This window comes from Diceros bicornis, chromosome 4 (genome assembly GCF_020826845.1).
Source record: "Diceros bicornis minor isolate mBicDic1 chromosome 4, mDicBic1.mat.cur, whole genome shotgun sequence".
Lineage (NCBI taxonomy): Eukaryota > Metazoa > Chordata > Mammalia > Perissodactyla > Rhinocerotidae > Diceros > Diceros bicornis.
The window spans coordinates 139,790-211,878 of record NC_080743.1 but is presented as its reverse complement, the minus strand read 5'-3'; the positions used below and the strand labels follow the sequence as shown (position 1 = coordinate 211,878).

The 72,089-nt window shown below is 41.7% G+C and overlaps 1 pseudogene; it reads right to left on the bottom strand.

Annotated features, from left to right (window-relative positions):
- Positions 1-54,590: 54,590 nt before the first annotated feature.
- On the bottom strand, positions 54,591-55,328 carry LOC131405027 (bridging integrator 3-like; annotated as a pseudogene).
- Positions 55,329-72,089: the final 16,761 nt, after the last annotated feature.

Below are 72,089 nucleotides of genomic sequence, written 5' to 3'. Positions count from 1 at the left end.
GATGAGATAAAGCTATACCCAGGAAGATAACAGCCTGGAACTGGTCTATAGAGTGAAGTAAGTATGGAAATGAGAAAACAAGGGACAAAATTGGTAGCTGGGATAGCCAAGTCCCAAATGAGGTGAAGGATGAGGAATGAATTAAGGCAATTGCTTAGAAATGTCAAAAAATGTTTGTTGAGCACTTACTGAGTGATGTGCCACGTGCTGAAGATAAAGCGGTGAAATGCACACTCAGTCCTCGTTCTGGTGGATCAACCGTCCAGCAATACGCATCCCATTCACAATGGCTCGTCAGTCACTAAGCCCTCAGGGTCTTTTCTGTCACATGTGTGTCACCCACTCCACTATTTCCGTGTCCTGAATTTGCTGTCTTGAACCACAGTTCATTGTCTTCATTTATATCTTCAATACATTGAGATCAAGGTGAACTCTGGTTTTCTCTCCCATCATGTTGTCCAAGTTACACTCCTGCATAGATGAGAAAGTTCTCTCTAAAGTAATGAGCAGATTCAAAATCCAGTTAATGTGATGAATTAAGCAGACAGAGGTGGGCTAATCATCTTCAACTACCTTCCAACTCCCCAACATGAAAAATGGAAAAGATGAATAAACTATAAATAACAAGTTTAAAATATGTGGATCAGCTGGGGGTGTCAAAGTGAGAGCTGGGATTTTAATTTCTTTATGGGGTTGGGGACCTTGTGCACAGCACACAGTTGGAACCAGGCTCCCTACTACAGGTAAGGAATGGACTATCTCATTTGAATGCTTATATCTAGAAAATTTCCACCTACCTGTCCAGGTGTCCTGGAAATGTATCATTTGCTCTGAGCTGTGAGTGAAAAAGAATCACCTATTAAATTTCAGAGCCTTAAGCTTATGTAGTATGTGGGTGAATTTGCACAGTTCTAGTAGGCAAAATCCCATCTGAGAAATAATGGGGGAAAGTGTAAAGACTGGAAAACCTTCAAGACCAGGTAGAAACAAGTGGAAATTCTGCCCCAGAAGTTATATTTCCACAACCCAGAGCATAATTTCAAAAACCAAGCAAGACAATTCTCACTGAAAAACAGTTTATGGTTTATGAAAACGTTAAAGAATAGGAGGAAATATACCACCACAGGAGAGGATCAGCAGATCCAATAAGTGGGAAGAATTCTAAACCAAGCACCCGGAAATAATAAAATAAGTGGAAAGGAACCTTGAAGTAAATATTTCAGTTATCTTCAAATAATATTAAGACAGAATGATGTTAACAATAGGGGAAACTGGCTGAGGGGTATAGAGGGGCTCTTTGTGCTATCTTTGCAACTTTTCTGTAAATCTAAAACTATTCTACAACTAAAAATGTTATTTTAAAGAAGAATGGACAGAGTCCCTAAGACAAGAATAAAACAATGAAACAAAAGCACAAATACCTTAATAAAACAAAATTAAAATTCTGTAAATAGAAAGTAAAGTAATTGAAATAAAAAATTCAAAATTTGTTAAGCTATAGATTAGACAGTTGAGAGAATTAGTCAACCTGAAGATAGATCTCAGAAAATTATCCAGAAGGCATCAAAAATAAATGAAAATATAGATAATATGAAGGAGATATTAAGAAATATGGAAGGAAGAAAGAGAAGCTGCAACATACACTAATTAATTAGAAATTCCAAAAAAATAGAGTAAAGAGATGGGGAAAAGACATAGATGAACAGTTAATGAATGAAAGTTTTTAATAATTTAAGAAACATAAGAATCTTCATTTAGATACTGCATAGGAGTAAGACTACACAATATCAAAAAAAGAGGAAATAAAATCAACCAAAGAGAAAATGCAAGTCATCTCTAAAAGCACAACAAGATTTTCAATTAGCAATAATAGATGCTAGAAGATAACACGTTTAGTGTTGAGGAGAAACAACACAAACCTAGAATTCTATACCCAACTGTATTAATCTGCTGGCTGCCATGAGAAAATACCACAGAAGGAGTGGGTTTATTTTCTCACAGTTCTGGAGGTTAGGCGTCCAAGATCCAGGTGTCATCAGGGTTGGTTTCTCCTGAGGCCTCTCTCCTTGCCTTACAGATGGCCACCTTCTTGCTGTGTCTTCACACAGCCTTGCTTCTGTGTGTGTGCATTCTCGTTGTCTCTTCCTCTTCTTATAAGGACAGCGGTCGTACTGGATTGGGTCCCACACTTAAGATCTTGTTTAACATTGATTACCTCTTTGAAGGCCCTATCTCCAAGCAGTAACATTAGAGGTTAGGGCTTCAACATATGAATTTTGATAACACCAGCTAAACAACTATTCAAGAATGGGAGTGAAGTGAAGATTTTCAGAAATATAAAGTCTAAAAATGTTTTCCATCTACATATCCTCATTTAAAGAACTACTGAAAAAGACACTTTAGCAAGAAGGAATTTTAGTTAGAAGGCAAAAGAGAGATGCAAGAAACAAAGGTGAGTAAAAGAAATCCCTCAAACATGTCGGTAAATCTAAATAAGAATGGACTCTAGGAAAGAAAAAAAGACTAATAAACAACAAAGCAAAAATAAAATGCTAGTGACAACATGTAGAAAGGGAGAGGAAAATTCAAATAGAAGATGGTATTGAGTTTCGTATTTGGGGATGTGGCTGTAGAGACTACCGGTTGCCTATATCATATCCATTTTTCGTTTTTTACTAGTTAAAAAATATATATTGAGTTTGGCAATTTGACTCTCTACAGTTTCATGTTTCCCAGGTGCCTCTTGAGGCTAGGTATGCTTATGAGTTAATATCTGGTCAATGAAGAGTAGATATTGTGTGTGAGATCTTCAGGAAGATGGAAATCATGCCTTAGGAACATAGAGCAGAAAAATAGAAATGTTCTGGGTACCCAGTGACCACGAATCTGCCATATCAGCCCTACAGTGCCCATTTCTGAAATTGTTTTATGTGATAGATAACTAAACTCATGTTGTTTAAGCTGCTGCTATTTTGGATTTTCTAATATATGCACTCAAACAAACTTAACTGATAAACAGAGGGAAATACATAGATTAACTTTAGAATTTGAAATATACTTGTTTATAGGGAACCATTAAAACAGTAGAAATAATATGCAAAACTTCTAAACAGTAGAATTAATATAAAAATGTTGGGGGGAGGTACTTGCAGTATTAAAAATGTGTTTAAAGAAAAATTAGGAAAAGAGAAAAAATGACTCTAGTAATTATAAAGACATTGAGGTCAAATATGCATGTAAAGAGTTCTAATAAAATTGTTTTATGAAATATAAGCATGGAATAAGCAATATATTTAAATTATTCTATTAGTGTATACAATATATAGTGTAAAAATATGTGTGTAATTAAATTCATAAATTAAATACATTATTCTGCCAATAAAAACACACCAAAGCCAAGTCAGCACCATTTGTTATTATAGTCCAGTAACCCGCTTATTTCTCTTCTGAACACAGTCCTTTTCCATTACCATCCTTAGCCTTGACCTCCTCAGGTGTTTCCATTCCTGATTCTGACTCACCTGAGTCCTTTTGGATGGACTCTTGGCACTCTGAAGATGCAGGTTTGGGGGCCGGCACCATGGATTAGCGGTTAAGTGCGCGCGCTCCGCTGCTGGCAGCCCGGGGTCGGATCTGGGCGCGCACCAATGCACCTCTTCTCTGGCCATGCTGAGGCCGTGTCCCACATACAGCAACTAGAAGGATGTGCAGCTATGACATACAACTATCTACTGGGGCTTTGGGGAAATAAATAAATAAATAAATAAATAAATAAATAAATAAATAAATAAAATTATGAAGATGCAGGTTTGCAGGCAGGTCTACGGATCACTCACTGTGGGTCCAGATCTACTATTTTATATTTGTTTCTAGAATTCAAGCTCTCAGCCAACAACACTCAAGGTTATAAGACCTGGAAATGAGTGTTGCCTTTCAAGTGGGTCATGATGGTGCTAAAAGGAATAGGCTTTAGAATCAGACTAATTTAAGTTTGGATCTAAAGAGACATGAGGCATATGTTAAGAGGTTAGGAATAAAGGGTGTCCAATAGAAATATGGATAGAAAAGACATTAATGCATAATTACAAAAGGAGACATACAAAGGACTAAAGTATCTATAAAAATTTGTTCAACCTCTTTAGAGATTTTTAAAACCACAAATTAAAATAAGACAGTTTATCTTCTACTCTCTCAGATTGGCAAATTTTAAGAAGATTGCTTCAATTTGATTTTTTTGTGAGGAAGATTGGCCCTGAGCTAACATCTGTTGCCAATCTTCCTTTATTTTGTATGCAGGATGCTACCACAGCATGGCTTGATGAGTGCCACGTAGGTCCACGCCCGGGATCCAGGCCCGGGAACCCCAGGCTGAGGAAGTGGAGTGCATGAACTGAACCACTATGCCACCAGGCCGGCCCTGCTTCAAGGCATAGAATGGGCACTCTCAGACCCTGCAATAGCAGCTAGCTCTTCCCTGCAGGTGACTCTTCCCTTCCGATGTAAACAGCTGGGTTATGTTTCTCCTTTTGCATATAGGTGTTGACATTTGACTACATTCTGGATGATGACACATGGCAGAAGTGATAGGTGCCACTTCTAGGCCAGGCCCATAAATCCCCGTCCTCCTCACTGCACTCCCAACACACAGGCGTACACACAGACTCTCGTCCTCCTGCAACAGCTGGCTGGATTTAGACGTTCAGAGAAGCCTTGGTAGCCATATACGGAAGTCAGCAGACTCCATCAACCTGGGTCTCGATGACTGCATGGACTCCCAACTATGAAATCCACCACTAAATGAATTTCATATGAGTAAGAAATAAATTTCCAGGGCTGGCCCCATGGTGCAGTGGTTGGGTTCAGTGTGCTCCGCTTGGGCAGCCTGAGTTCATGGGTTCGGATCCCAGGCGCACACCTACACCACTCATCAGCCATGCTGTTGTGATGACACATATGCAGAGTAGGGGAAGATTGGCACAGGTGTTAGCTCAGGGCAAATCTTACTCAGCAAAAAAATAAATAAATAAAGTAGGAACCAACTCTGACTACACCTTGATCTTGGACTTCCAGCCTCCAAAACTGTGAGAAAATAAATTTATAAAAAAAGAAAGAAAGAAAGAAAGAAAGAAAGAAAGAAAGAAAGAAAGAGAGAAAGAGAGAAAGAGAGAAAGAGAAAAAAATTTCCCTTTTGTTAAGCCACTGAGATTTGGGTTTATCAGTTTAAACAGCTAACGCTGTCTTAACAAATGCATACACTCTAGAAAGGAGTATATATTCATAATGAATATAAAGGGCAGTCTGGCAATGTGCACACCATTTGACCCAGGAATTTCACATAGAGGTATTGATCAGAAGGAAATAATCAGATAAATGTAAAAGATACATGAATAAGAACATTCACTTAGGCATTGTTTATAATAGCAAAAAGTAAAAAGAGAAATTAATTAAACTCCATAAAGAATGGCTAAAACTTCACTGCATTCACATAATGGATATTTCTTCATTCATTTACTTAGCAAATATTCAGTATATGCCATGTGACACCTATTATCATGGATACAAGGCAACATAGTAAAAAAAGATAAGTTACCTGCCATTGTGAAACTTACAGTTTAAAAAATTAGATGGATATTTACAACATAATTTTAAAATTTGGGTTATAGTAAGTTATCATAAAGGAAAAGTATGGGATGCTATGAAAGCATAAGATAGGAAATATATAACCTGTGTTGCTGTTCAGGGAGAGCTCCCTGTATTAACAAATGTGCCATAAAATACAACAATGATGAATAAAAATGATCTGATTTTCTCAATAATCATAACTCCTACCCTCCACCATCCAAAATGCTTTTAACTTACTTGAATAAATAAAACTCTAAAGCTAGAGATGAAATAATCAAATGTTTACTTTTAATATTTCATGTATTAATTTACTTAATCATATGTATCATAATGTATTATGCTAAATAATAAATTACATTAGAAATATTGCTTTGCTCCACTTGATATTCATGGATGCCAAGTCAGACCGCCTGGGACCGAATCTTGGCCCTATCGCTTAGTAGCTGCGACCTTGGACAAGCTTCATCACCTGCAAAATGGTGATAATAATCGTTACTACCTCTGGGTTGGGTGGGGATTTAACGTTAAAAAAAGGAAGGATTTAGGACCATTACCTGGCATGTTGTAAGTGCCACGTCAGTGTTAGCTATTACTATTCCTGTATGTGCTTCTCACCCTCAATGTCTTGGTTCTCAATAGTGACCACATGAAATCGTCTAACAAGCATCTTCATTTTTGCCCAAGTTATGTGAGCTTCTTTTACAACTACAAGATGCTGTCACTGCAATTTTTAGTCTAAGCAGTAAATATCCATTTACATAACATTCAGCCAGTTTTAGTTCATTTATCTTGCAAGGTTACTTTCTCATCTGCACAAGGAAGCGTCGACTCCAGTGCTTTCTCTTCTCTCCCCTTGTCCCTCCCACTTCCTTTTCATGTTTTTAAGGTAATGTCTGTTTCTATCAAAGTAAGAACTCTTCATCGTCTCTAAGGGTAAGTATGACTAACAGATTATTTTTCATGTAGACGTCCCGGGCTTCACTCCTCTCTGCTCCTCCACGAGGCTCCCGTGCCCCATACACCCTCAGTCGACTCCCTAGACTTGTAATTCACTTAGCAGTTTCATTCCCCACTCTGGTACCTGGCTGCTTACTTCTAATAACATGATTATATTGTTTTTTCCTCATTTTATCAACTTTAGACATTATTGCTGACTTCCTACTACTGAAGATGGCATTCTAACTCTTTACAACCCACCCCACCTATCCATTCTTCCTCTGTCTGCACTATCCTAAGATGCACAGCTGTCAGCAGTTTTGTTCAAGTGAAGACTCAATGTTTACATGACCACACAATCATTGTTCATATCTGAGCCACTTAGAATATTAAAATTACATTTCCTATACTGTACAAATGAAAATTTTTCTAAGAGTTAATAGTTGACTTAGATTTTTACTTCCTTCGTTTTTCTGATGATCAGTCCTTAAATCAGACTTAAACCTCCATCAAAAGTATATTTATTCTGATATGAGTACAATAGGTAATTAATCTGTCAGTTTATCAATCAAATATTCCAATATGAATTGGTTCATATTGGAACTAATTCAATCTACCACTGAACTGGTTCAATCTACCATTAGTGACCGACGTCAGACACATACCAGGGAGTATAAGCTGTACTTTTTGTGTCCTACCTAAGGAATTTTCTGCCTGCCCCAAAGTCACAAAGATTTTCTCCTATGTCTTCTTTTAGAAGGTTTGTAGTTTTAACTTTCATATTTAGGTCTATGACTCATTTTGAGTTAGTTTATGAATGTAGTGTGAGGTCAGGGTCAGGCAGTTTCACTAGAGAATTCTATCAAAACTTTAAAGAAGAATCAACTCCAATTCTACACAATACCTTCCATAAAATACAAGAGGAGAGGACACTCCCCATTTCGTTTTATAAAGCTCATATTTCCCTGATATCAAAAACAGGCAAAGACAGTACAAAAGAGAAAACTACAAAACAATATCCCACATGAATATAGACACACAAATCCTTACTAAAACGCCAGCAAATAGAAATCAGCAACCTGTAAAAAAATCATACACCGTGACCAAGTGGAGTTTATTCCAAGGATGCAAAGCTGGTTCAATATTCAAAAATCAGTCATACTAAACTATCCTAATTTCTTCTAATATTTATTTGTTTGTCTTCTAGTAACTAGGTTGTTAACTCAGAAAATTTCTATATTGGTTTTAAAAGGGCATTTATTTAGGATTTGCAACATAATTGCTCACTTACCCAAGAGCTGATTTTTATTTGTCTGGAAATTTGGACAATCTAACAGGTCAATATAAGAACCAAAGACCCAAAATAAATAAATAAATAAAACAAAACAAATGTGTATAGATGAGGTCATATGTCAAAAAGATGTGTTCCATTATGCAAGGTCATTTTTAAGAAAAAACACTGAAAATCTGAATTACAGTGAGCGGAGGACGACCAGGAGGATGGCATGCCAACTGCATCTCATGAAGTTCATCAGAGGAAACTGGGACTCCGAGCTGGGGAGAGAAGATCCAGGGAAGGCACGGGGGTGTCTTCAGACAGCTGAAAGAGGCTCGCGTAGAAGTGGGGGTGTTTTGTGGTCCAGAGCTAAAACTAAAACAAATGAACGGAGGTGAAGAAGAGAAAGAAAGAGATTTCATATAAAATACGAAAAATCTTTCTAACAATTAGAACTGACAAAAATTTCTTATGAATTAGTGAGTTTTGTGTCTGCAAAAGTACTTAAGAAAATTCTGGCAAAGCACAGAGATGAATTTTATAGTGGCGTTTCCTGTATGGGTGGAGATTGGGTGGACACCCTAACATTCCCTCCAACACAAAGACTCTATGATCTTATGGCAGCAAGGAGTTAGATGAGTTATTCTGAACTTCACTGACGAGTCTTAAGCCCTATGTCTAGCCTACATCGTTCTGTTGTTTAATTTAAACGGCTTCAATTAGCTAATGTAGAGAGAGACCTGAGTGATAAATGTTCACATCAACATGATTCAAGATACGATCTTGACAGTCCTGCTGGCCTGGTCTGCTGAAAGCACTTCAGGAGCCTTACAAATAGCTCTCATTACTTTTCCCCATTTTTTAATGATGTTTATTTTAATTTTTCAGAATTCTGAGATCTGTAATTGCCTAAGGTTTATATGGCAGAGAACAGCTAATTACTCCATTTTTTTTTTAGGCAAAGGATTCAGATTCTGTAATATATCCATCCCTCGCCTCTGGTGTGAGGCCAGTCATGGGGTTCTCACCTAAGTTACAGCTTCACTTTTAATGGGACTGAGGGTTGTAGGATTCCTTCAGCTGCCTCGTCCCACCTGCCAGGTTTAATGTGTCAGTTAAATCAGTGTCACAACCCCCAGAGAGGGGGGTTGGGTACTGGCTCGAGTCAACCTTGTAGAAAGATTAGTTTTGACCAGTTCTCAGCTACAAGGCCTAGAACATCGTCAAATCTTAACCCCATTCCTTTGAATGTGTAGCCTAGATGCAAACAAAACTCAAATAAAATAGGTATATAGTCTAAATGAAATGAAGGGGATTTAATTTACTTCTCAGGAGAAAAAAAAAGGTCAACTATTTCCATTTTATACATGTGAACACTGAAGTTCAAAGAGTTACATGACCCGTCTCTGAACACGTCGTTAGCAAGAAGCAAAGCTGAAATCTGAACTCAGGCGTGTCTGACCTGGAGCATACGTGGCCCTGGAGACCACGGAGTTCCAGAATTACAGCAAGGCAGGAGCAAAGGAGAAACAAGACTTTCAACTCATGATGATTTGCCTTTGGAATGACAGGCGTGCGATCTGTGTGTGCAGACATGCGTGTGCACGCTTTTCCACTGGGAACAGTGACACGGCTGCTGTGACGTAGGTCTTACTATTAGAGGATTCCAGTTCTCAGTATGTTAATACCTTCACCCTCAGCACCTGTGTTTCTGTGCTGTTGGTGTTTGCAAGCCAGAGCAGGGTAAGATCAGAGCTCTGGTTCAGAAACCTCCTTCATGGCTGGGGTACCAAAGACCTGAACGCACACTCTGCTGGTATAAACCATCTCCAAGTACAAATGCTTTCACTGGTTTTCTCTTCATGGAAATATTTTTACAGATTGGGCAGAGAAGAAGTTAATGGCAACCACTATCTGAGCTACACGTTTCTTAAACCCCCTTCCCTGGTTCACTAGTCAGTTGTTAAGACGGCAGCTGGGGAAATGTCCCTTAAGAACAGCAGGGCAGAGGCAGTGTGGCTGGTAATTAGACAGTGACGTGGAAATAAGGTGTGTTCCTTACGAGGCATGTGGTCAGACCATGTGGAGTCCAGAGGGACTGAGCGGTTCATTGGTGGTCACTGTGGTTCATTCTTCAGCTTCTTTGGGTTGAGAGACACAAGGTCTGAGTGACCTGGCCTCTGTTTACCTCTCATCTTTCATGCAACACTTCTCCTTGTAGCCTATTCTCCTGCTATGCTAATCCCCTTACCATTCCTGGAACACAATTGTGTGCGTGCGTGTGTGTGGTAAGGACACTTAACATGAGATCTACCCTTTTAACGAGTTTTTTAAGTGTTCAGTACAGTATTTTAACTATAGACACAATGTTGTACAGCCGATCTCTAGGATTTATGCACCCTGCATAACTGAAATTACACCCCTTGAGCAGCAACTCCCCATTTCCCGTTCCCCCAGTCCCTGAAATAACCATCATTCTAATCTTGGATTCTTTGAGTTTGACTATTTTACATACCTCATATAAATGGCATCGTGCACTATTTGTCCTTCTGTCACTGGCTTATTGCACTTAGTGTAATGTCCTCAAGGTTCATCCATGTTATTGCATAAGACAGGATTTCCTTTTTTTTTTAGGCTGAATAATATTCCATTGCATGTGCATACCACCTTTTCTTTATCTGTTCATCCATCCCTCAATGGACATTTAGGTTGTTTCCACATCTAGGCTGGTGTGAATAGTGCTGCAATGAAGATAGGGGTGCACATATCTTTTCAAATCCTGATTTCAATTATTTCAGATAAATATTCAGAAGTGGAATTGCTAGGTAATATGGTAGTTCTACTTTAATTACGTGGAAACCTTCAAACTGTTTTCTACAGTGGCTGCAGCATTTTTCATTCCCATCAATGGTGCACAAAGGTTCCAATTTCTCCACATCCTTGCCAAAAGTTATCTTTTTTGTTTTTTTTTGATATTAGCTATCCTAACAGATGTGAGGTAGTGTTTCGTTGTGGTTTTGATTTGCATTTCCCTGAGGATCTGTGATGTTGAGCGCCTTTTCATGTATGTGTTGGCCATTTATATGTCCTCTTTGGGAAAATGACTATTCAAATTCTTTGCTCATTTTTTAATCAAGTTATTTGTTTTTCTTGCTATTGAGTTGTAGGGATTCATTATATATTTTGAATATTGACCCCTTATCAGATATATGGTCTGCAAATATGGTGTAAGATAGGGTCCAATTTCATCTATTTGTGTTGAATTCATTCATTCATTCACTCATTCACTCATTCATTCTATACTTTGTGTTGGTGTCTGTGCATTAGAAAAAACAGCCACTTCTCTCAGTCTTCCTGGTCTGGGCTCATCCAGGAGAATATCTTCACCAATCAGCTCGGCCGGAGATTCTGGGGGCCTCTCAAACCTTCCTTGTGTATGCGCCTTTTCTGGACTTATGTGTGTAAATTACCAATTAGAGGAGTTTCCCAGTTTCCTTTTTTCTTTCTCTTCGGGAGTTCATAGTTTCTTGCTCGCTCTGCTGTCGTCTACTGTAGCAGTTCTTCTACAGCAGCAGCACGCCTGGGGCTCTGCTTTTGTTCTCAGTTGCCTCCAGGCCCCTAGAGTATGCCAGGCCCATCCAGGATCTGAGACTGGTGAGACCAAAGAAGTCCTTTGGGCAGCCACCTGAGAAGTCTGCATGCTGGACATATGGTTCAATCTTCTCTTTCCTCCCCAGGGAGAAGGCAGGGGCTAGGAGTCTTGCTGAAGGTATTGTGCTGAGCTGGGCAGGGGCCTCTGGCAAGTGGCTGGGTACTCGTGCAAACCTTCACCATGCTCTCTGCAGTCCAGTCATGTAGAGTGTGCCAGGGCCAGGTCAGCACTATGAGGCAGAAGTCAGTCCTTCCGGCCGCTCCCTGGAATGTTGGAACACTGGGTGCACAGCCCAACTCCTTCTCTCCCCAGGGAGAATCTGGGATCTGGAATTTTTAACCCTCTTCCTCTTTGCGCAGACAGTGGGAGAGGCTATGTGGGTGCTCCCATGCTCGCCCCAATTGATCCCTTCCTGTCAGTGCTCAGATTCAGACAAGCCAGAAAACAGTCCTTGGGAGCCCCCATAAAAGTCAGCATATCGGACATCTGGCCCAGTCCTTTCCTTCCTTTCCCTGGGAGAATCTGGGCACTAGGGGTTTCCTCTCAATCATATGGTGCTGTGCTGGGTGGATGGATTAGGGTGAGGGAGGTCTTGGCTTTTCCTACCAGCTTTGATGAGGTTGGTTTCGTGCTCGTCCTGGGTGCAGAAGCATCTGAACTGGTTTCCCTTCCAGAGGGAAGGGGTCTGTGTAGTGTTGTTCCTCAGTGTGCCTGTGGGGAGAAGGAGGGTCTGGGGCTTCCCACTCCTCCCTCTTATTGACATCACTGGGAGCATAATTATTCTCTCATCTCACTGCTTTTGCACATGCGTTCCCTCTGTTGGGAAGGAAACTATCCTTTTTTTCTGCCAAATATCTAAATATCCCCAAGACTCTTCTTTGGTACAGTCCAGCCCCGTACACTGTCAGATTTCTATGGCCCTCCTCTGCATTCTGGTAGCACCCTGTGCTTACTTTCAAAATGCACTTACAACAATGTATTGTGATTATTGCTGTACTGTATGCTTTTTCCCGTTAAGTATTGACCTTATTTTTGTTTCCCTAGAACCACGCACATGACCTGGGACACAATGAGAAAAACAAACAAGGAATAGTTGGAAAACCTGCCCTTTAGATACATCCTTTTTCTTTGTAAGAAACGGCAGCTTGGGAGACCATGAACTTGAATTCCAGTCACAGCAATGCCACTAACCAGCTGTGTAGACTTGCTTTAAGTCACTCTTCGCTTGTCACTCTCCGTCTGTAAAACGGGGTTGTTTGCCGAGATGATGACTGGCTGACGTTTTTGGTTAGCAACAACACCTGTTTTTCAGTGAAGTCCTACTGTAAAGCCCAAATCAAACACTGGAGTTACCCCACATGAGAAAGGAGACTGCAGGGCCCTGCCAACTCAACCTCCCTTCCCCCTGCCCTGCGGCTGCTCTGTGATCAGAGCACAGTTGAAAACCACAGGTAGATGATTGCTAAGATTCCAGCCCTGCCATCCACTCTCGGATTGTTTGTGCAGTGAATTGAGCTGCCCTCTTCCTCACTGTGGCACCGCTTCCCCAGGCCTGGGGTCCATCTCTATCCTCATCGGGTTTTATTTTTATAAGCCTAACAGAGTGAGGAAGTCAAGTTATTCTGGGAGTCCATAAGCTTTGTTTTGGCATTCAGAATGTTTGTTGGCTGGTTTATTGGGGTCTGTATTCTGTCTTATTGATGAAGAAAAAGAATGGCATGTGTGGCTTGGCTTTGAAATCGGAATATCATTTTAGAATCGTGTGGGATCAAGGCATATAGTGGTGGCCAAGGGCCAGGCATAGAAAAAATTTAAGTGATCCTATATGTGTAGTTTTTAATTCCTCGTGGTTTCTGAAAGGTGCTATATAAAATTATTATTGACCTGTGTAGTCAATTAAATTTTGGCAGAGAGGGAGCACCAGTTTCTTTTCTGGTGATATAGGGGAATAATTAAAATACAGTAATATGAGATCATTGTTTTTAACTTGCATCTAGTCGGTTGTTTGATTTATAGGGAAGATAAGATTATTTTACAATTGCCTGGAGACAGATATAAGTAACTGTAAAATTCTGCCACTTTTTAAACTACGATTTCTGTGACTGTTAATTACATGACAGAATCATTTATCAGTCTCGTTTTAAGGACCAGGCTTTATATAGCAGACTATTTCCAGCCCTTACAGCCTCACGATGTTGCAGGCATGCCTCGTGAGCTTTCGCTTCACTTTATTGCACTTCCCAAATATTGTTTTTTTACAAATTAAAGGTTCGTGGCAACCCTGCGTCGAGCAAGTCTATTGGCGCCATCTTTCCGACAGTATTTGCTCACTTCATGTCTCTGTGTCACATTTTGGTAACTCTCACAGTATTTCAAATCTGTGATCCGTGATCTTTGATGTTACTATTGTAATTGTTTTGGGGTGCCACGTACCATGCCCATATAAGACGGTGAACTTAATCAAGGTTGTGTGTGTTCTGATTGCTCTGCTAACTGGCCGTTCCCCGATCTCTCTCCCTCTCCTCAGGTCTGCCTACTCCTTGAGACACAAAAGTACTGAAATTAGGCCAATTAATAACCCTACAATGACCTCTAAGTGTTCAAGTGAAAGGAAGAGTCACACTTCTCTCACTATAAGTCAAAAGCTAGAAATTATTAGGCTCAGTGAGGAAGGCATGTGGAAAGCCGAGAGAGGCCAATAGCTACGCCTCTTGTGCCAAACAGTTAGCCAAGCTGTGAATGCAAAGGAAAAGTTCTTGAAGGAAATTAAAAGTGCTATCCCAGTGAACAAATGAATGATAAGAAAGCGAAGCAGCCTTATTGCTTATATAGAGAAAGTTTTAGTGGTCTGGATAGAAGATCAAACCAGCCACAACATTCCCTTAAACCAAAGCCTAATTCAGAGCAAGGCCCTAACTCTCCTCAATTCTGTGAAGGCCGAGAGAGGTGAGGAAGCTGCAGAAGAAGTGTGAAGCTAGCAGAGGCTGGTTCATGAGGTTTAAGGAAAGAAGCCATCGCCATAACATAAACCTGCAAGGGGAAGCAGCAAGTGCTGATGTGGAAGCTGCAGCAAGTTCTCCAGAAGATCCAGCTAAGACAATTAATGAAGGTGGCTACACTACACAACAGGTTTTCAATACAGATGAAATATCCTTCTATTGGAAGAAGATGCCATCTAGGACTTTCATAGCTGGAGAAGTCTGGCTTCAAAGCTTCAAAGGACAGGCTGACTATCCTGACAGAGGCTAATGCAGCTGGAGACTTTAAGTTGAAGCCAACGCTCACTTACCATTCCAAAATCCCAGGAATTATGCTAAATCTACTCTGCCTGTGCTCTGTACGTGCAACAACAAAGCCTGGATGACAGCACATTTGTTTACAACACGGTTTACTGCATATTTTAAGCCCATTGTTGAGAACTACTGCTCAGAAAAAAAGATTCCTTTCAAAATATTACTGCTCATTGACAATGCACCTGAAGCACGAGAGCTCTGAAGGAGATGTACAGTGAGACTAATGTGGTTTTCATGCCTGCTAACACAATATCTGTTTTGCAGCCCACAGATCAAGGAGTAATTTTGACTTTCAAGTCTTCTTATTTAAGAAATACATTTTGCAAGGCTATAGTTGCCATGGATAGTGATACCTCTGATGGATCTGGGCAAAGTAAACTGAAAATCTTCTATATAAGATTCACCATTCTAGATGTCATTAAAAACATTCATGATTCATGGGAAGAGGTAAAAATATCATCATTAACAGGAGTTTGGAAGAAGTTGATTTCAACCCTCATGGATGACTTTGAGGGGTTCAAACTTCACTGCAGGAAGTAACAGCAGATGCGGTGGAAACAGCAAGAGAACTGTAATTAGAAGTGGAGCCTGAAGATGTCACTGAATTGCTGAAATCTCATGATAAATCTTTAATGGATGAGGAGTTGCTTCTTATGGATGAGCAAAATGGTCTCTTGAGGTGGAATCTACTCCTTGTGAAGATGCTGTGAAGATTGTTAAAATGACAACAAAGGATTTAGAATATTACATAAACTTAGTTGATAAAGCAATGGCAGGGTTTGAGAGGATCGACTCCAGTTTTGAAAGAAGTTCTACTGTGGGTAAAATGCTATCAAACGGCATCACATGCTACAGAGAAATCGTTCCAGAAAGGAGGAGTCAATCGACGCAGCAAACTTCATTGTTGTCATGTTTTAAGAAATTGCCACAGACACCCCAGTCTCCAGCAGCCGCCACCCTGATCGGTCAGCAGCCATCAGCATTGAGGTAAGACCCTCCACCAGCAAAAAGATTATGACTCTCTGAGGTCTCAATTGATGGCTAGCAGTTTTTGGCAATAAAGTATTTTTTATTTTGGGGGGGAGGAAGATTGGCCCTGAGCTAACATCTGCCAATCCGTCTCGATTTTTGCTGAAGAAGACAGGCCCTGGGCTAACATCCATGCCCATATTCCTCTACTTTATCTGGGATGCCGCCACAGCATGGCTTGACAAGCAGTGCGTCAGTGCACGCCTGGGATCCGAACCGGCGAACCCTGGGCCACCGCAGGGGAGCTCGCACACTTAACTGCTTGCACCACCGGGCTGGCCCAACAATAAAGTATTTTTAATTAAGGTATGTACATCGCAGGGCCGGCCCCGTGGCTTAGCGGTTAAGTGCGCGTGCTCTGCTGCTGGCAGCCCCGTTTCGGATCCCGGGCACTCACCGACGCACCACTTCTCCAGCCATGCTGAGGCCGCGTCCCACATACAGCAACTAGAAGGATGTGCAACTGTGACATACAACTATCTACTTGGGCTTTGGGGAAAAAAAAAGGGAGGAGGATTGGCAGTGGATGTTAGTTCAGAGCCCGTCTTCCTCAGCAAAGAGAGGAGGATTAGCATGGATGTTAGCTTAGGGCTGATCCTCCTAAAAAAAAAAAGTATGTACATTGTTTTCTTAGACATAATGCTATTGCACACTTAACAGACTACAGTGTAGTGTAAACATAGCTTTTACATGCACTGGGAAACCAAAAATTTGTGTGACTCGCTTTCTTGCAACATTCGCTTTATTGCGGTGGTGGGGAAACTGAACCTGCAGTATCTCTGAGGTGTGCCTGTAGTGCTATTATTTCCATGTTACAAATAAAATAACTGAGTCTTAGATATGTTTAAGAACTTACTGACGTTCACATAGCTTGTAAGTGTGGCATATGTAATAGAACTGTCAAAAGTACATGGAATAAACTCCGTAGTTACTTTTAAAATCTGTTTGTTTGGGGAGAATGTAAAAATAAAAAATTTTACTTCAAGGTAAGAGATTAAAATCTACACTCTCAGCTTTGCTTCCAACCACAATGGAGTAACTGGTAGCAGCTTTGACCTCTAGATACCACTAGAAAACTGGATGAACCATGTGAACAAATGTTTTCCAACATTGAACGGCACGCAGCACAAGAGTGGGATCCTTGACCAAGGGGAACAAACAAGGTAAGTCCTGCAGTTGCTCCAATTCTTTCCCTGAAGGCATTTTTTGTTCACTACAGGAAGAGGGAGCCCAAACAGAACACTAGTCTCCCTGAAAGGAGACAGAAATCAGAAGTTGGGAGGCTGATGCACATGTAATTTTCAAGGTAAAGTAATAGAAAAGAAGGAGTCACGCAGAGAAAAAGCTCAATAAATCTGTATTTATTCCCCTGAATCTGGCTGAACATGAAGGAACACGTGCATAATGTGAGAGTACAAGAGGCCAGATAAAGAATAACCATCACGGAAAGAAGAATTACCACAAGGTGTAAGCTCATCAATTTACAGAGCTCACATAGGGCTGGAAGACTTCCAAGTTCTAAGCATCCAGAGTGGAGAAACCACATTGAACACCAAGGGCACTCCGTAGGGACCTGAGAAGGATCACACCTGTGTAGTGAGTCTAAACCAGGCCTAGAGTAAAGTCTACTTTTGATCACCTTTTAAAAATCTTAAAAATAAGGCTCAAAAGAATTAAGCTGATCTGCAAGGGACTTAATGACCTATAGAAAACAAATTCAACAATCTTTAAAGGACGACAAAATCCATACAGTCAACAATGTTATATCCACAAATTTAGCATCTAATAAAAATTTACAGTGCATGTGAAGAAACAAAGGAAAACTTGATCCATAACCAGGAGAAAAACAGTCAATAGAATCAGACCCAGAAATGTAAGAACTGATAAAATTAACAGATAGGAACTCTAAAATAGCTATTACAAATATGACTAGGATTTAAAAGCAAATTTTAATATAATAAAGAAAGAAATGGAATATATAAAAAAGAATCTCTAGAATTAAAAAAATAACATCTAAAAGTGTTAAAAATCACTGGATGAGGTTAACAACAGAGTAGACACTGCAAAAGAAAAGAGCAGTGAACTCAGAGACAGAGCAGCAGACTGAATACAAACCAAAAAATGAAGAAAAAAGATGAAAAATGACCAAAACTGCAGTGACATAAGAGACAATATTAAGCATGCCAATGAATATTTAACTGAAGTCCCAGAAAATGAAAGGGGATGGTCTGAAAAATTATTTGAAAAATAATGGTTAAATATTTTATCAATGTTATAAAACCACATATCCAAGAAGCTAAAAAAACAAAAGCAAAAGAACCCCAAATCAGGATGAACAAAAAGAAAATCACACCAAGGCCTATCATAATCAAAATGCTGAAAATCAGTGATTGAGAAAAATCTTAGCAGCAGGAAGGTGGTTGGGCGGAAGACACATTACATACATGAGAATAAATATAAGATGTCTTGTAACTTTTCTACAGAAAAGAGGAAAAAGTAACAAGGACAAATGGGAAAAATAGAAAACAAATGGCAAAATAGTAGACTTAAACCCAATCATACAATAGACTAAATGAAAGTGATCTAAAACCCCAATTAAAAACAGATTATCAGGTTACATTAAAAACACATGACTCCATGTTGTCTACAAGAAATTCATGTTAAATATAAAGACACAGATTAAAAGTAAAAAGAGAGTAAAGATATACCAGGTAAGCATCATATGAAAACTAGAGAAGCTATATTAATATCAAGGACAAGGAATATTGCCAGAGATTAAAAAAAGGGGCATTCCTAGTTATAAACAGGCCACCAACTCATCAAGAGGATGTGATAGTCTTAATGTGTATGCACCTGATAACAGAGCTTCAAAATACATAAAGCAAAAACTGAGATCTAAAAAGATAAATAAACACATCCACAATTACAGTTGGAGATTTCAACATGCCTTCTCTCGATTATTGATAGAGCAAGTAGACGGAAAATCAGTAAGGACATAGAAGTCTTGAACAACACTATCAACCAACTTCACCTAATTGACATTTATACAGCACCATAGCCGTTAATGTAGAATACACATTCTTTTAAAGTGCACAAGAGATATTCACCATAATAGACCACATGCTGGGCCATAAAACACATCTAAATACATTTCAACAGACTGAAATCACACAGAGTATCTTCTCTAATCACAACATAATTAAATTAGAAGTCAGTATCAGAATAATGTCTGGAAAATCCTCAAACATTTGGAAATTTTCCTGAGGAAAATGCCTATGAAAAAAGCCTAAGCATATAGGTGATACTTTGTGTTAATTTCACAGTCAATAACCTAATAACTCCCAACTAAGAATTATCCCCTCTTTATTGTCACTCACTGTGCAACAGGTGATTTCCATAAGTATACAAAGAACTCAAAACTTCATCCATCCACGTTATTATCCCAGAAAATACTAGTCTAATAATTGGAGCTAGATATAATTTATTTTATTTGAGAAATATTTGATTTAATGTTAAGAGTATAACAAAAAATCAATGCAAATTGCTTTATTCTATTTGAACGTATCGTATAATTCTCACTACCCCATCCTGTATGTTTACAAAAAGCACTCGTTGACTTACACCTCATTCATCGTGTTAGAGTCAGCCCAATGCTCCAGCCTGTGGGAACGTTCTGCAACTGATTGATTGTCAAAATGGCTACCATTCTCTACCCTGGGCTACCTTCTCCTTTGATAAACATCTTTATACGTCATTCGTGCTTTGATCCTGCTCTCCTGTCATTAAAACAGGTTTGTATAACATGATTCTCTTCCCTTGGGGTAAACCCCTTCCCGTAAGTCTCCTCAGTCTGCTGTGGGACTAGTTATGACATTGGAGGCCTTTTACCTTGAGTGAATAGTTCAAACATTTTAGAATCACCCAGACATACTTCTCCATGTCGCCTTTAAGATGATCTTGAAATACCAGCACATGCTAGCTAAAATCCGGATACACCAGCCCATGACATTTCCTTCATTTAATAATGTCATCATAAGTAGAAAAAAATGGTATGGTTGACCTTTCAGACTCTGTTCTCCTTAAGGCAGGAGAGAGGCTGAAGGGGGGAGAGTAAGGAAATAGTTGCAGTAGGTCAGGTCCTGCCCTTGGCGAGCTGGCCAACACTACGTTTAATAGTCATCAAGAACATTGCCCAAATCTGGTGCTTGAGGTTGATCACACCAACATGCAGGCTGATACTGTCTACAGAAGTGTCCCCACCACTGGATCTGCCCTTTGATAACAGCGCCAAGGTTGCTAACTGTTGAGGGTGCTGAATTTTGCATCAAGGCTCTGTCTTCCATGATCACTGTAGCCACTGGTATTAATTCCTCTCACTGCAGGAGTTGCTGTTCACACTGCAACTTACAGCTACTTGTTTACTTACTTATCTCTTTCCTTATTTATTACTCATTGTTTTATTGGAGTTCTAGAAAGCTGGGATTAAACCATAAATTGATGGGGATTGGGTGAAGAAACATCTGAACGAGGGACATGAAGTTATACTCACCTTCTGCTCCAACACTAAGTTTTAATCTAGTTTGTGCTCCTTGACATTCTCTTCCTCTAGAACATGTTCTTTTCAAGTTTATCGAATCCTCCAAGAATACACTCTTAGGGGCACCTTCCTTACCACTTGCAGACAACCTTGAATCCTACGGTGATGCCACATAGCTCAAGCTCAACACCAGCTGCACGTACCATTCCTGCTGAGGACCTGAGACACCTGCTACATGTACCATTCCTGCTGAGGGCCTGTGACACCTGCTACACGTACCTTTTCTGTTGAGGGCCTGAGACACCTGCTGCACGTACCATTCCTGCTGAGGACCTGAGACACCTGCTGCACGTACCTTTCCTGTTGAGGGCCTGAGACACCTGCTGCACGTACCATTCCTGCTGAGGGCCTGAGACACCTGCTGCACGTACCATTCCTGCTGAGGGCCTGAGACACCTGCTGCACGTACCTTTCCTGCTGAGGGCCTGAGACACCTGCTGCACGTACCATTCCTGCTGAGGGCCTGAGACACCTGCTACATGTACCATTCCTGTTGAGGGCCTGTGAAGCACCCATGGGCTCTGTGGGCCGTGCAAACATGAATGACACTTGGTCTCTGACCTCAAGGAGCTTGCAAGTTACTTTACCTAAATCCCCTAAATAGGTTTGTAGAGTGAAGGTCACGGATGTGTTTGTGAAGCATCAGTTCTTCCTGTGCCTCTACAAGGTGTGGCCAAAGGACAAAGGAAAACAAGTACAAAGTAAGGGTGACCAGCAGCTTCTTTCCTTTCGATGGGGGCAATTCAGTTTGGTGCCATCTAAAATCTGAATTTTTAGGCAGTTGATAAGCTGTTGATTTTATGATAAATTAAAGGACACGGATAGGCTGTCAGATATTTTTCTCCTAAAGATAAATGAGGTGGACAATGAGTGGTGGGTGATAGTTCCACATTTTCATGTATTCCACTGGTTCTGAGGTTACCATCCATCTTTGAGGACAAAATTTCAGAAAATGGCAACCTTCCAAAACTTGCCAGAAAAGAGAGACATTGGCAGTTACACTAGTATTAGTTACCACTCCCACCCACTGGGATTTGTTCCCACTTTGCAGATGTCTGGGGGCTTGACTCACGGTTCTGTGGCTCCTAAGGAGCTTCCTTTTCTCCCTTTAAAAACATGCGTCTCCAATCCAGAATGGATTCCAGAAATAGAGTCCAGGAGGTTTCCCCTGCTCATCTTAGAAGTGAGACTTTCAGAAACAATGTATTTTGACAACACCTGAATTTTAGGAAGATAAACATAAAGTCAAGAGAAAGAAGGCCACCTTTTATCTCCTTTTGGTGAGAATCAATAGTTTTAAAGTTATTGAACTGTTTTTTCCCTTCTTTTAAGCCCTTCTGTACTGTATTTGTACCATGAGTCACTGTTTATGTAATTTAATTAACATCGGCCAGTGCCTGCAACTAAAACAGTCTTAAAGCATTTGCTTGAAAAGTCTCCTTGTCCCTGAGCTGTCATTTCTGAGCATGATGGATAATGGATAGAAATAATTACCCTGAACAAGACTAGACAGCTTAAATGATTAGAGTTTCAAAGAATTAGCAGCCTTAGCTAAACATCTTATTTTTCAAGATGTGTTATTAAAGGAAAATACCATAGAGACTGTGATGAATCTGAAAACACTCTTAAAACAGTACCATTGTCTATGAGAGGTAAGTTTACACCAAGCATATTTGCAGAGACCTGTTTAAAGTAGGCTGCCAGCCAATACCTCGTAAATCTGTCCACCAAGTGGCTTGACGTAGCTTTGATTGTCAGCGCCAACACAGGACACGTATAAGCGGAAATAGTGAGGCTTGGTTTGTATATGTCGGTGTCTTGGTGAGGCCCTCACAGACAGCACTTCGTGTCTCTCCTGTGGGTATAAACATGCAAGGGTGTTCTATTTGTCTTGTTTTTTAAAAATAAGATTCAAAATCATCCGTAACTAAGAATTCATGTGCCAATGTGGCCCATTCTCTTGGCTCTCAGGGAATTGCCTTCTGTGCTGGCACTTGGAACGATTTACCACCTTCACTTTATTAGAGCATTTTTATTGTTCAATAAAATTTTTTATTTTTATGTCCAATATCATAAATGGTGAGAAGATGATGAAAAACTTCGAGGCCAATGAAATATCTAAGGAAGTAAGAAAATCAATTTAATAAAAGCTGTATTCTTTTCAGAACTATTTCTCAGACACACAGTGAGCAAAGCTACCAAACGGTGTTTGTGCTGAGGCTTCTTACTCCCTTCCTAGGGAAGGAAAAGATACTCCATTTCCTGCCTGTGGTGGAGAATAAGTCCTCTCCCTCTTCTGTTGACATTCAGTTTTAATCCCATCCCACTGGAGAACATTTTGCAAATATTTAAGAGGAATTTGAGGGATAAAAATTGAGGCCATTTTAAAGAAGTCGTCACTGCTCAGTTGCACACGTGGGTGGGGCCTGTGGTAACCACGTGACTTACTTGTGTAACTGAGCTCATGCTTCAGCTGTGAAGGCAGAGAAAACATTCATTTCACACTGATGATTTGAGATGCTAATGAGATTACACATATGAAAACACTCAGCACAGTATTTAGCCCATTACAGTCGTCCCTCAGTATCCCCATGGATGCCAAGCTCTGCGGATGCTCAAGTCCCTTATATAAGATGGGGTAGTGTTTGCAGGTAACCTGCGCACATCTTCCCATCTACTTTAAATCATCTCTAGGTTATTTACAATACCTAATACAATGTAAATGCTATGTAAACAGTTGTTATGCTGTATTGTTTAGGGAATAATGTACCTGTTCAGGACAGACGCAACAATGGCAGGCCTTGGGTCTGCAGTTGGTTGAATGTGCGGATGTGGAGCTGGGGTGTGGAGGGTGGACTGCACAAGCACAACAGAAGAAATGTTTGCTCACATTTTGTAATGAGGGAAGTGTGATTAATAAACGGGAAACAACAGCTCATTCAAGATACAGGAGAGGCAAAGGCAGCCCCAAGAAGAGCTGAAACAGGCAAACATAACCGAGGGCTACTCTTTCTGTGTCCTTCTCCCACCGCCAAAAGCACTTGTCAGGACTATTAACACCTTTATAATCCTCTCCCATGAGCAGCCCCTCTCCATCACCAAGATCAGGCTTTGCCTAATACAATAGGGCCCAGTATTTCATAGTTACTTCTCAATTCATCTTAATCAATAAAACTCTCCTTCCTTTAGAACAATGAATCTCGAATTTGGCTGCAGATGGTAACTAACTGGGGATCTTGCAAAACAAAACAAAAGAAAACAAAAACGTCTGATGCCAGAATCCAACCCACAGAGATTCTGCTGTAATTGGTCTGGGGTGTAGCCTGGCCATTAGGATTTTTGAAAGTTCCCCCAGATGATTGTAATGTTCAACTGAAGTTGAGAACAATGCCTTAGAAGTTGAATGTCAGGAAAGCAATCTGATGGCCCCGACACCAGGGATTTTCACGCATGGAAGCACATCCGAGTCACCTGGGAAGCTTTTTTAGAAATACAGATTCCAGAGCCTGTCTCAGACCTATAGAACCGGAATTTCTGGGAGTTGAACCCAGAATATGTATATTCAGCATGTTTCTCAGATGATTTCATACAGCCTGCACAGCACCAATGTACAGTGAAATCCGATTTCTCATGGTGTCGTAAAGATAAGTTACCTCTGTTACTCACCCTGGTGCTTCCTAGTCTCGGTTCTTTCTCTCCAGCTAGTAGCTGCTGAAAATAATTTGTAGGCAATGTTTTGCCAAGAAAGGCAACAAAATATTATTAAAAATTTGTTAACATTTACAAAATGCTTCCTAAACTCCAACCACAGTGATGAAAAATATGCTTGCATTATCTTATTGAACCCACACGATAATGCTGTGAGCAGGACCCCTTCTATAGCTGAGAGACTGCAGTGTGAACAGGTAAAATAATTTTCCCAGAGTCATGCAAGTAGAAGAGCTGGGATAGGAAGCCAGGTCTGTGTAACATCAGAGCCTGTGATTTTAATTAACCTCTGCATCAGAGGTCCTCAAAGTGTGGTCCCTAGACCACTATATCAGCTCCGTGTGGGAACTTGTTCAAACCATAAAATCTTGGGCCACACCCCAGACATAATAAATCAAAAATTCTGGGGCTTGGGCCATCAGCCAGCATTGTAACAAGGACTTCAGGTGATTCTGATGTGTGCTAAGTTTTGAGAACCGCCAATACACTGTACCACGTACCCACTGAAACAGGAAGCTCCTTCTCCAGGGCAGTAAACAGAGCCTTTCAGTATCACTGTCACATGGGGATTCTGTGTGGCTCTTCTAGGAAATGACACAGGACACACACTGGGGTCCTAGGTTCAGCTTCAGGTGGAGCACATCGGATCTGTTAGGAGACAGGTGAGTGGAACAGTGATGGACTCCACCCCATGGCAGAAAAAGCAACAGGGAGCTAGAAACCACTGCCCCCTCTCCAGGGCCCGGCTCTTCTCCCCACGGCCACTTCTGACTCCAGCTGACTCCAGGAATGCTAGAATTCACAGACCACAAATAATGTTCGCTATTTTCTTATTGTAAATGACTTACCATGTGTACCTCAATACTACAATGCACAATAATAATCATTCACATCATTATAGAAACTTGTAGTTATCTATTTTCAATCTCAAATCTTTCTCATGCACATGTACTCCTCGCAGAATGCCTCTCATTATTAAAACAATTACAGTGAGTATTGCTGCTGAGTTTGTTTTTGTTTTTTCTTTTCCATGCTCACACAAGTCTGGTTAACAGGGAGACCAAATTCTACCATATCCTTCTATTTAAAAACTGGCATGATTATTTTAAATTTTTATGTGTGAAAGGTGTGTAAATATTATCATCATATATGCACTTTTTCTCTGAACTTAAAGTTACCACAGTGATGCCTCTTCCTTTTGGCCTCGTACCTTAAAGTCCTCTCTCCTGGCAGAGAATAATGGATGTTCCACGTATCTTGCAGAGAGCTGCTTTATTGCTACTGTGATAGCAGAAACTGAATGGGCGTGATGTTTTAGGAGAGATGTGGGGGCGGGCGGTGTGCACACCGTAATGGGTCTTGGGAAACTCCACTCTTGCTTCTCTCCTCAGTGTCCTTTTAAGGATGAAGTCACTGAATAAGTCAAACATTCTAGGACCTTCTAAATTTATGTTCGTTAGTGGAGCAGCTGACCAATATGGAATGCAGAGTGATAATGAAACCGCAGACCTGAGGACGAAGAAAACAATCTGCCAGTGGGTCAGATTTGTCTTCCTTCCTTCTTTCCTTCATTTCTAATTAACCAAGTGTTTATTGAATGTGCTTCAGTGGAGAAAAGGCTGGATATGGAGTCACTCAGATATAGGTTTGATTCTCAGCTGCCCCTCTAGGAGCTGAGCCTCAGCTTGTTTGGACAATTCGCTTCTCTGTGCTTCGGTTTCCCCATCTGTCACTGGGGATATGGTGAGTGATTGAGAAAATAAGGTGAGCAAATGTGCGTGTAGAGCCTTAGCCTGGTGCTCGGCCCGACTCCATGGACGAGTATCTCATACACTCCTGCCCCTTCTCCATGGTTACCTGTGGGTCCCCTCAGAACAAAGGTCCTCTGTGCTCTTCTTCAGAGGCTCCCGAGGGCAAGTGCCAGCACGACTCCCCCTGACACATAGCCTCCCATATTGCTGGGTATCCCTCTGGAAATGGGGTCTCTGAAAATTAGGGGAGAATGGTCCGAAAGAGGATGCTGGTGAGTAATATGATTGTTTGGGGATTTCTCTCAAGTATAGTCCCCATTGTCTATGAATTTGGAAGCAGCTGGAAAAATTAAGGAATTTCAGAACACCAAAAAGATCGTGTATTCTCTTCCCAAATTCTGTATGATGCTCTCTGATATCCTAATCCTCTTAGTTTTTTCCTTTTTCCCCTTATCCCAACATGTCAAGCACGTGTTTCACAAGAGGGTACAAAAGTAAGATATGTGTCCAAGGGGAGAAAGCAATAAGATGTACATTTAAGTGTACCCAGTCTTCCTTAGCCAGAAATTCAGGAGCTGAGTCTGAAACCTAAAGATCTGCAAGACTGAACACTGAGGCTAAGATCTGAGCTCGTATTATTCCCAAGTAGAAATAGCTTGCTGTGTGAGAAAGAGCATGATTACTGTTGTTAGGCAGACGGTGATTGCTGCACATTCCAACCACATGATCTTGAAGCAATCTTGCTCAGCATCCCTTTGAGCCTTAGTTTGCAATAATATTTGTTCACAGGTTGTGAGAATTGAATCAAATGATGGGTGTAAAGTGTTTGGTATGTATAAGGTAGTCAACACTTGGAAACCATGAATATTTTTATTTGAGGTGGGTTTTTTCCCAGCCATTTTATCTGTTACTAAGCCCCACATTTTGACTTGAAAAACAGAATTTAACTCTACCTTGTAAAGCACAGTAAGTAACCATTGGTCAATTTTATCCAACATGTAATTCAATGTAAAAAACTAACATTCATCAATATGTCCTTCAGTAAGTGAATAGATAAATAAACCATGGTACATCCAGATGATAAAATATTATTCAGCACTAAAAAGAAACGAGCTATCAAGCCATGAAAATTCATGCAGCAACCTTAAATGCATATTGCTAAGTGAAAGAAGCCAATCTGAAAAGGCCACATACTGTGTGATTCCAACTCTATTACATGCTGGAAAAGGCAAAACTGTGGAGACAGTGAAAAGGTCAGTGGTTGCCAGCAGTTGGGTTACGTGGAAGGGATGAGTAGGCAGAGCACAGAGATTTTTAGGGCAATGAAACTACTCTGTATGATACTACAGTGGTGGATACATGTCATTATACATTTTCCAAACCCATAGAATGTATGACACCAAGAGTGAAACCTAACATAAACTGCGGACTCTGGGTGATGACGTGTCAGTGTAGGTTCATCAGTTGTAACAGGTGCACCATCTGGTGAGGATGTTGATAGTGGTGGAGGCTGTGCATGTGTGAGGGCAGGAGGTATATGGGAAATCTCTGTACCTTCCCTTTAATTTTGCCTTGAACCTTAAACTACGTTAAAATAATAGTTTTAATAAAAAAAAATTTAACACTCTGACCTTGGTCCAGCCCCAGCCTTCTTGTTTTCTTTCTTCTTTCTATCTTTCTTTACCTGCAAAGTGAGAGAAATGTACCTAATGAATCTAACAGTCACAATCCTATTTTACAGAGTTTGTAGCACACGTCACAATTATAATGGATTGCTTACTTATTTGATTAATATCTATCTCTCACATCGGATTCTAAATCTCCAAGAGAGACTGGACTGTTCATCATAGCATCTCCTAGGATCTAATATGGTACCTGGCAGCTGGAAGATACTCAATAACTTTTGTGAAATAAATCAATGAAAATGACAAGGGGTGGCATAGAAATTAATTGTCCTTTCGCTCAACTCCCTCAATCACTCATACAATAAATATGTATATATATATATTTTTTGGTGAGGAAGATTGGCCCTGAGCTAACACCTGTGTCAGTCTTCCTCTATCTTGTACATGTGAGGCTGCCGCAGCATAGCTTGATGAGCCGCGTGCAGGTCCGCCTCCGGGATCCGAATCTGTGAACCCTGGGCTGCCAAGCAGAGCGTGTGAACTTAACCACTACGCCACTGGGCTGACCCCTAAATAAATATTTTTAAATGCTTGATATGTACAAGGCCATATGTTTCACGGTTGCCATGGCAATTTTCTTCTAGACTATCTTATTCAATCTTCACAAAACACTGTGGGGAGACTGCCATTAGGCCCATATTACAGGTAAGAAAATAGAACTTAAAGACATTGAGGAATTTCTGTATGCTCACACAAATGTCAGTGAAAAAGTGAGCTAATAAATATTTTTTTAATTTGAAGATATTTTTATAAGGTGGTTATTATTGCAGGTACTATTCTAAGCACTTTACCTCTATTAAATTCACTTAATCCTTACAAAAAAAGGCTTTGAGTTGATTACTCTTATTATCATCAGCTTTCAGATGACGAACCTTGGAACCAAAAAAGGTAGATGATTTCCCCAAGGACACAGAAATAATTAGAGATTTAACCATTTGCCTCTGAACTCAGTAAATAGTAGAGAGGTAGGATTTGAACCTGCCAAGTCTATGCACTTGGCCACTATACTACAGTCCTTCTCAGAAACCTAAACACAATTCTGAAGGAAATACCAAATGCTGTGGAGACTCCTTTGGTTGGAGTCAGCTGAGTTAGTGAGGGGAGGGCTAAAAACCGGAGCACCGTGGAAGTGATGCTTCTATGCAGTTTATGAAACTTTCTGATGTTTTTCTATCTTTATGTCTAGGTTAACACAATGATGTGCCACACTTGGCTCATGCCCAATAATTTTTGTTGATTCTATGATTGAAGTATACATTGTGTAACAATCTGAGTCATATCAAGAAATTCAAAATAGAGCATAAATCAAAGCAATTAATTTTTCAGCTGGCCAAATGCCCTTTCTTCTTTGTATAATATATGATATTCCAGAATAAGAGTTTCAACGAGACTTGGCTTGGAATTTGTCCTCAACATCTTCAGTTCACTCCAGTTTGATCTCAGTACACTAAACATGTTAATTCCTTCATCTAAAAACCAACCAATTTTGGAAGTGGGGCTTTTAAAAGGAGAATTCACTCTGTTATATTATTGTTATAAGACAAGAGCTTATTCTTGTAACTTTGGGGGTGGGCAGACATTGGAGTAAGGACCTTTAAATTAAAAACTAGCCTTTACTTAAAATCATCATCTTCCACGTTAGGAGGGTGATTTTAGTTTATGAACTCAGCAATCAGAAGACCCTAAAATATGGGTTATGGGATCTTACAACTTAAGGTTTGTCAAACTGGGGACCTCCATAAACCCTTTAAAAGTAAACTAGCTATAAAACCACGAAACTTCAACTGTTTTCAATTCTAAGAGTTTGTAAAAGGAGATTGTGCCAAGGAAAACCTCAGGAATAAGGGAGAAGGTACAGAAAATAGTTGGGCTGTAATGAGCCTTAGCTTCTTACAGCGACCTTAGTTTCAGCCAAGTGTATTCAAATAATATTGGCAATAGCCAATGTGGCTGAAATTCAAAGAGAAGAAACTCCTCCTTTGTTAAGGTGACTTGGAGACCAACTAGACAACCACTGGGATATGTCAACAAAGCTTGATTTTTAAAAATTTTCCCATATCTATGTTTTTATTTTATCCAACTAGAATGTAATTTTCTGTTGTACTACTCATTCATACATCATGTATTCATTCATTCATTTCATAAATATTCATTGAGTGCCTACTATGGATAAGACGGTATGAAAACTTAACTTTTACTACTTCAGTATTTGGTATGTAGCAGCTTCTCAGTAAAAAATGATTTGAATTAATGCCATTTTTTTACCTGGTCTTATACCCATGTTCATCACTCTTATAGTATGTCAGTTTTTATTAACTCATTTAATAAATCTTTATTGATTGTTCTTGAGCTCCCATGCCAAGCACAGGTGGCACTGTGACAAGTCACACGCATGTGGTCCTTGCCTTTGTGGCTTATGGGCAGGCTCTCACCAACACATATAAAATGTTTACTAGGATGTGCTATGAAGGAGAGATTCTCATCAGCTGGAGAGGGGGGAAAGCTTTAGACAGTCAGGAATTCCTAAGAAGTGACATTTGAGATCCAGACGATGAGTGCAAGCTATCTAGGTGTCTTGGATGGGATTTCCTAAAGGCAGGCCCTAAGACACCGGTCCCTGCACTAGAGATTTACCCCAGAGAGATGAACAAGGTCTGGGGGAAGAGGATGGAGGAGGGGAGGAAGCCAAGCCATAGTGATCTCAGGCACAGCTGTGCAGAGCGTAGCTCAGCGAGACCCTTCAGGGGCTCTGGATTGCAACTGGCTTCAGAGTTGTCCTGACCCATGGCAAGCTTGCTGGTCTTTCAGACTCTCACTTAGAGCCATTGGTTAAGGCCCCTGTGGGAGAGATGCTTAAACTCACAGGCACTTTCTACCAGCAAAGCGGCTGCAGTAACCAGAGGGCAAGCCTGCACAAAGGAGCTGAAAGTGCTGTGTGGAGGGAAAGCACATGGAAAGAGAGGTGCAGAGAACCAATGGAAATGCCTCCTGGGAGAGGGGGCAAGGACAGGCACTACCCTTTACACTAGATGAGGGCAAAATGTTCCAATATATGCATGGCTCCTATGGCGGAGTAGAGCCTTGCCAGGCCCAGGGACTGAAAGAAATGCAGAATGCTTACAGCCACCTAAGGCTACAGGTAGATTGGTATGGGACAGCCTTAGAGGCAGGTGAAGGCAGGCCGTAGGTTGGGTTAAGGCCATGACTTTTATCCAAGAGCAATGGGAGGACACTGAATGGTTTTGAGCAGGGGAGCAACGCACTGAGATTTGCATTTAAAGGCTTTTTCCAGCTGCGGTATGGAGAATGCATTGAAGAGATGCCTGTGTGCAGGTAGGTGGACCCAGGTAGAAGGTAATCTAGAAAAAAAATTATAATGAACGGAGTTGGGTAGTGGTAAAGAGAAGTAGCAGACTTGAGATTTTTCGGAGATGAAATCACTAGGAATTGTTGGTGGATTGGATGGGGAGGGGAGTCCTGAGAGGCATCAAGGTTTCCAGCTTGCTTGACCAGGTGGATGGTGGTTTAATTCATGTGAAACTGTAAACACTGGAATGCTAGGTCTCAGGGCTCAAATGTAGGAAAGCCACACACATTACCTGTCGTGGGTGCACTGACTGTCTGCTTTAATTCTGACAAGAGATGCCTGTTGACTGGGTAACATGTTGGAAACAAGAAGAGGACCCAGCAACCACAGATTAATTTCCAAATGGAGGTTTGGCAGATCTAGACAAGGATTGAGCAGTCAACTTGCTCCGGGGAAGGTACCATCATATGAATGAGATGGGACTTAGTGGGAAGACAGACCTGGTATAGATGAAAGAATCATAGAACGTGAGACACAATGTAATTATCAGGCATGCATGCTCCTCAACTGTAATTCTGATTACCTCCAGGAAGTTTAGTTGAGTGAGAATATAAGATTCTAGGGTTAGGCATCAGAGTTGGTTCCAATTTGTCTGCATTCTAAATAATGCGGGAACGAATATCAAAGGAAGTGGAGTTCCTGGGTCACAGGGAACGTAATTCCAAAGCCCTCGATACACAGCGTCAGTTTGCTTATCTCTGGTGGCACCTTGGTGTGCATTCCCCGCAGCCTGCCTGATGCCCTTAGTTTTGCTGAAGAGAAGTATGTTGGGGTGGGAGAAGGAGTGTCTTACTGCTTTTTCTTGTTTTTCTTTGATTTCTTGCATGATTAAAGTTTTTACTGCCATTTTTTATCCATTTTTTAAAAAGATCTTTATTTACTTTGTCCAAATATACGCTAGGGTATTAGTAATTTTTCTTATCCATTTCTATAAATCCTTTACATATGACAACATAAACTATGTGTATATTTAATGCAAATTCTTTCCCAAGTATAGAATTTTACATCCGGAACCTTTAATTCTAGTCTACAGAAATTCTGTAAGATTTTACTTTGGGATTTCTTCACTGCTTTTTTTAGCTTAAGAAGTTTTTCCTTATTTAGAGATAAAAGTATATGTCTGGAATTTGTTTTAAAATATTCCAACAGGGTGTGGGGGTTGGTAATGGGTAAGTGTATAAATGAACCAAAATTAGCTGTGTGTTGTTCATGTTGAAGCTGAGTGCGGGGGTTCATTATGCTATTTTCTTTACTCTGTAGAATTTTTATAATAAAGATTTCAAGTGAATTTCTAATTTAAAGGTCAGAATGTAGCAGTTTTGCATCATTGCTATGGTCTCTAGCTGGACTTCTTACTTCCACTCTTCTTTCCCACAATCTATGCTCCACAAGACAACCAAGGACATTGGTTAAGTGTAAGCATTTCAGCTCCCTATTTGACCCACAGACCCTCTGTGGCCTGCAAGGCCGCAGGTGACCCACGCACCACCAGAACTTACTGCTGAGATTCTGTGCACCTGCTTCCCCTCTGCGGACTCTCCCTCAGCCACGTCGGCCTTCTGTTATCCCAACAAGCCGAGCACACTCCCATCTCAGGGCCTTTGCACTTGCTCTGCCTTCTGCTGCCCCAGAGTCCTGTGTGTGCTCTCCATCCCCTCCAGGTCTCACTCAGATACCCCTGACCTGTGACAGCCTCCCTTAACCTTTCCTGAAAAAGAACCTCCTAGCATTCTGGCCTCTGACCCTCCTTCTGTCGCATATCATCTACCATCATAAGGAGTTACTTCTTTACTTATTTTCTATCTTCTAGAATGTAAGCTCCTTATGGATCCTTCTCAGTTTTTACTATATTTTCAGTGCCCAGAACAGTGCTAAGAAAAGTAGTCAATCAATAAATACAGGTTGAATGAATGAGTGATATATTCAGGAATTAAGGAACTGCTTGAGACCTATGCTACTTCTGATGGAATAGAACACAGTCACTAAAAATTGAGATGATTTTTTAATAATATAGAGAAATACTCATGCTCTAATGCTAAGTGGAAAAAAGGAAGGACACAATTTTCACCTTTGGAAAAAAATATGTGTTAAAATATCAGGGAGGAAATGAATCTTGACAGGACCCTCTGAACGCGAGAATTTTATGTGACTATTTTGTATTTTTGTATATTTTCCAAGTTTTCTTGAAGACTGTTATAATAAGTATTGGAATTTTAAGAAAACATATTAACAAATTATTAATGTAACTTTTCAGTGCTGGGGCAATACCGTATATGACCAGTAATAATACCTATACTGTATGATAACACTCATAATATGTGTCACTGGTGGCTCCTGGATGACATGAGATGACGATGTTCATAACTTTGTATTAGGGTTGTTAGCTGATGTCACTGGAGGAGCAAATGTCCTGAGGTGGATAACTGGGGCCTTCAGAGTATAAGCAGGAGTAACGTCTGCCTTGTTTATTGTAAAACCTCTGCACACAACGCAGCAAATAGTACAAAGTATATGCTCAATAATTATTGAATAAATGAGGAACTAGGTCTCGGGACCACCATCGTCACATAACTTAGACCAAATCAGAATTAACAACCACAGCACAGATGTTGCTTCTTCTTTTATAGGATTTGCCACACTGGCAATTTTTGTGTAGACTAGTCTTTCCTGCTATACTGTCAAGTGTGTGGTGGCAGAGGCCATCTCTGTTTTGTCAATGACTGTGTTCCCATTGCCTAGCCCAGGGCCTGCCACACAATACGCCCAGCAAACATTTGTGGAATGATTGATGGATAGATATGCCCCAAATCCCCAGCAAGGTAGAGTGTATTAAAAGTCATAAGAGCTGCAAAGAGGTTTAGGGAATTTAGGGAGGCAGAATGTACATCTTCTTTAAAGGAATCTGCAAAACACGGGGAAAAGAGTGGGCATTTGGGCCTGACCTTAAAGACGAGATCAGAGTTTTAAAGGTATGATGAGAAAATAGGAAAGTGTCATTTCAGGCAAAAAGAATAGAATGACTGTGGCATTAGACGTGCTTCTGTGGGTTTTGTGACTTGGTGCCTTTGGGAAAGTTAGTCCTATTTGAAGGAAAGTTTAATTGTGGGGACCCACAGCTGGCACCTTAAGTGCCAGACGCTGGTTTTGTTTTGTAGTTAAGGTGGCGACACCGCTTAATTGTATATTTACAAGTAAACACATGTTGTTTCATGAAAACTACTTGATAATTACTACTGGAACCCCTGATAATTACACAGTTACACGTGTTACTGCTACCAAGTTATCTCCTGATAGCTGAGTAATTAACTTGTCAACTCAGCAAACAGGGCTGGAGGGAGGCGTCTGAAGCACTTGTTCCTTTTCTTACAGGCATCTGTGGGTTCAGCTGGCACTTTTTGATGGTACCGTCCTCCTCTCACACAGGGACTTAGGTCCTCACTGAGGATCAGGGTTGGTAAACTTTGATTGGTACAATGAGCAGCTCATGGAAAATGGGTGGTTAGTGGGAAAACTATAAAAATGGCATTTATATGTGTATATAGTGGTAAATAAAAATTCTAAAAGGCTTCCAAACCAGCCAGGCTTGTTGGTTAACCTAGAAGCTGAAACACTTTCTGCCTCCCCAAACTCCCTAAACCTGTGCACACTTCTGGTGACTTTTAACACATTTTGTCTTTCTGGAAATTTGCATCCATCCATCCATGAATCCACCCATCCATCAGTTCGTCCATCCACCTATCCATCCATCCATCTATCCCTCAGTCCATCCATCCATCCCTGTATCAATGTATCCATGCATCCATCAGTCCATCCATGTATCCATGCATCTATCAGTCCATCCATCCATCCATCTGTCCAACCATCCATCCATCACTCCATCCATCCATCATGCCAGAAATGTTTGTTGAGCCCCTCCTACATGCCAGGCCCTGTCTGGGGGTCATTGTTACTGCTTCGTAAAGCAGTGTGGTGTAGTCCAAAGAGCACAAATCGGGTTTCAAATTCTGGAACTGCTACTCTTCAGGCCTGTGATTTTGTGCCAGTTTCCTAATCTATAAAATGGGCCTAATAATGCCTAACAAGGTGGTTGTTCGGATGACGGATGATGAAAAGGCTTGGCATAAAATAATCCCTCAATAAACTTTAACACTCAACCACTGCTTGCCCCACTCCTAGGCCCCAGTTAGTCTTAACTTTTTCATATCAAAATAGATGCCAGAATAACCTTTCCTTGGAATTGTTAAAATTTCTGGATACGGACAAAATTAAAATAACTACATTTATTTTTTTAATTCTGAAAATTTAGATGTATTAACTAAGTCAAAAGGCCTTTTATCAAAATATATTGAAATTAATGATTTTACTAAATGGTGTCCCAAATACTTGAAATGGTAGAGACAAGAAAGGTACATAAAACTTATCTGTTTACTATTTTAATAAAACCAAAACATGGGCCATAGCCACACAAAGTGTGTCCACATAGAAGGTAGAATTCAGACGTCCTCAGAACTTCTGGTCATGGCAGACTCTCACCCTGTCACAAAGCTCCAGTTTACAAGGAAAACTGGGTGCCAGACACTGCAGAGACACCAATAAAATAGAAGGTGAAAATAATACCTACCTCTGGCACTAAGTGAGACGTTATTGAGGCTGAGACAGATTAACGACTTGTCAGTGTTGGTGAAAGTAGGAGGCAGGAGAGCTATACTTCAAACTCATCCTTCTGACTCCCAACTCATGGTCTTCCTAGAACACCACCTCAGCTCAACCCAATTTACATGATGCCTTGAAAAACTCTCCATCCAATGTTTACTATTTGTTTACATTTATTAAGCGCCTACTATATGCTGATAAAATATTGGAGAAGTAAAATTATGTATAACTAGCATCTATTCAATGCCTGCCAGGTTACAGGCACAAATTTTCTGTACACATTAGCTCGTTGGATCATCTCAACAACAATGTAGGAAAGATACTATTATTATCCTTACTAAATGCGCGAAGAAACTGAGGCACAAAAAGCTTACATAACCTGCCTGAGGTCACCCCTCGTTAAGTGGTACAAGTGAGATTTCAACCTAAGCTGACTCCAAAGTCCACCAGGCTCGCTTTGCTGAGAAGCTACACGGCCCAGCACAGGACTGGAACAGGGCAAATGTGCTCCAGACCCTGGATGCAAAAAGCTCACAGTCTAACAGGGAAGAAAGACACAGAAACAAACACTCTTCTATGTGCTGGATGTTATACTGTGTGGTTGTGATAGAGCCAGGTTCCCAAATCCCTGCTCAGTCGCCTAAAGCTCCTGAGAGAGTAGAACATAAAAGATGACAACCATATGCACCCTGGTTGTTTCTTGCCATGGTTTTTGTCTGAATCCCTGCCTGCTCTAGGGAGCTGGAATAGCTCCCATGTGGAATAAATGAATCAAAAGTAAATTTCAGGAGAGAACCCTAAGACAGAGCTCAGATCAATCCCAACTAACTCTTTCCCCTTTTTCCTTCTCTCATGGTCCCTACCTGGTCCCATTTGGCCCTCTCAGTCTTGGGACTCCCCAGTAAAAGGTCTACCCAGCCTAAATTTTACACTCCAGCCACGGGGGAGGGGAGAAAGGATCACATGGCAAGTAGATATTGTAACTCCTTTGTTCTCCACCAAAAGGTCCTTCATATGGTCACCAGAACACTCCTTCTGGTTAAAGAAAGTAGAGGACTCAGTCAAAGTGCAGTGGAAACTCAGAAGTACAGCTCCTCGCACTGTCTTCAAGGAGAAAGAGAGGCTTCACAGAGAAGGGGATGTTTGAGGGTCAAGTAGGAAATGCCAAACACAAGGGGAAGAAGAGAATTCCTGACAGCAGGAATCACAGAGGCACAGAATGGGAAATGGTAGGAAATCCAATGTGCGTCTGGGTACCTTGACAGGGAGGAAGAGGAAGTGATAGGAGACGTGGCCACAGACATGATTGGGATAGATTATAAAGAAGTTTGTTTGTCAAGTTGAATAGTTCCAATTTTTCATGGGAGACCTCGAAGCACAGAACTGGCACAGTTTGTTTTCACATAATCAGGACAGGAAGACAAGTCAAGAGCCTATTTCAATTTTTCAGGGAGTGTGAGGTTGTAAACAAGCCAGAGACTGAACTTGGGGGCTATCTATGAAAGCCTTCGGTGCTTAGTGTCAGAAATGGGGAGAGAGGAGGCAGGGAGAGAAGATCAGATCTTAAAGGCTTCAGTAGAAAGGAAAGTGACACAAACAGTAAAACCCTATAAATCTATTCTTGAAGAATTATAATGGCAAAGTTGCAAAAATTATGGGTAAGCGTAAGCTTCAGACTCCTATTCTCCTGATGGGCAGACATGCTGGAGAGATTTCACTTGACTTCCAGGCAGAACTCGTCTGTCCTAGTCCTAATGACACCCCCATTGCAGACCACAGTGTCCAGTATGGGTTGGTAGCCCACCCGGAGAGAATAAGCCTGTCTGTACCAGCGTGCCCCATCTCACCAGTGGTTCTGACATTCCCGCATCTGCTCTGAGCACCAGAATCTTAACCTTCAGGCTGGATCTACCCAGTCAAGGTACTCATCAACAAAAAAGCTGGAATCTAACCTGTAACTCAAGGCCTGAAACAAAAGAATTATTGACAACAACTGAACCCATTCTCTGAAAATGTAATAGTTTAGATAATAGCTCATGTTTACTGAGAGCTTTCTTTGTCCCAGCCCCACACTAAGGGATTTTTAGAGATCACTAATGCAACCATTGATGTAATATAAATTTGAGTTTAGGTACCTATTCTCCTCCCAAATTTGCTCCTTATAATTCTCCACAGCATTACCAACTACCAGGGGAGCAAAAATACGTCCATTGCTTATTTGGGCCAAAACGTAATAGAACTTTTACTGTTGGAATGGAAGCAGTGCAGTATAACGGGAAATGTTTGGTACTTTAAAGTTAGGGAGAACTGGCTTCAGTTCAACTCAGTGCAACAAAGAGGTGGTCTCTATGCCAGGAATTTTAATAAATGTGTACTTACTGTAGGATCAGCACTCAGCTTGTGGGTGGCAAACAAAGAAGAATGAAGACATAGCCCTGCTCTGAAGGAGCTTACACATCAACAGGTGCTTTCAAAATGAAGTGGCCAACATGAAGATGGAGGTCAGGTGAATGCTGTAGGAGTGCGAGAGAGAAACACCTCGCACAACCAAGGTGTTCCTGACCTTGATCTTAAGAGGTAAGGGAGACACTTCATCCAGGATGGTGAGATTTGAATTCCAGGCATTGAGATCACCGTGAGTGAAGGACAGAGGAAGGACACACGGTGGATGTACAGAAAATTATAAACAACACAGAGTGAAGAGCAGGGCATATTGACTGTGTGAACCTGGGCAAATGCCTTTGCCTGTCTGAGCCCGTTTCCTCGTCATAAAGCGATTATAAACAAGGTCTTTGTCACTGGCTGTTTGCGAAGATTAAAGATGAAAACCAATCAAGTATCCAGAACAGTGTTTATATCAGAAATTCAAAGTAAGATCATTCATAAAACACTTATTCCATGGGAGGTTAACAGATGTTTCAAGTTCCATGATCAGCTATGATTTGGAAACATGGAGTTGAATTAAGTACAAACTTTGAGCAGATTTCTTTAGAACTATAGCTTTGAATACGCTGATTTTCCTTGTGGACTTTAAGGGTATGAGAGATAGTACATTCAGCTTTTCCAAACCTTTCATTTTTTTAACTAAGCATCTCAAAGGACTTGTGTTCCATAATCGCACTGGGAAGTATTGGCCAAGACTGGAAGAGCTTACAGGATGCACAGCATAGCTTTAACCCACCTGATTCTTACCTTTTGGGAAACTGTGTTTTATTAACTCATCACCATATTTGAAAGCCAGAATTTTTTTGTCCTGTGACAAATCACAGTCTGTGTCACAATGACCCGTAGTAATTAAGGGTTCCATGTGTGTAAGGTCATTGGAGTGTTTCCCTTCAAGCCTTAGGACATCTGGTTTGTGAGCAGGGCTGAGCTTCAGCCTCTGGCCTCTTAAGTATTTGAACCACCATCTGGACCATAACGTATTGCCTTATAAGTAAGAAGGCAGCCCAGTGTGGTGGCCCTGAGCACCACAGCAACAGGAAAAATCACTTAGATTCTCTGGGCCTCAGTTTCCAGTTCTGAGAAACAGGATATTGTTATGCATCATCTGACAGCACTCTTCTAAGACTCTACAACAATATTATATCCTAGGTCAACATGGAGAATACTTAGTCTCAAACCTCTGAATTTGGTGAGGCCAGAAGCCGTGGTTTATGGAAAGAATTTCATAGTCCCAGGTGGATTCCACACTCAGTGATACTTGGGCAGTAACGTGAGGGTTTGCAGAAAGAATGAGGAGCTTAGTGGAAGGAGAGTATAATCTCCATCTGGCCTCAGGCTCTTTGAAAGAAAACAAAGCCAAATAGTTAGCATGTGTCAAACTGAGTTGAAGGAGGGCAATGGGACAGAGAAGGCCAGGAAGAAAGTTAATTGCTTAAGTGCAGTTGGACCAATTCGGGAGACTTCCATATCTCCAGCCAGGGTGCTTTCAAATCTATATGTACACATCCAACGGTCCATAAACATCACCACCTACTTATCCAACAGACACCTCCAACTTAGTATGTGTTTAAGACAGAACTTGTGTTTTTCCTTCTCTACGGTACATATCTCTGAAGCAAGACCGTTCCAAGAGACCCCGCAGGTCTAGGGAGGCAACTCCCTGCATCAGCGTGGGCAGCGGGAGAGCATTTGTCTAAGCCAACGGGAGAGTCACCAGGGTCCTCAGTTTCCTTTGTCTATCATGTTTTCACTTGGACTACCTTATGTAATCCCTAATAAAAATCACTAGTAACTAAGTGTCATTATCCCCATTTCTACAAATGATGAAAAGTGAAACTCTGAAGAGTGAAGGATCACTCAAGGTCACACGGCTACTAGGTCTGGAGCTGGAATTCCCACCTGCACTGGACTCCTTTGACCAGGCTGTGTCCAGCCTGAGTGTCAGAGGGTTGGTGTAAATGATGCCAGAGCACAGGCTGGTGACCTCCCGTCCTGGGGAGTGGCTGATCCTTGTCCTGTGCTGTCTCTGCCACGACTGAGCATCTCAGAAGTGCTGACTTTCACCAGAAGAAAGGCCTAAGACTGTCAGGCAGGAAGAGAGGTGTTGGGATACAGGTTCAGCCCTGTCTCCTGTGACACAGTAGGAGAACGCTGCTTGCCTGCACACCACTTGAGAGCCTCTCTCACACATCCTGTCACTCATTTCCCCTTCCTCTCTCTCCCCTTCCCCTATCTCTCCTCTTCTCTCTCTTCCTCTTCTCTCTCTTCCTCTTCTCTCTCCCCCTCCTCTCTCTCCTCTCCTCCTCTCTCTCCCCCCTCTCTCTCCTCTCTCTCCCCCTCCTCTCTCTCCCCCTTCTCTCTCCCCCTCCTCTCTCTCCCCCTCCTCCTCCTCTCCCCCCTCCTCCTCCTCTCTCTTCTCTCTCTCCTCTCTCCCCTCTCTCTCCCTCCCATCTCTCCCCCCCTCCTCCTCTCTCCCCCTCCTCTCTCTCCTCCTCCTCCTCTATCTCCTCTCTCTCTCTCCCCTCCACTCTCTTTCTCCTCCTCTCTCTCTCCCCCTCCTCTCTCTCTCTCTCTCTCACACACACCCTCTGCCTAGTTTCTGTGGACACTGGAAAAATGAGTCAGATTTATTCCAAGTTACCAGACCATTGTCCCAATCACAGATTATCGGTCACAGCTCTCATTCATTGAGCACCTATTATGAGCTCCTACTCTACATGCCCAACCCAATTCAACTCTCACAATGCTCCTCTGAAGTACGTGGTGTGAGCTGCATTTTGGAGATGAGGAAACTGAGGGACAAGAGTTTCAAGTGTCTGTGGTCATACACCTCGTAAGGGATCCGAGGGGGAGGGAAGAGTTGCGACCCAGATCTGGCGGGCTCTGAAGGCCAGGGCTCTGCCCAGCACTCTGCTGTCTCAGCAGCTCTGTCTGTGTGGAGCTGGGTAGATGATCCCTTCAAGACAGCATCCTGGTGAAGAAAATTAATTTTAAAAATCACTGATCCCTCCATTGCCTTAAACTGAACACTCACAGCAGCTGGGAAGGTATGTATCAAAGAGAGTTCTTATCCCTTCTCGCTGGGGCAGAAAAAAAGAGTAATGCACAGGATTCCATCCTGGTTCCCCTGCGGATGAGCTGTGGGGGAAGCAGGAGCACGTCCTGCTGCCCAGTCAAGGGCGAGGGCTCCTCCAGCGCAGCAACACTGACACCCTGTGGACAGTCAGCCCCAGGCCCCCCGAGTCCCTCCCTCAGCCTCAGGGGGGCCCCAGCCCCCTCAGACCCTGAGGAAGGGGTGCTGGGGGGACAGAACCGTTGAGAAGAAACCATCCTGAGCTGGGATAGCCGCTGGTAGCGTCCATTTGCTCTCAACAGAAGGCAAACGCTGCTGTGACCGCAAAGCTGGCTCCTGGCATGGGAGAGCAGGAAACTAGACTTTATTTCTAATTTCTGTATTTGTTTGTTTGTTTATCAGTTTATATATCCCTTACTTTATTCCAAATATACTAACAGGCAACTTAAAAAGATGCACTGCCGTTCAGTTAGGTGACCCATCGTAGAACTTGGTGGGGAAGACGAAGCAAAGGGATTCAAGGGAGAAATCCTGAAATGAAACAGTCAATGTGCAGGACTGAAGACGCACCTCAAGGGCACAGATAGGACATGGATCTGTCTTGGGGCTCCTACAAGACAGTGGGAGGACTGAGGCCGCGCTGGGTACAGTCTACGAGATAAAACACACCAGGAGCCAAAGAGGACACAACTATTCCTCATGCCAACAGCAGGAAAGGATCTCCTGAGGTCCTCATGGGGAGGACAAGACGTGAAGGCCACGAGTGGCCTCGGCACACAGAGGAGCACATGCCCCGAGCAGCTCAGAGAAGGCCAGCACCCTGCACCAGCCCTCCATGTCTGCATTCTTGAAACCAACAGCACAGGCTCTTTTCCTCATTATTGGTTTTGACTGTGTGTGTGTTAGAATGCTCTGTGCTTTCCCTTTAAATGATTGCTGCCGATTAGTTTTGTTTGCCTAAAATGCAGTAAGATTCCATTTTAAGAAGTCGATGCGGGGCTTTTACTGAGGAACACAATAAATTAATCATTAAATCAATTGTATTGACTGAACCTTGCAAGACATGAAAAATTGCAGTGCAAGGAATATTTCCACCAAGGGGTAGGAAAATATTTCCACCCATCCTAGAAAAAGGTGGGTCAGTATGCTCTGATAGTGCCACCTTGTTCCTTCCCTGGGGTGTTAGCTTCATTTATCAACTCTAAAGTAAACATGGAGACCATTTAACTTCAGACATCCACCCTAAGTAATAGCTTCCGTTCACTCTGCGCTCACTCCACACCAGCTCAGCACTGCCGTACATTGTCTCACATAATCCTAACAACCAATCTGTGGGAATGTGTGCCTGTGCCCATTGTGCAGATGCGAATACTGAGGCTATGTGACCCACCCAATGAGAAGGGATGTCAGGATTTGAATCCAGTCTGAGTGAATCCAAAGCCCACGCTCTTAACACTAAATTAATAAAAGAATGCAGAGGTAGACTGGAAAACCCTCAGCGCTCTTCTCTGCCTGTTACCTGGGCTCTCACACGTCCTCAGGGTGAGCCGACACCAGTGCAGGGGGATGCTAGAGTGAAGATGAGGCTTTATCCGGATGAAGGAGAATACTGTTTATCAAGGCCAAGATGGTGAGCAGAGAGAGGCCCAGGTTAAGAACTGAGACACCGACTCGGCCCCCGTGTGGAGCACGGAGACGAGAGCGGGCAGAGATGGACCCCAGGGAAGGCAGGAGGCACCGGTGCTCAGTTGTCCATGTGAAGTGGCACAAAGAGCCTTTGGATTTGGGGGATACACAGACATAATATTTGGGGGATACATAGACATAGCATTCAGACAAAGTTCACATCCAGCACCTTGCACTCGCCATTTAACATCTCTAAGCCTCAGCATCCTCCTCCATGAAATGGGGACAGTCATACCTCCCACAAAGTGTGGCCGTGAGACTCAGATGTGGCCACATCTGTGAAGCTCTGGAGAGACCGCCTGCAAAGCAGGTGGTGACTAACAGGTGGCTCTTTCCTTCCACCTGAAGAGCCTCTACTCAGGAACCTCTGAACTGGACTCAGAGGCATAGCGTTTCCATTCCCACCTTTCCCAGTAGTTCTAGTCAGCTTATCTCTTTTCTCTCTAAGCAGCGTGCTGTCAATCTGTAACCCGGCCTCACCACTCTTCCCCTCAAGGGGGTCCCCCTTGGCCACCACTCGGGGAATGAAAGATAGGAAGGGGTAACCTGCTGGTGAGTATGAGGAGGGGGTGAGGGGCGATGCTGCCAGCAGAGACGTTTGCTTTTTTGCCTGACTCTTGCCTCACTTTCGTGGGATAAAGATGTCTGGTCTCAGAAGAAGCTTGATTCTCCAGGAAGCAAAGAGAGAAAGAAATCTATGCTGACACCCCCCCCCACCCCCGTGTTTAGTGCCAGGGGTGAACTTCTTTTCAGGATGATTCATTTGGGAACACTGATATGAAAGGCAGAGAAGCACCATTGCTTGACTAACTACCAGCCACAAAAAAGGAAAACACACAAGTGAGGTTTTATTTTGCTGGGCAAATTCTTTCAACAGATGCATACCTGTTGGCCGATTAAAGATAAATATGTTGTTTATTCATGCCACCACCTCTGGAAGAGGCCAGAACTGAGAGGAGAAGAAAAGTTTCGATTACGTTGCAGCAGCCTTAAAAGTCTGGTGAGCACCCAGCAGAGATTTGAGCTGGAGATTCTGGTACCAGATGCAATGTAGGGTTCCAGGGAGGAACAGGAAATGGCCTTGTTCAGAGTATTCCTTTCCACTTCTTGAGTCTATTTATTTTACGGTTCTGACCACATGCCAAAGCCATTTGGAGGCTTCTAGAGTTTAAATAGCAATGTTCAGTTAATAAGGCATAAAACCCTGCCGCTTCCTCACCCGTGTACGTGTAGCCAGCCCTCTTCTGTTCTGACCGTCTGACTGATGGGAGACACCCGCGGGCCTGTGTCTCTGCGTCCAGGCCAAGGAGGGGTGGTTGGAGTGGCCTCCAGCATGGGCTGTGCTGGGCCATCTGAGCAGTCGTGTCAGGATGAATTACAGCTCCTCATGGACATTGTGTCTGTGATTGGAATAGAATGAAAGTTCTGGTAGTTTTATTTCTTTCGGAGACGTTCTGGAACATGTTAGCAGTGAGTTTGTCTCCTGCCTTTTTTGGACTACACACTCCCACATAGTATTTTAATAACGAGACGTTCTGCTGAGGGATTAAAGAGATAGCATTGCAGTGTTCCAAGCGACAATTAAAGCTGTTGTTTTTTCCCAGCGATGCATTCATCTCTTTCAAAATGATTATTAAAAAAAGCAAAAAGCTCGTGTTTAGATTCGAGATTTCACCTTTACTTGAACGGCGTGAAGCTGGAGCTGTAAGGGAAATGAGGTTCCAGGACCCTCTACCGTATTTACGGGAGCGTCCATTACATCTTTAAACCAGTTTCAGGTTACAGCAGGGATTCACCACCCAGTTTACAAAGGATAAAAAGCTCTCCTTTTGGCTGAAGCTTTTAGTTTTGGGGGGATGCAGAGAGAAGCTGCCATGTCTTCTCTCCGTAAGTGGCAAATTACATGAACCCTTGTGCTTTAGTAGACGGCTCCTCTGCAGACAGCAAACAGAGCAAAATAATTGTCCTCTTCTCTCCTTGAGAGGCAGGGCGAGCCTCCCGCCACAGTCATTATCACATCAACAACTGCTCTGCTCGGGAAGCACAGGTTTTATGGGAAACCTTTGGATTCTCCCCCTGCCAGAGCAGCTCTGCAGATGAGCCGATTGTGGACGGCTCTGAGCACCTCTAATAGGCGTGCAGATGAAAGACGACTGAAGACGCCCAGAAGGAAGAGCTGGCATAAATACCCGAGAGATGTACAAGCCTCCAGGTGAGAAATACAGTCTTTGCTCTGATTTACACTTTTAGGGCACGTTTAAAAGAACGCCACGTTTGCTGGTAGAGGAGGGCACTAATAAAACAACATTTGTGATTTGTGGAGAAGGGTAAAGAGGGCCTCTCCTCTTTGACGTATGCATTATTGTTTTTCATCCCCAGAGCCCTTTTCTCTAAGGGCATCTCGCTTTTCTGAACGGGGATTTTTGCTGGAGGGCAAACTCTATTCTTCTAGGTTGATTCTAAGCAATTTTGCTGGATGTAGAAGCTGTGGTGTACAGAACAGTGTTGAGTCTAGAGATAGGACTCTCTCTTTCCGTATAACTCTGTGCTGATTTTCGTCACACCGTTGGCAACGGCGCTGTGTCTGGTACTTAGCAGGCTCTTCGTAAATATCTGTTGTTTATCTGAGCCTCAGTGTTCTCATCTGTAAAACGGCAGTTGTCTACACCACAGGGATTCAACCCATATTTAACAAGAGCCTCTGTATACCATAGTCTTTGCTCAGCCCTTTGTTCAAGAAACCTACCTGTACAAGTACAGGATGGAAGGGAAATGAGTAAAACACACCAGCACGTGAGGAGGTCATGATGTGGTGAAGTCAAGCAAACCTGAGTTCAAATCCCAGCCCGGCCACTTGCTTGCTTAGTTACTTTGGGAAAATCACTTAGCCCATCTTGGCTTCCAATTGTCAATTTGTAAAATGGAATATTAATAGTTCCTACCTCATAGGGTTATTGAGAAGATTAAATAAGATGATGCATTAAAACTCTTAAGAAATTGGCTACATATAATGAGTACTCCATAAATCTCAATCAGCAACTTGGCTGGACTAACGAGCTTGGTGCCTAAAATGAACTCATCGCTGCCTTTCCCTGATCAGACCAGATCTGGGACGATATTTTTATTTTTGGACATCACAATTTAAACAGATGTTGGCACATCCAAAAAAGAATCCCTGAGACAATGAAAGGTTTTGAAATCATTTTATATAAAAAATCATAAAATAACCTAATATTTTGGTTTAAGGGGGGAAAACCCATTACTATACACACATTTGAAGAGGAATTCAAATCTTGAGGAATTTTTAAGGGCAAAACTGGCACCATCTGGCCATTGAGAAGAGGACTTCCTGAGATGTAAGGCTTTCTGAAAATGGGATTTTCTCTTTCACGCAGACGTTCATCTCCTGCTGCTGCAGCTGAGAGAGTAGACTCCTCCTGTCTGACGTGGGTCCGAGCACAAGGCAGAGGACCGGACTTCCTTCAGCCTCAGATGTTCTGCGAATCCACACGTCACGAGCAGGCTGACTCCTAATATTATACAGCGAAAGGCAAAAGTCCAGAGATCCTGACTCTACAGCGACTTAGTGGTAAACGTGTGCTGTGAATTCATTCTGCTAATTCTGTCCCATCTGTTTACTGGGGCTTCTCCACGTGTCCTTCCTCATGTACAAGGCCAAGCCCCTCACATTTCTCCTTGATTCTGTTCGCTCCCATATTCTCTAGGTTTAGATCTTAAGCCTCTTCTCCAAGTTTTTGCCTCCTGCAAAAAGGAGCCAAACCTCACCCTAAAACCCTGTGTTCCTCTGCATCCAACACTTTGTTTTTCACCTTTTATTTCAGTCAACAACGTGTTCTTTCTGTCTCCAGTTACTCAGGTCCCATTTTCTCCTCAATCCACCAACATCCTCGGCACGTACCCGAGACAATTCCAGCGCAGTTTCTCAGAGCTCTCACGTGGCCAGACCCAGCGGACGTCCTCTGACCTTCACAGACTGCACTGCTCTTACTCTCCTCTCTCCAGGTGGTGTCTCTCTGCTGCCCCGTCATGTGTAGACATGCTGTGGGAACAGGAGAGGCTCTTCAAGCTCAGGCACAGATTAGCAACAGCGTGGAGGCAGGGCATTTTGAGGACACAGAAGAGATGATGAGTGGCTTGGTTTGGCTCTCTTTGGCCTAAGTATAGTGTTGTAGTGGGAGTAATAGAATTTTGAAAGGCCTTAAATTGCAGGCTAAGGAATTGAGAATTGTTTATATCTGCAACAAGAAATGATTTCATGTTTCTTAGTAGAAAATTGTCATGCTCTCTAATTATGATACATTGAATGGAAGTCTTGTGGCAGGAAAACCATTTAGGAGGATCCATTTATTTTCTGCATCCTTCTCTTTGCTTCCTAGCTAGTAACCTGTGTTGTTTCACTTGAGGAGATGGTAGTCAACGGGAGCACTTGCTTGATTTCAGAGCAGAAGCTAATAATACCACCACTGTCATGATGAGCTTTCCAAAGTCTGGGCATAGAGAACCAACGGTCCTGGAGATGGTGTGGGGTGGGCTACAGAAACCATGCGAAATTGCCTTGAGACACATAACAAGAATTTCAACCATCCTTCAATCTGTTTGGCTATACTAAAGAAGAAACATCTTTTTGGTTCTCTATATCTTTAGCACTTCCCTAACACTTTGCTAATCTTCATTTTTCACGAAGAAAGTATGCCTTAGGCTCAGAGCCTTCCAGACACAACTCTACAACAAGAAATCAAGAGCAGTATTTTGTTTTCATTTATTTATTTTTGTTATTACCATCTATTTATGGCAAGTGAAATTGCTTTCCTTTTATTATATATCTTCATTTTAAAATACATTCATGTAAGTAAAATTTAAGAAAGAAAGGAATTGATTTACAGAAAAAATATCAAAAGTACAAGTGCTATGCAGATTTGGTGAAAAAGTGAAAGGGAACAGCAGTGAATACAACTGGAAAACCATAACTTGGTAGAAAATGTGGAATTTGGAGTCAGATAAAATTGATGTAATATCCAAGGCCTATTGAATAATGTAAGACAATTTACTTAAACTGTTTTGGTCTTAGCTTCCTCATTTGGAAAAATGAAGAAAATACTATACTTAACAGGACTGTTGAGAGGAGCTTAAGGCAGACTCAGTATATTTCAGGCCCTTTCGTTCTCCCTTCCCTCCTGCTGACTGCTGAGATTGGCCATTGCTCCCGCTGAGGACACGCACAGTGTGGCCTGCAGGCAAGCTCGTGGTCTGACAGCCGCGGAGCGAGTCCTCTCCTTGCCCACTTCTCCACTGACAGGCTGGCACGGGGCCTGCGGTCCAGGTTCAGGAGGGGAGGGGCTGGCTTCAGGTGCAGGAACTCCCAGACAGACATCCATTCCTCCTTCTCCCCCTTCTCCATGCAAAGCAGCTGACAATCAGCCCTTTAACGGAGACGCCTCTGGAGGAGTCAGGAGCCCAAACTAGTGCAGTCAAAACAGGGAACCAGCTGATCTCTGGCTTCTTAAGGATGCTTCACCAAATATAAAGTTAAACCCTATTGCACCTCTCACAAGCTTGGGAAAAACACTTAGTTTCACTGTCTGAGCCACGATTTCCTTATCTGCAAAATGGAACTGTCAAGGCCCTCTTTTTAGAGTCTTTGTGAGAAGGTAGAGGCTTCTAGCGTAGGGCCTGCACCTGGTAGGAAAGCTGCTCTGTGGGATTGGTCCTCTCTGACCATCGCTACATTCATGGGCAGAGCCACCATTTCAGAGTTGAAAAGACTTGGAGATTATTAAATCTTTTCTCTCATCAGAAGCAGAATCTTCTCCAGTATTAGAACTTTCCACTTTCCAGCTAGAGGCTCAGTACCTTGTAGGTAGTTTCATTATTTGATAGATTACAGTTGTTATAAATTTGATTCAAATGCTAAGTCTAAATTTGCCTTCATTTATCTGCTGTTCTTTCTGGAACAAGATTGGATAAGTCTGAGATTTAATTATTTATTCATCATTGTTAATCTGTTTCCAGGCGGCTTCTGATCTGTTATTTCTCCAGCCTCTCTTGTTCCTATGAAGGATTTTCCCACTGTCTTTGGGGTCTCAGTACCAGATGGTTTTTCCTTCACCTTCAGTTAGTCCCATGAGCCTCATTATAGTCGTTCTGATGCAGAAAAGACCCTAAGACATTCAGACAAATACCTTCCATTATTCTGGGATTTCTAGCCAGTAAACAAGAATGGTTAATAAGCTAGCATCTAAATGGGAAGACAACACAAGTTGTCTTCAAAACCTAGAGTCACAGAAAGATTGAAGGAGGAGGGCAGCTACCTGGTGGGTTGGGGAGGAACCACCGCACAGAAGGATAAATTCAGAACAGCATGCCTCGCGAGACATGAATAGGTCAAAACCATACAAGGTAAGAGCTGGGGGAATCTTTAAGTTTGCTAGCTATTTCTCTCTGATATTACTGGTGAGAAAGTTGGAAGCTGCCATGGAGAAATGTGTGCAGCCCACATACCCCGGTTAGGTTTTCTGACAGTGTGGTCTTTCCCCTACACCACACTGTCTCCTGCCTGCCCACCACCACCCTCCCTCCTGATGATTCCCCAGCCTCAAAGCCTCATTAGACCACCATCCATGGAGCCATTTTCAGTTCTACAGAGTCTGCAGAATATTTGACCTCCAACAAGGCTCCTGAATTCTTTAATTCTTAGAATCAAAGGAAGTAAGAATCTAGAACCTGGGAAGGAGAATTCAGATAGTCTAGTACAAATCTTCAGTTACAGAGACAGCAGAAAAGGAAAAAGACAAAAAAAGAAAAAAGACAAGAAAAGGCAAGACCTTAATTTTCTTTCCCAAGGTTGCACATCTTGTTACCAGCAGAGCTGGGATGAAAGTAATAACAATAACTAATTTTGCTGAATCGTTATTATGTGTCAGATATAGTGTGTTATGATCTTCATGAGCATTGCCTCAGTTATGGCTCTCAACAACTCTGAGGTATGCACAATTTTGCCTGAATTTTTCAGATAAGAAAACCAAAGCATGGAGCACTTACCTGTCTCCTAAGAGACCATAAGTTAGTTATGCACAAGACACTGGGAACACAGGGGTGCCTAAGACTCGGCCACCATCCACACGGAGTACACAGTCTGGTCATAAAGACACACACGTAGTCAAGTGAGTCTTAGGCCCTGTGACAAGTGCAACAGAGAGAAATATGGGCAGAGGCCACTCAGAAAACAAAGTAACAGATCGTCCCTCGTCTACTTCACATACAAATTTGCATCCCATTACTCTTTTTCTTAGCATTATAATAGAGGTATTTTCCATGTTATGAGTTTTTTGTAAGATCCTCATAATGTTCTATAAAATAGATGAACTACCATTTATTTAAATAAAATTTTTTTATAATATTCATTATTATAGATAACTCTGCAATGAACATCTTTGAATACTAAACTTTTTTTCTTTTTCTTTTGACCAAAAAATGCAATTAGTATCTCAACGGGTTCCAATTTCTTTCCCAAAAGCCACTTCCCTCATTTTACATACAAGCAAGCCAAAGTTCAAAGGCATTAAGCCTTTGACCATGTTAAAATAATTAATAAGTGGTTGATCTGAGCCTGAAACACAGGTCATACTCTCTCCAAGGTGATGCCTAAAGGTTGTAGGAGAAAAATATTTCTGTAGGTCAAGGTTTCTCAATCTTAGTACGTGCTATTGATATTTGGACCAGATAACTCTTTCTTGTGGGAGACTGTCCTGTGGTTGTAGGATGTTCAGCAGCGTCCTTTGCCTCTACTCGATAGATGCCAATAGCACCCCCCACACTACCAGGTGTGACAACCAAAAATATCTCCAGATATTGCCAAACGTCCCCGGGGTGGGGCGGGGGGCAAAACTGCCCTCGGTTGAGAACCATTGCTCTAGAGGGCTCCTGCTGCTCAGATTCTGAAAGCAGACCTCACTACAGCAATGCCAGTGAGAAGTCATCCTTTTCAGGATTGAATAGACTTTGATTCACAACCATATATGGACAAATCGACCCAGTGTAACTTACATACTAAACCTCAGCAAATACAGGATAAAATAGCCATAATAATTTTGAAGTAGGCTATCCAAAAGAGCAAGAGGAAATATATTATCCTGAAAGGCTTTTAGAATTCCTGCTGGTGTCCAAGAGACTATATAATCCACATGGACAATAAAATGAAGGAAAAGAACACAGAAACAGACATCAACTCCATGGCTATCATGGTCTTCCAAGCTGCAATCTCCTGCGATTTCTCTGAAAAGACAAGCCACATGCAGAGCTTGTTACCTGGCGCTCAAGTTTATGAGTCTGTGGGTGGTGATTCACACCAGGGGAAGACTCTGGCAATCAACGGGGAAGACTGTAAGGCTGGAGGAATCGCTTTCAGCTGACGCCTAGGTGTCTGGTTTCTCAGAACATAGAATTACGGGAGTCAAAATCTCAGAATGTGTCCCCATATGGGGCCACTGACTGCATCCCTTACCACTCTGATCAAGAGACCACGGTTAGAGGGTGCTAGTGGTTCTCCCCAAACACAGTCAGCATAAAGTGAGCAGAATTTGGCACAATTTGAGTTTTACTTCAATTGCTCTCTTATATGTATGCAAAGAAAAGAAGTTAGTACTGGATAGAAAAATGGGCTGGAAGTTTGCTTGGAGATAAACTGCCATCCAAGGATAGAATTGAGGGTTTTAGCAAAGAAGCATTGGGCCATTGTTCTTCCTCATTCATCTGGCATCCTGCCTCTGGAATTTGATGACTAAGCGCCTGGCCAGCAGCAGGGACCCCGGGCGTGGCAGAGGAGAAGGGGGCTCAGTAAAACCAGCTGAGGGCTTGTAGGCAGCTTTCTTCACTTCTCTGAGTCCCGGTTTACCTAACCGAGCAGCTGCTCCCCCAGGTTGTTTCAGGATTCACTGAGATAGTATATGACTCACCTGGTGTCAGTTCTTTCTCCCTCTGTGGCTCTGTAGGAGCCAGGCTGTGGGCTGGTGAGCATTCTTCTTATCTTGAAGGTCTTCTGGCATTTTGTACATAAACTCTTCAGTTAAAATCCAGGACAGAGTTGACAGTAACCTCCATGAGGGAAGAGATCGTGTCCGTCTTTCTCTCTTATATAAATGATGCCTTAGTGCTTGGTGTGTATCATGTGCTCCATAAATCTGTGCTGAATAATCAATATGTGAATGAACATATTGATCAGACAAAAAGTCTTGGTTTTGGGAAAGGAAAAAATAGCATTTATTCAGTGTTACCCTGTGCCAATCATCTTGATACACCCTTTCTAGCCATTGAATTAATTTTCTCAAATTTTAGTCCGATTTTTTGGAAGGTGAAACCATGGCTTAAGTAACTTGGCTAAGGTCACTTGGCTACTGAGTGGGTTTGGCTGAGCTTCAAAGCCAAGTCTGCCTAACTTCTATGCCTACACCTCTGTAAGCTATGTGACCAGGAGCTGTCCAAACCAGGGACCATTCTTGATCATCTTTATATCCTATTATAAGCTAAATTATGTCCCAAAACAGATGTGTTGAAGTCCTAACGCCCAGTACCTCAGAATGTGAGCTTATTTGGAAGTAGAGTCATTGTAAATGTACTTCGTTAAAATAAGGTTATACTGCAATAGGGTGGACCCTTAATCCAACGTGGCTGGTGTCCATACACGAAGAGGGAGAGACACAAGGAAGAAGTCGGCCACCTGATAGTGGAGGCAGAGATTGGGGTGAGGCATCTATCTACAAGCCAAGGATGGCTGGCACACAGCAGAAGCCTGGAAGCATTCAGGACACCAGATTGCTCAAAACGCAGTTCTGAGTATGCTGCAGCCTTGATTTGTATCTCAAATTGGCATTTTAAAAATGGGCCTTTATTTACTTGGATGTAGTAATAGTGCCTGCCACCACCATCAGACAGACCCAGTGCTCTCATGTTACATGTGGTGCAATGGCTGGCATGTCTTCGTTGGCACATAAAATGTGCCAAAGATGATAGCCTAGCAGAGTAAGAAGTCCGTACTGGTAGTAGGAAACAAGTTAGGAGTCACTTGTGCTAGGTGTTTCTCATCCAGCTCTCAAATGAGACACATTTGTGTGAAGCTGGGCGAGGCGATGGACTCTGCTCTGTCTGCTAAATGCCACTGTGCATAGAGTAACACTTTGAGAAGCTACCTAATGCATAGCTTTTTAATGCTGTAGAATAGAGTAGCTAAAATTAATTGCCACTTACTTTTTCAGAGATGAATTATTGGACAGCCTGGTCAAATTCAAAGCTTTTTGACGTATAAAACTTCATATATGGACCTCTTCCATCAATAGGCAAAGTGTAACAAAAACCTGTCTAGATGTTTTCTTTGGAGAGGGGGAGTATTATTCTGAGGGATTTATTTGCTCTTTGAACTAATAAACTCCGTGGAGATAAATGAAGATCATCCAAATGTCAACAAGCATTGCTCATTGACAGATCGTCAGCCACCACCACCGCTCGCATTTGGCAGACTCCAATTGAAGGCAGACAGGGGAGCAGGAAAGCTTTATAGTGGCAAAAGGGGAGGTCCATCCATGCGAGGTCATTGGCGTGGGGAAGCTGGAGGTGGGCTGGCTAAAAGAGGGGTGTCCTATCTAATTGGTGAGGGGGAGAATATGTGACTTTCCCCTGTTGGTCCTAAGTTGTGGGGTGGGGGCAAAAATGAGGCAAGCTGTCAGTTCAGTGCTGACCCTTTGGGGCTGATCTCTGCAAATGCGAGGTTTGGCTTTTCAGCCAGAACACCTCCTTAGTTGTCTTTGGTCAACTGAACACAGGAGGCTGAGGGCTCCAGGGCAGCTTCTGGCACAGAACCCTGGGGCCCTAATCCAATGTCTGCCAAGGTGCAAGACCGCAGCCACCCAAATGCACTGTTCCATTGCACATCCTGAGGGCAATTGTTCCTCCTGGCAGCTGCGAAGTGTCTAGAATTCATCCCCAGAGACCATGGTGGCTGTTGCTCGAGGCTTCCACCTGAAGAACAGCCTCAGGGCATTGCTCTCTCTTTCTGACCCAGACTAAACCCACTGCTCTTGCTTTGAGGCCTGTGAATTGGTCTGTGACATTTTGTGTGGCAGGATATTTACATGAGTTGAGTCCCGGTTACCTAGGGAACCTACAAGACTGGGGGCTCTTCCCTGCATCTGACCTAAGGGACAGAATGGCTCAACCAGCCTTTGCCGTGCTGGGAGCTGGAGTGAGGGCCCTGTCAAGGCTGAAGGCCTGCAGCTCTCATGTTTCCCAGGGCAGGCTGACTTCCCAGATTCACAAGTTCTGGGAGGGCAGGGCCTCTCCCAGAAAAACAATGAGTCTTTGAAGCGGAAAGGAGACAAGGGTGGGTGGACTCCCCAGGATGGGTCTTTTGGAGGCGGATCCCATAGTTGGCGGATCCCAACTATGTGAGCTAGGCTAAGGCCTCCAGTGAGCTGACAAAGCCCAGGCCCTTCCAAGGCAGGAAGCTTGCACTGGCCCTAGGCCAGGATGCATTTTGGACAGTACTTTTGGAAATAAGAAAGCCCCTGGGGTTTTTCTACACTGCTTACCTGTGTCTGCAGCTCCTGCTATTGGATGGGAAGACAGCGGCCGGCCTGGGGCTCCTGGTGCCAGGCTCACTCCACAGGGCTACTGAGGTAGAGCAGGAGCGGCCTCTGTCCCCAGCCTGCCGGCTGCCACACTTCTCCCTCTCACTGGGCTGATGCCTGAGTCTAAGCTTGCAAGGACTAGAGAGACTAAGTGTCTTCCGGGGTGACAGGGACTCAGTCATCAGCCACAATAGAGGGCTCTGAGCTTGCTTGGTTTGGCCTCATTCTCCCACTCCCACTGCTGGTCTGGGTGGCCAGGCTGGCCAAGCTGTGGGGTCAAGTCTCCCACGATCACATGCATGTCAGTGTAATACACCACCTGCACTCAGATCAGGGACTCAGAGTGTGGTTGGACCTGGTTGAGTCGGCTGTGGCAGAACCGCAGCCTCTTATCCAGGGGCTGCTTGTTCTTGGGTTCAGTCACCCACGCAGGCAGAAGCTCTTCTTGGTGGAATTTGGCCAGCACTGGCCCTCTCTCTCCTTTTCCTGTACCTCTCCACCCTGGCCTGCAATCTCCTAACATCCTGCAAGCCTGCTCCTGCCGTTCACTGCCATGTTGAGCCTGGGGAAGACACGCCCAAACTGTGTAAGGGTTCAGTCTTGGTCTTTGGATCTGGTTCACCTTTTTCTTGTTGAAGGCATCTGTCCACTTCATGGCCATGTCCAGGACTGCCACCACGTTCAGAAAGTCCCGTTCTTGCTTGCAGAGGGGACTGGAGAGTAAGTCCAGGGATGTCTTCACAGCAGATTTGGACATGGCCAGCGCAGCACCAGTGCTCCTCCTCATGTGCTTCTGCAGCCTCTTGGTCCACTCTTCCAGCTACTGGAGTTTTCTTTACTCCCTTTCAAAGTCTCTCTCCATTGTTTTAGGAATAGTCTGTTTCTTGGGCTGCCCAGTCTTGGAAGGAATGCAGCTCATGGTCCAAACCTGACCCTGCCGCCGGGGTCTTCAGCTGCAATTCAGTCCTCCTTTTTTTTTTTCAATTTTTTTAAGGAGACTTGTTTTACTTACAGTGGAAAATTATGCCAGGAACAAAGTCAACACAAACATATGTACGGAACATTACTTATGCAAAGAATGCTTGTAAGGGGTGTATCAGTGCAGAAGCAAGAAGCTAGGAGTAAGGAAGAATTCTCCCCTGCAGGTTTCAGAGGGAGCAGGGCCTGGCCCACACCTTGATTTCAAACTTCTAGCCTTCAAAACTGTGACACAATAAACTACTGTTGTTTTAAGCTGCCTAGTTTATAGTGCTCTGTTATGGCAACCCTAGGAAATTAATACACATCCTCTGCATGAACAATTGCCTCACACATTAGAGCTTCTCTAGGCACGTGTATTGAACTAAAGTAAACTTCTCTGGGAAGAATGTTCTTCTGTTGCTGGAGGTGCTCGAACACAAGTAGAAGACCACTCAGTGGGGATGTTGTTGAGGAAGTTAAATTATTTCTAAGAGTCCCACATAAACTAGATCCTATGATCTTAAGATAGGAAGAGCTTGGAGGGGAATGATTCTGGGGTTACAGTACAACATTTGGAGGTGACTCTGACTAGTGTTACTAGTAAAATGGGATTTTTATAAATTTGCCCAGTCTCATAAGCTACAGCCATCAATTAGAAAAAGATTTTTTAAACTGCTGCTCATGTCTTTCTCAATGATTTATCCACCTTCAGTGTTCACCCTCCATGTGGCTTGTGGGTTTTATTGCTTTGTGTATATCGTGCCATTTTTCAGCCCTAGGAGTGAAAAATGTGTGTTTCAGGTATGAAATACCCTCTGGTGCTAAGAAAGCAGGAGAGATTAAGACTCACCAGGCCTCCAACAGCCCCGAGCGCCTCACCTCCTCTTGGATTTAGGAAGTTCTGGGTGACTCTGACTGTGGAAACTGCAAAGCTACAAATGAAGCAAATTGTGCCCGTTTCCAGTCTCCTCCTGTATGTTCCTTGCTGGAAATGGACCCTCTGTCTTTGATTGTTAAAGGAGTCTTGATGCCTCTCTTCTGATTATCCCCAGCTATTGGATATTGATTTATCATTTTCATAAAATTGCAAATGGGAGCCTGTTGCCTGAGACCAGTCATAAATTATGAAAATGTGTTCAGCTCTTCTGTAGGGATGCATCTTCTTACGGGGAGAATTTCACAGAGCTAAATTTAACTGCTTTGTGTGGGTTTGCAAGAAGGTTCGATGTTCCCAGCCCTCTGATGAGGAGGGGAAAGTAGAAAGGGACTAACATTTGCTAAGAACCTGCGAGGGACCAAATTCTTTACATGAAACTTCCTTTAATGCTATTAACACAATAAAGCACAATCGCACTCTGCTTTGATAGAAGACAAAATAGAGGCCCAGAATGCCAAAAAGGCTTTCACAATGTTGGTGAAGGGGCAGAGCCAGGTTCAGACCTGCCTCTGTCTGCACTGCCATTCTACAGGGTGATAGTAATATCTCAGCCGGGGTGGATGGGGCAGATTTTATTAACATCAACCTGAAACTGTGCTCTTCAAGTTCTGACAGATTTGCTCCAAGGAGCCATTAAGAAAGGCCACTGATCCAAGGACTATAAATTCACACTTTCTTCATACACAGCTATAAGCAGCTATTTAAAACCTGGATAATATCCTCCTTAAAATATGTATCAGATTTCTGTGTATTTATGCTCTGTCACTCTTGATTTTTCCATCCTTGAGTCCATTAATAGAATTTTTCTTAATTCCTTTTCTCTTTTTATGGTTTTCCATGGGGCTAATTTGCAGGCAAAACTGCTAATTTTGCAGTTGCTTTCTGCTTTGTCAGCGTGATACTAACTGAGGGGTTATTAATAGAATAGGATTCCTTTTCATCCTTTGCTCTTGACTGTTGTAGGAGGTGGCACAAAATCCATTATTTAATAACATTTGTTCTTCCTGAAAGGTCATCACGCCGGCCTTTCACTTTCCACTAAGCTGTAGCAGTATCAGCACAGCAGCAGCCACTTTCTCTTCCTGAAAGTCTTCTGGAATTCCTCCAGCTTATATGGTTGATATGAAACTGTCTTTGAGAAAGGGGTCCAGCTGAGAAATTCTCTCAGTATCTCTGTGGATTTTCCCAACAGTAATTGCTAGCCATAAGTACTGGTGAGTGCCCCAGTCACTACATTCCTAGATTTGGTGCGGAATTTGGGTTATATCAGTTAGGCATTGTATTTGGCTGCTAGTAGCAGAGAATAGAAATAACAGTGACCTAACAAGATAAAATATATTTTTTCACAGAAAATATATCTTTGACTAGGCATTCAGTGTTGGTATGGGGACCTCATGCTGTCTTCAGGGACCCAGCCTCCTTCGGCTTTCCAGTTCATCGTCACCATCATGTGGCTTCCGTTCTTGAGGTTGGTCTATGGTCTCAGACAGCACTGGACCCATGACTGTGAACACATGATTCTAAGTAGGAATCAGAACATAAGAGCAAAAGGCAAAAAGGGACAGATCAGCTGTCTATCCATCTCTTATGGAACTTTCCAGAAGTCCTCCTAGCAATTTCTGTTCATATCCTCGAGCTGCAAGTGCAGCTTGGAACCACAGTCTCTTAGCTGGGCACATGCTGCCACCAATAAACTAGAGTTTTCCTACTAAGGAGAAAGGGTACGACAGTATTAGAGAGGTGGGTTGCATGTCTGCTGGATGGAACAAAGGGAATGACTAAATAGATGAAGCCAGTAAGCCTTTATTAAGCACCTATTTGTGTCTAGAGATGAAGGAACACAAAGTTTTGATTAATTCCTTTAAGGAATGAAAACCTACATACCTTTTGCTCATGTTGTCTTCTTAGCCTAGAATGCTTTCTTCCTTGCTCAGCTGGAAAACTTGTGTTAATACTCCAGGCTGTGCTCAAGCATTGCGGGCTGTCTGAGGCTTCTCTGAGGGTTCTTCCCAGGAGGAACACTTCAGCAGCTGTCCCTATAGCACTTTGCCCTCACCTCTGTGTCACTTAGCTCCTCAGAGGTGAGGTGAAGACAGGAGGAGAACCAGGCAAAGCTGACCTCAGCTCCTAGCCTCTGGCCAATACTTCTGCCCTTCAAGGGCAGCTTCCTGCCTTTAGAATAGGGAGTGCTAAATTCCACCTCAGGGGCTTCTGTGAAGATTCAGTGAGATTATATGTGCAAGGTACAGCTGCAGGCAATTCCTAAAATACGTTAGTTTACCTTATTATGCTGTATTATATGCCTGTTATGATTTACAGGAAAAAGAAATAAACTTCTATCTTATTTAAGCCACTTTTATTTTTTTGATTTTTTTAATAACATTCAACAGAAACTTAACATTCTAATTTATAAAGTTTCTGAAGATATATTATTCATATACCTTTCCTTGAAATGCTACTTAAAGATATATTCTATCCAAAGGAGAAAAATGTCAAAATTCAGTAGTTGAAAGTGGGGAAGTTTAATATGAAAAGACTGGCAATGAAGATTAATCCATGCAGCCTAGAATTAAGTCTAAATAATGAAGTTATATTTGCAAAACCGTCTCTTGAAAACCAAAAAATATACAAACATATAAATAACAATAAGTTAACTATAATAGAAATGTATAAAATTTCCAGGTCATAGAAACAAAAACAAAAAATAGAGTAAAAGAGCAGAAATTGATGAACGTGAAACTACATAGTTGTCCTCATTTTTCACAAGAGACTCAATAGATAGAATTCTGTTGCTAAAGATACTATGTTATGAAATATAAATGTGAGCAAGTTACCTAAAATTATAAACATAATTGCGAATGGGGCTAAAAGTGAACTACAAACCTTTCAAATTGCTGGATGAGAAGAACAGAGGCAAAATTCTCAAACTATAGCTAAAGATTTTTTAAAGTGAAGGAAAAAGCAAGGACATATTTTTAAAATAACAGAAAATAAAATAAAGATGTAAGACTATAATAATTTTGTTAAAACAATAATTAGTAATTACAATAGAAGAAATAATTAAACTACATTTTAAATGTTTAGATTAAATCAAAATAAAAAGCCATATGCCTAAAACAAAACATCTTCAAAAAAATGGCAAAAAAGAAGGGCAGGGGAAAAGCAAGACTAAGAAAAAAAAAGGAATGCATTGTTATTATTATTGTTATCAGACAGACTTGAAATCAAGGTAAAATTGATTATATGATGAGGTTTACTAAATACTAAAATACTAAAAACAAGGAGGTTTACTAAAATACAACATATAATGAGACTATAACTCTAATGACTCTTTTTTGTGTGTGTGTGAGGATGATCAGCCCTGAGCTAACATCCACGCCAATCTTCCTCTTTTTGCTGAGGAAGACTGGCCCTGGGCTAACATCTGTGCCCATCTTCCTCCACTTTATATGGGATGCCCCCACAGCGTGGCCTGACAGGCAATACATTGGTGCGCGCCCAGGATCCGAACTCGGGCCGCCAGCAGGGGATCGCGCGCACTTAACCACTCCGCCACGGGGCTGGCCCCATCTAATGACTCTTAAAGTATTGGAATAAATAGAACCAAAGTATATGAAACAAAACTCATGAAAATGCAGATTAATTAGGCAAAAATCTGTGTGCACAGAGCACTCAAACAATATAATAAGTAATTTGAAATAATATGTAGACATAAGCAAAACTAGAGAAATAGCTATATATATTTAAATAAAAATAAAGCTAAATCAAACTTTATCATCTGTAAATATAAAACACACTTTCTTTTCAAGGAACCATGAAATAGTTTTAATAATGATCATATATCAGGAAATTTTGAAAACCTCATGAAACTCAGAAAGTAAAACTATTGCATTCTACATATTCTGGCAAAAGTGCAATAATACTAAAAACTAATAACAAAGCAGACATAAAAGTTCATTTAGAGAGGTGGACATGATCAATTTGTGTGTCAAAAAGGGAGAAATCTAGAAAATACCTAGAAATATCTGGAAAATTACAGAATTAAAACACTAATATCAAAATCTATTTATCTTTGCCAAAGATGTACTAAGAGGGAAATTCACAGAATTTAAGTAAATTAAAAATATTAATTGTATACTTAATAAAACTTAGAAAATAGACTAAACAGTCTAATTGCCAAATAAATCCAAGAGGAGTTGCCTTAAAGAAATAAATGAAATAAATCAGCCATTAGTTTTTCTAAGAAAAATAAATGAGAGCAAACAAAACATATAAAATTAGGAATGGAATGGAGATAATTGTCTTAAAATTACATGGCAATTACTGCAAATAATATTTGTGTAATCTACTGTAATAAGTTTTGAAATTCTGGATGACAGTGATTATTTTCTAGGGAAATACATGGGTTTAAAAGTAGATTCAAGAGGGCCGGCCCTGTGGCTTGGTGGTTAAGTGCGCGCGCTGCGATGCTGGTGGCCCGGGTTCGGATCCCGGGTGCGCACCGAGGCACCACTTCTCCGTTCATCCTGAGGCCGAGTCCCACATGCAGCAACTAGAAGGATGTGCAGCTACGACATACAACTATCCACTGGGGCTTTGGGGGGAAAAAAGAAAATAAATAAAATCTTTAAAAAAAAAAACAAACAAACAAACAAAAAAAAAGTAGATTCAAGAAACTAAATTTTATTCTGTAAATACAGTGCACTGGAAGTCCTATAAATCCCCTCGCTGTAAAACACCTAGAAATAAGGAATAAAATGAGAAAAGACATTTGTAAATGCAGAACTGAGCTTGCAAGACCATATGTAAAATTCTTAACGATGAGATACAAAGTAAGAGCATGAATTCAGACAGGTAAGCAAATAATTTAAAAAGTAACTGCTCTTTGTATATTTACAGACCCAAATCTTTATTACAACCTACCATCCACCCGAGGGCAAGTGTGAGGTAGGAAGTAGAAATAGAGACCCCCTCAAATAGCTGAGATTCCCAAATCACTATATCATTAATTGAAATGTAAACTAAAAAGAGAAAAAAAAGAAAAATGCTCCACATGGAAAGTTGACTCTTTTAGTCTTGGATGGGAATGGAAGGAGAAAAATATCTCCCACGTGAATTTTTGCCTGTAACAACAGTATCATCATTCCTAAAACCATAACCTAGGAACTTAATTTAAAGCTGTTCTGGGTTAAGAACATTTTCCAGCACCTAAAATAAACAAACCCAATTCCTCTCTTGAAAAACACACCTCTAAACCTGGTCTTGTGGAAGTCCCAAGTATAAAGGCCCAGCAAACATAATTTCACAATAAAAACGCACAAATCACGCAGCACAAAGCAAAGCCACCATGAATGAGAGTCAGCAGAAAGATTCCCAAGGACCTCACACACAAGACAGGCATGGAAGAGGAACTTCAAGTAAGGGCCAAAAAGTCAGTAGAAATGAACCAAGAGACTTGAAAAAGAATCAAAGAGAAATTCTTAATGTTAGATATATAATAATTGAAATTAAACACTCAATACTGCAGGTATCAGATAAGATGACCGAATGAACTGGAGAAGCATCTGATGAAACTGCCCACGGTGTAATACAAACTAAGATATGGACAATATCAAAGATAGAGTTTATGAGACCTCGACAATAAAATGAGGGGGGAGGTCTAATATATTTCTACTTATAGTTCTGTCAAAAGATAATTTAAGGGGCCATTCTGGTGGTGCAGCAGTTAAGTGCCTGCGCTCCACTTCAGTGGCCCGGGGTTCATAGGTTCGGATCCCGGGCATGTACCAACGCACCGCTGGTCAAGCCATGCTGTGGCGGTGTCCCATATAAAGTAGAGGAAGATGGGCACAGATGTTAGCCCAGGGCCAATCTTCCTCAGCAAAAAGAGGAGGATTGGCATTGGATGTTAGCTCAGGTCTGATCTTCCTCACAAGAAAAAAAAAAAAAAGGTAATTTAAAAAGTGTAGAAGAGGGGATATTTGAAGAGACATCACTAAAAATTTTTCAACCTTGAAGAGACCAGTCCAATGAACGCCAAGCTGGATAAATAAAACAAATCTACATCTGGGCATATCCTAGTAATATAAAAGAACGTCAAAGATAAAGACTAATCTTAAAGGCAAATAAAGGGAAGAGTTAACTCACCTACAAGGGAACAATAATTAGACTGACTTAGCTTCTGAAAAACCACAACAGAAACTAGAAACAATGGGAAAAAAATATATGTAGAATACTATGAGAAAATAACTGGAAACTTAGAGTTGTATTCCTAGAGAAACTATTTTTCAAGTTCATGGGAAAAATAGGTTTTCAGGTAAATAAAACTAAGTTTACCACCAACAGACCCTCAATAAAGGGACATATAAAAGATGTATTTCAGGAAAAAAGATCAGTCCCACAAGAAAAGTTGGAAATACAAGAAGAAATATTGAGCAAAGAATATGGTTAACATGTGGAAAATAAAAACAAGCGTTGACTCTATAAAACATAAATAATAATTTTCAGCTTGTAGGTTTAAAATAAAACTAGTTAAAGCTAAAATATTGTAAAAGACACCATATAAACTGACAGGTAAACCATTAGAATTAGAATATTTTATGATGCTTCTATTATTCAAGGGGGAGGGTAAAGATATTAATTATCATTTAGACTTTAAGTATAAATACTTACATTTCAAAGTTGGCTATAAAAAATAATAGAAACAGAGTATATCACTTCAAAATCAGTAGAAGGAGGAAAATGATATGAGATAAAAAAAATTCCATCCAAAAGAAGGCAAGAAAGGAAGACAAATACATAGAAAAAGTAAAATTAATAAAAAGCACAAAAAAGATGCTAAAAGTAAATCCAAATATATCAATAATTATGATAAATATGACTGGATTAAAATCTCTAAGTGAAAGTAAAATTTTTCAGATTGGATTTTTTAACATACTATTATTTGGTATTTGTAAGTGATATAAGTAAAGCACTAGGACACTGAAAGACTGACGTGAAATGGGAAGAATCACATTTCTCAGGCAAACACTATCCAAAAAAATTTATATCAGTTTTGCTAAAATTAAATAAAATTAATGTGAAGGTCAAAAGCATTTTTTTTTCTTTTTTTTATTGTGGTAACATTGGTTTATAACATTGTATAAATTTCAGGTTTACATCATTATACTTCTATTTCTGCATAGATTACATCATGTTCACCACCCAAATACTAATTACAATCCGACAAGGGGATATAACACTTGTAAATATCTATGCATCCAAAGTAGGAGAACCTTAATACATAAAACAATTATTAACAGACAGAAAAAGAGAAATAGCCAGTAACGCAATAATAGTAGGGGACTTTAACACTCCACTTACACCAGTGGGTAGATCATCCAAACAGAAGATTAATAAAGAAACATTGGCCTTAAATGACACTCTAGACCAGGTGGACTTAGTAGATATATACAGAACATTCCATCTAAAAACTGCAGAATACACATTCTTTTAAAATGCATTTTTAAAAATAGAAAAGGTTACTACATGATAATGAAAGTTTTAATTCCCCTGTAATTCTAATGATTCTAAATCTGTATGCACTTCAGAAGATGACCTCAAAATATATAAGGCAAAAAAGAAAGTGAAAGATCAAGTAAAAATGGATAAACCTAAGACTTATTAGACTATTTCAAACAATTATCTGTGTAAAATTAAGCACAAAAATTAGTAAATACATAGAAAATTTGAACAACACCACTAACAATTTGATCTAATGAACATATATATAAACACTCTTGCATCAATGCCAGAGAACACACGTCCTGTTTAAGCACATTTAGACACTTTATGAAAAATTACACCCTAGGCCATAAAGCAGTTTCAACCAATTTCAAAGAATTGTCACTGTACAGACCATATTCTCTGACCACAATCTAACTAATGCAGTGAAAAGTTACTCACAAAAAGATAATTAAAATTGGAAATTTTGAAATAAACTTTAAATATCAACCCAGGTAACCATAATTTATTTTGTAGCCACTCGCCAACGTTCTCACAGCAGAACTGGTCAGAGAGAAAACACATCCCTGCTGATTGGTCTCTTTCTGAATTCACCATCACTAGACTCAAGCAGATCTTCAAGGCTGCTTGGCAGTCATGCTAATTTCACTCTCCTACTCATTTACATGACTATCTCACCTATTTTCTCTCTCCTCAAACCACTGCACCTGCTCCCACACTTCCTCTCAGCTTAAGACTTTGCTTACTACTTCCCTCAGAAGAAAGAAGCAATCAGAAGGTAACCTTAACAAGCTTACAACACAAAATGTGTTCACTGGTGTCTACTTTGGCTTCTGTTTCGATACACGAATTCTTCATGGCCCTTGTAGACTTTAACCCCTCCACTTTCACACCAGATCCCACGTCTTGTCACCTATTCAAGAACATAGCTCCCCCGATCCTCCACTTCATTTCCTGCATCATTAATTTTCCTAATCTTATAGACATGCAAATTTTCCCATCGTATAAAGAGAACATGCTTTTCTCTACGCACCACAATATTTCCCTCTCCCCTTGTATAGAAAAATATCCTTATGGCAGCCATGGGAATGTGTCTGACCATCTCCACCTACAGGGAGTGTAATTGACCAGGAGCCCAGTTGCTACACTGTGAAATCTACCTCTACATTTGCACCAAGCCCATGTTTCCCATGAGCTAGTCTCAGTCAACGGCTGAGTGCAGCAAGGACCCTAAAGCAGATCCGTTTAGTCCACTAAACTAGGACTCCTCTGATGGCTGACTTTGGCTCAAGGACTCTTTGATAGCCTTGAGGAAATGTCCTTAAGGTGCATGGCGGCCTCTGATGTGTTCATCCAGCCTTCCATCCCTTTTTCCTTCACGCAAGCTCAGCTTTGCATCGCAGTCAGAGGACTACCCCAGTCTGTTTAAGCTCTCTCTCAATTTTTTCTAACACAAGCATGTTCCCTAACAAAATCCTCGGGCATTCATCCCATCTTGGAGTCTGCTTCTCGGAGGACTCAGACTAATGCACTGTTCCAAAGAGTTCACTTTTCTCCGTCTCCAATTCTTCTCCTCTCAATTTGTTTTGAATCCATTCTAATCAGGTTTGTGAGCCACAACTCCATTAAAACTGTTCTTGTCAAGAACATCCGTAATCTCAAGGTTGCTAAATTGAAAGATTAAACGTTATCCACATCTCATTTGCTCTACTGGTAGTATTTGCTATAGTTCATCCCCCCCCCACACCCCGCTTCCTTCATACATTTGGGTGACAAGATATACTAAGCTGCAACTTGTTTATCCAACTCCTACTCAACTTCCCCATTTAGATGTTTATAGGTATCTCAGATTTAACCAGTCCAAAACTGGGAGTTTGCTCTTCCCCCCAAATATTTCTTCTCTCTTAATCTTCCCAACCTGTAAATAAACACTTTATCTTGAAAGAGTGGACATTACTACAGATCCTATGGCCATTAAAAGGATAATGAAGAGATACTACAATCAGTTCTATGCCCACAAATTTGATAACCTACATGAAATGGAACAATGACTTGAAAGTCACAATTTGCCAAAACTCACACAAGAAGAAATAGACAATCTGAATAGGCATATAACTATTAAGGAGATTGAGTTTACTATAGCTGATTCTCTGCTCTACATTGGTGAATCACAACTTCAGACATCTGCTCATTTTCTTCCTCGAAGAGCAGTTTCTGATTAGTGCTACGGCCAATATTATTTTCCCTTTATTGAGTATTTTCTGTGAGCTATTATTCTGTGCTAGTTGCTTTTGATATACTGTGTACTTTTTACTTCTTTTGACAACCCTCTTCATTTTATAGAGGAAATTGTAGTTCAGTGAAATTTAGTATTTTGCCCATTATCCAAGAGTTAGCTGAGTGGATGAACTGGAATTTGAAAAACGCTTGTCTGACTCCAAATCCTGTGCTTCCTCTGTGGCTCCATGCTGGTGCATAGAAAGATAGAGCTGCTGCCCTAGAAAATGGGAATCAATGGAACATTGCTGTCCAGTCTCTAAAGGTTAGTAGTCTTGCCTGCTCCTGTTCTAGCTTCTTGGAAGAAGGTGTTGGGTCTTTGCTTTACAACATCTGTCGAGACATCAACTTCAAAGTGTTCCAACTGGGTGTTTGATCTCCTGCCAGCACGTTTTCTGACACACGCTGGAAAATAAAAGTAGAAAACCAGGAATGGTTTAGTCATACTTGTTAAACATTTATGGTACCAGCCAGGAAAGATGTTGACCTTAAAATTAAGAATTAGAAGCACACATTTCAAAAAAGAAATCAGTTCAATAGGAACAAAACCAGTGAGACCTGGGAGAGGCTTCTGGGTGCCCACAGAAGACACGCAGCACAAGCAGCTGCTAAATGATTTATTGCCTCTGGCTTTCACTATTTATGGTGCAAGTCTCGGGTGGTACAGTTTTGCCCTGTACACATGTTTTTCATGAGAGAAAGGGGAAACCCTGCCATTTTTTGTAGTTTCAAAGGCATAAGAAAAAGGAAGTGGTTTGAGAGGAACAGAAAACTGCCTTCCAAGTGTGTGACTTGAAGTGTAAGAAGACGGGTAAACTGTACAGTTAAACAGACAGGTCTGCCTTTGAGATCATTTCTTTTATATATTGTTTATTGTGGTAGAATATACACAACATAAAATTTACCATTTTAACCATTTTGAAGTGTACAGTTCGGTGGCATTAAATATGTTCACAATGTTGTGCAACCATCACCACTATCTAGTTTCATATAAATGGAATCACACAACATCGGGTCTTTCGTGGCTGGCATCTTCCTTCACTTAGCCTCACGTTTTCAACGTTCATCCACATTGTAGCAGAATCAGTACTTCCCTCCTTTATATGGCTGAATAATGTTCCACTGTACGGACATTCCACATTTTGTTTGTCCTTTCATCAGCTGATGAATGTTTGGGCTGTTTCCACCTTTTAGCTCTTGTGAATAGTGCTGCATAGAGGTCATTTTAGATCTGCCCCCATCTATTTGTCAGGTCTCAAGGAAAGTTGTAAGGACCCTACACTTTTGCCCTAAGGCCCCACGCCTTTGCACAGCCCCACTCCCACACTACTGAAGCAGTTTCAGTTTCATCTTCTTAGAGTCCCTCTTCTTCCACCCAACATAAAGCAGCTCCTTGCCAGGCCCGTTTCCATCTCAGGCTCTTCCTTGTTTCTTTCCATCATCACAATTTGTAATGAGGTTGTTGATTTTTTAAAAATGTCTGTGCCCTCTACTTCAAGTCAGCTCCCTAAGGAGAGGAAACCATATCTGTCTGAGGAGTTGTTCTCAGCACTAATGTCATGGACTGCTACATAGCAAGTGTTTAATAAATAACCTGGTAATGGAGATATTGAGCTAAATAGACTTTTGAGATGTTATCAGACTTGATCCCTTGCTGGGCTCTAAACTCTGAGGGTCAAATAAAACACAGCTTGAACACCTACTTCAGTGGATGGTAAAGCTCATCTGTGCACTGTGAGGAGAGCCGTTCTGATGCTACTGTTTTGCTTCACAGGAGTCAGCTCAAGAAGAGCCTTCTAAGCCAGGTTCCTCTTCTTAAAGTGTTCTTTCCCCATCTGTCTACAACCTGGGTCTTTGTTTAACGGTCCCTCCTTTGTGAGACATACCCTAACCACACTATTTAAAATTGTGGTGGTTGGGTTGTCTTTTCTTACATTTCTTATCCCTCTTTTTGGACTTTTCCTCCTTAGCATTTATCACCATCTGACAAGATACCTCATCTATTGGCTCCCCACTAAAGTGTAACTCTAGGAGGGCAGAAATCTTCATGTGATTTGTTCACTGCTGTAATCCAGTATCTTGAACAATTACTGTGCATATAAGCATTCAGTTAATATCCGGTGAATAGATGAACAAATAAATAAATGAGCAGACTCTGTCCTGGGGGTGCAGGTTGGCACCACCGTCAGTCTGTAGCTTCTCAGTCACATCTAGAGCAGGATCTGTGGGACTCTGTGACTCCTGGCTCCGAGTCACTAAGTCTTAGCAGTGATCCTAGAACTCCTGGGTTCTACTCTGGTTCCAAACTGCAGGGAGCATGATGTGCTCCCTATCTTGTACCAAATGTTCCTCTGCTGAGCTCCATCCTGCTCCCCTTCCAGAGATGTACATGGTTTCAATTCCTGCAAGTCATTATATCTATCGTAGACTATTTCTGTCTGTTCTGAAGGGATTGCCATGGTCTTTCTTATTGAGGAGTAGGAAATAACACCTATTGTGTGCTGGGCATTGTATAAGTTATGTCTCATTTAATTGTGGCAATGATCCTGGGAGTCAGGTGGGTATTATTCTATCCCTTTTACAGGTGAGGAACTAAACATCTGTAATTAAGCCCAAAGTCACCAAGCACATAAGAAATAACGCTCAGGATGAACTCATGTTCGACTGTAAATTTGCAGTTGAAACTATTTCCACCCTTAGATATTGCATTAGTTGTCTGTCGCTGAAAAAATCCCACAACATATTTAGCAGCTTAACAAAACACCCGTTCATTATCTCACTGCTCTGTAGGGCAGAAATTTGGTCCTATATGGCTCAGATCTCTGTTCAGGCAGATTAAGGTACCAGCTGGCTGTGCTCTCACCGGGAGCTCAGGGACTTCTTTCAAGCTCATTCCTGTTATGAGTAGAATTCAATTCCTTGGAGTTGTAGAAATGAAGTCCCTATTTTCTTGCTGGCTGTCAGCTGGAGCTGTGCTCAGCTTCTAGAAACCACTCACATTTCTCCTCACATTGCCCCTCAAGCCAGTAACAGCACATCGAATCTTCCTCATGCGTGTAATCTCTCTGACTGATACCAGCCAGAGAAAATGCTCTGCTTTTAAAAGGTCCATGTGACTGTATTAGACCCACCTAGATAACCTCCTTTAGCCACAGGATAATATAACGTAATCATGGAGTGCTATCTCATCAAGGGGAAGGGTAGTATACAAGGGTGAGAGTCATTTGGTTCACACTTGGAACCTGCCGACCACCGATGCTGTCAACCTGCAACAAGGCCGTGTTTCACCAGCAGCCACATGGCCTCAAAGCAGGCACCAAAATCCTGGTAGATTTCCTGCAGGCCATAAGCTTCCTACAATAGTGAGAAACAGAGTTCCATTGTTTTTATTTCAATATCCTCCAATTCCATGAGATTCCTTCATTCTCTGCACGAGTTAGCTGGGCTAGGCAAGGAGAGAACCAATAACAATTAATTGCCTAATGTATATGATGATGAAAAAGGCGTTGGAGGAGAAATAAAAGTACGCTTCTAAACACATTCATAAGTCTAACTAGAAACTAGAAGAATATGTCAAGAAATAGTAGCCAAAATTATTTTTCTTAACTTTATGAAAGGTAAACTTGGTACCACACTTCCTTCTATAATTTTTGTCTTCTTGGGAAGTTTCACGTAAGCTCCAAGCTGCAAGAATGAAAGCTCCATGCTGGTGCCCACACAGCGAAACCTGAAAAATCGTCTGAGATGGCTACTAGCAATCGGTGCTAATTATGATTCAAAACTGAGGATATGGAGGGCTCTTCAACTCAGGGAAAGGGCACTGCTATCCAGAGAGCTGCTGGGCTCAGCTTTCCCCTAACCACCACAGCACACAAATTGAGGAGGCGACACAGCTGCCTCAGATTTCAATAAATGTCCCGGTGGGAGCATCAGAAAGCAGGCGTTCTTACTTGAAAGAACAGAAGGATCCTGTAACACTCCAAAGTGTCCTAATGGAACAGTAGGAACTTTCTGTCTACCCTAGGGTTTCCATGTCATCTCTCAAACCTCCAACAATTAAATGAAAATTTACAGCTGCTGGTTTTCTAAATAGCTCTCCTCCTTAGCTTTTCCCAAGACTCTGAGAAATTCCAGAGTTACTTTGTTCTCAACTCTGTAAGAGACTGTGAATCTTTTCAGCTTATATGCCATTCTTTTCCTTAACACTCTTGCAAGACTATTACCATCTTCACTGTGGAAACTATGCCTTATTGTATATTTTTGTATAATTCAATGTCTGGCACATAATAATTGATTAACAAAATGTCTAGTGATGTACCACCAGCCAAATCAGTGCTCTGTGTTATTTTTCCTTTTGTACTGTTTTATTTCTAAGTCTCCTCTAAGACCAAGGTTATGTATTTATGAGTTATGGGATTGAATTAGGGTACCAATTATTAGTGTGAGCTCACCGGAGAGACTTAGGTTCTGTCTCTGCTTGCAGCCAGTCATAGTGTGAGTGCGCTGAGAACATCTGGGAAGGGTTCACAAGGATCTAGTAAAAGCAGTATACCACAGGAACAAAGGTAAAGTTCAAACAGGGGCTGGTAAATCCATCAAGAAAAACGTTGAGCTCCAAAGGAAGGTTCAGTTTGGGTGCTGAAAACCTCTTGCACCACTCAGATCCATTTGTTATCTCCTGTTATAAGAGCCTCCAAGACTATAATATACTTCATTTTTTTTCAATGAAAGTGTCCTCATTCCTTCTCTAAGAAGAGAGGTACGAGTCCAAACATTCACATTCAGTATGGCGGTCAGTTGTGAGGCCCTGGAAGATTAAAGTAAGAGAGTTTGTACAAGAAGCTACAGAGTCCTACTGTTGTAGTTTGCCCAGAGGGCAAAATTGGTATTCGTTAACTCCTTCATCAACTGTCCATGCTAGATTCCCCTCACCCTTGTCTAGCATGTTAGCTGGTCTGGGTTGTCTGCCCAGTGGGTGACCTAGACTTTAATCCCTAACAAATCTGAGTACTTAGTCCCTCTTCCCTTGTTCACGCATGTTTGCTGTAGTTGACCTCGGTCATTACCAGGCAGGAAGTTTGAAGAGACACCCCAGTGACTCCTCTGGATTCCAGACCTGCCCCCTCAGTGTATTAGTCACCCTCTCTCCTTATTGTGACAGACAGAATAAACTCCTGCAGCCAGTACAACAATGCTCTTCTTAGCCTAATGGTCTGCTGACATGTGAGGAGTCCAGAGAGATTCAGTGGTAGTTATGGCACCCATTTTAGTAGAACTCTACTTTATCCCCTGGGAAAGAGTTTGCCCCCACCACAGAACTAAGCTCTGTAGCCAGGCAGAGCCTGAGATTAAGGGAATGGAAGCACAGATTCACAAATAGATCACTGGGCATGAGAGTTGGGGTGGCCATTTTCCCCCTTATTATCTGGAGCCATATGTTTTGGTTAAACAGGACAAAATGCTACCAGTTCAAGGTACATGCCACATCTTTTTTTTTTTTTTTGCTGAGGAAGATTGGCCCTGAGCTAAAATCTGTTGCCAATCTTCCTCTTTTTTATGTTTTTTTTTTTTTTGCTTGAGGAAGATTAGCCCTGAGCTAACATCCATGCCAATCTTCCTCTATTTTATATGTGGGCTACCACCACAGCATGGCTGACAAAGTGGTGTAGGTCCACACCCAGGATCCAAACCTGCAAACCCGGGCCACCAAAGTGGAGCACAGCGAACTTAACCACTACGCCACAGGGCTGGCCCTATGCCACATCTTGAAGGATAGAAGCTCACCCTGCAGCCATTGTCCTACTTCCAGTGCCTTAGCTGAGTCTTCACAGGCCATTGCACTCTTTTATCAAGCTGGCTGTTTCTAGGTGACAGGGCACGTGTAAGACCATAAACCCATAATCACAAGCCCACTGTCACACTTGCTTTGCTATAAAATGAGTCCCTAGATCAGAGGCAATGTTGTGTTGGACCCACACCAATGGGTAATATTTTGTATAAGCT